Here is a 66,217-nt window from a genome sequence, read left to right as displayed (position 1 = left end):
CTGGATGTATATCCAAAAGAATTGAGAGTAGGGCATTTGCATACAAGTGCACAGCATATATTAACATTCCTGTTCATTCATAATAGCCAAGAGATAGAAGCAACCCAAAGGGTTCATGGACAGATTAATATTAATCAGTCTTTAAAAGGAAGAAAATTCTGTCATATGCTACAACATAGATGAAACTTGAAGTCATTATGCTAAGTGAAATAAGCCAGTCACAAAAAGACAAATACTGTATGATTCTGCTTTTATGAGATACCTAAAGTAGTGAAATTCATAGGAATACAAAGTAGGATAGCAGCTACCAGAGACTGAAGGGAGGAGAAAGGGAAATTGCCATTAAATAGGTTTTTTTGTTGTTCAGTTGCTCAGTCATGTCTGAATCTGTGTGACCTCATGGAGTATAGGCTTCCCTGTCATTCACTATCTCCTGGAATTTGCTCAAAGTCATGTCCATTGAGTCAGTGATGCCATCCAACCATCTCAACCTCTGTCAACCCCTTCTCCTTCTGTCCTCAATTTTTCCCATCAGGATCTTTTCCATTGAGTCAGTTCTGCGCATCCAGTGGCCAAAGTATTGGAGCTTCAGCTTCAGCATCAGACCTTCCAATGAATATTCAGGATTAATTTGCTTTAGAATTGACTGGTTTGATCTCGTTGCTGTCCAAGGGACTCTCAGGAGTCCTCTCTAGTGCCACAGTTTGAAAGCATCAATTCTCAGTGCTCAGCCTTCTTTATGGTCCACCTCTCACATCCATACTTGACTACTGGAAAAACCATAGCTTTGACTATATGAGCCTCCATCTGCAAAGTGATGTCTCTGCTTTTTAATATGCTGTCTAGTTTTGTCATAGGTTTTCTTGCAAGGAGCAAGCATCTCTTAATTTCATGGCTTTAGTCACCACCTTCAATTATTTGGGAACCCAAGAAAATAGTCTGTCACTGTTTCCATCATGAAGTGATGGGACCAAATGCCATGTTCTTAGTTTTTTGAATGTTGAAGTTTAAAGCCAGCTCTTTCACTCTCCTCTTTCACTTTCAACAAGAGGCTGTCAGTTCCTCCTCATTTTCTACCATTAGAACAGTATCATCTGCATATCTGAGATTGTTGGTATTTCTCCCAGCAATCTTGATTCCAACTTGTGCTTCATCCAGCCTGGTATTTTGCATGATGTACTCTGCATATAAGTTAAATAAGCAGGGTGACAATATACAGTGTTGACATACTCCTTTCTTGATTTGGAACCAAGCCATTGTTCCATGTCCAGTTCTAGCTGTTGCTTCTTGACCTGCATACAGGTTTCTCAGGAGACAGGTAAAGTGGTCTGGTATTCCCATCTCTTGAAGAATTGTCCACAGTTTGTTGTGATCCACACAGTCAAAGACTTTACTGTAGTCAATGAAGCAGAAATAGATGTTTTTCTGGAATTTTGTTGCTTTTTCTATGATCCAGAGGATGTTTGCAATTTGTTCTCTGGTTCTTCTGCCTTTTCTAGAAGTTCTTGGTTAACATACTGTTGAAGCCTAGCTTGAAGGCATTTGAGCACTACCTTCCTAGCATGGGAAATGCATGCAATTGTCTGGTAATGTGAAGAGTCTTTGGCATTGACTTAAAAAGACATCAAATTATAGGTTATTAAATATTTTGGATACAAGTTCTGTATTAGATATATCAATTACAAATATTTTCTCCCAGTTTATCGCTTTACTATTTATTTTCCTAATAATGTTTTTGGATGACATGAGAATTTTGGCTTTTACATTTAGCTTTGTGATCCATTTTTAATTAAACTTTGCAGACAATGTGAGGTAAGATTTTAGAGCTTATTTTTGTCCACATGGTTCCAGCACCACCTGTTGAAAATAATTTCCTTTCCCCATAAACTGCTTTGGTGCCTTTGTTAAAAATCTGTTGACTACAGGGACTTCCTTGGCAATCCATTGGTTAAGACTTGGTGCTTCCAATGCAAGGGGGACAGGTTCAATCCCTGATCAGGAAACTAAGATCTCACCACATGCCTCCCAGCACTCCCCCAAAAAACTTTTGAGTATGTGATTATGGATTTATTTCTGGACTTTTACTTCTGTTTTATTGATCTATTTGTCTTTCTGCAATACCACATTGCCGTGATTACTGTAGATTTATAGTAAGCCTGGAAAGTAAGGAAGGGTAGTTACTCCAAATTAGTTCTTTTTCAAGAACGTTTTGGTTGTCCTAAGTTCTTTGTGTGTGTGTTAATTGCTCAGTTGTGTCTGACTTTTTGTGATCCCATGAACTGTAACTCACCAGGCTCCTCTGTCCATGGAATTCTACAGGCAAGAAAGCTGGAGTGGTTAGCCATTCCCTTCTCCAGGGGATCTTCCTAACTCAAGGATTTAACTTGGGTCTCCTGCCTTGTAGGCAGATTCTTGACTGTCTGAACCGCTAAAGAATCCCATCTATATAACTTTTTAAATTGTTAATTCACTTTTATTTTTCCTAAGGCTGGTGTGATTTTTGTTGGGATTGACTAAACCTTTAGCTCTATTTGAGCTTCCCTGGTGGCTCAGATGGTAAAGAATCCACCTGCAGTGTGGGAGACCTGGATTTGATCCCTGGGTTGGGAAGATCCCCTAGGGAAGGGAGTGGCTGCCCACTCCAGTATTATGGCCTGAAGAATCCTATGGACAGAGGAGCCTAGCAGGTACAGTCCATGGGGTGGCAAAGAGTTGGACACTACTGAGCCACTTTCACACTTAGCTTTATTTGAGGGAAATTGACTTCTTAGTAATATTGAGCTTTGCAATCCATGAACATGGTATATTTCTCTATTTAGGAAGGTCTTTAATTGTTCTCAGCAGTGCTTTGTAATTTTCAGTGTAGAGATCTTACACATGTTTTGTTAAATTTATCCCTAAGCATTAATATTTTTATAATATTATAAATGGAATTTCAAATGTTCATTTTCAGGTTCTTCCATGCTTCTGTGTGTGTGTGTGTGTGTGTGTGTGTGTGTGTGTGTATGTAAGAGACAGAAAGATATTCCATGTTGACTTTATAATTTGCAATCTTGTTAAATTTCTTTGTTAGTTTCCTCCCTTCTCTTTTCTCTCCTCTTTTCCTGAATCTTATATTCATCATATTGGGCTTCCTAATTGATTTTTTCATTTTCTCACTTTTTCTTTCCTAGTTTCCAAAACCAGAAAGACACTCTCACCAAGATGGTTAGATAGCATCATGGACTCAATGGAAATGAATTTGAGCAAACTCTAGGAGATAGTGGAGGACAGATGAGCCTGGTGTGTCACAGTCCATTGGGTTGCAAAGAGTCAGACATGACTTAGTGACTGAACAACAACAACAATGGCAACTCACTTTGAAATAATACGTGTTTACTGTTGTTTTAAGCCACTGAGTTTTGAGGCAATTTATCACACAGCAATAGGTAACTAATAGATGTTATATTTTTTATTTTTAAGAACTCTTTTTATTCTCTGACAGTCCCATTTTAATAGCATGTTGTCCTTGTGAAGATAAAGAAACAGAACATCCAGTAATCAACATATAAACATCTAAAATTGAAGATTTTTTCATAAATCACTGATGTAATTTCCTTTGTGTCAGATGATATATCAGGTAGCTGAATGATCATGATAGTAAAGTTCCTGATTCCTGTGGACCAATGATAAATGTTAAATCATACTATTCCATTATAAGGTGAGATGATAACTATTAAGACTTCAGTCCACAAATAATCATTGATTTAGTGCTGTGATTCTCAAGAAAGAAAGAAAGTGAAGTCACTCAGTCGTGTCCGACTCTTTGCGACCCCATGGACTGTAGCCTGCCAGGATCCTCTGTCCATGGGATTTTCCAGGCAAGAATACTGGAGTGGGTTGCTATTTCCTTCTCCAGGAGATCTTTCCAACCCTGGGATTGAACCCATATCTCCCACATTGTAGGCAGATGCTTTACCATCTGAGCCACTTCTTGAGGGAAGTCTCAAGAGGAGAGGATAATTCTCCTCAATGGATATTTGGCAATGTCTGGAGACATTTTAATTGTCAAGTCTGGGAGAGTGCTACTAAGATCAGAAATGCTGCTAAACATCTTAACAATGCTCAGGACAAGCCCCTACAACAAAGAAATACCCTGCCCAAAATGTCAATAATGCCAAGACTGAGAAAGCCTGGGTTAGTATAAACCTAAGAAGACAAACAGAATTATGAAAAATCAATTATATAATATTGTAAGCAATGACTTGAGTGGTAAAACAGACTACATGCTGAGGGAATAGAGACACAAATCTTTAGCAAAATCAACCATTCCCTTCTCTTTGCTACCTTAGTGTTTTGTTTATAACTGTTAAAAATTGAAAAAAAAGCATAATGTAATGTATTACAGTTATTTGTTTCCCCCACTACATTGTGAGTAATCTTAACTGTTTATTCCTAGTATCTTGATCCTTAGTACATTTTTGTTGATTGCATAATATGAGAAAAAGTGACTGTGAATTAGAGGGGTACAGAAAGTTCAAACTAGAAAAAGTCCAGCCCTTCCCCTTCCCTCATACTCTATAATTATAGCAAATGATTGATTTAAAAAAAAAAAAAAACTCAAAAGGTAAAAGAGTAAGAATGAGAAAGAACATAGGTTATATACTATTTCCCCTACGTGCCTGAGAATAGTTACTTCTATCTATCTACCTTCTTTTGTGCCAGGCAAGACTAACATATATTCAGTCTCACTTGATCCCTGTTAAGACTCTAAGCTCAAGATCAAAGTCTGCCTTGGAAATTCCCTGGCAGTCCACTGGTTAGGACTGTGAGCTGTCATTCCTGAGAGCTGGGGTTCAGGAGAACTAAAATCCCACAAGCCTTGAAGGTGCAGCCAAAAAAAAAACAAAAAGGACAAAAGCTGTCTGGTGTGTCTTTGTTTCCCTTTGTATCTTCAGTGCCTAGCACAATTCCTGGCTATGCCAGGAACCTTTAAAATAATCTTAGGAAGTAGCTGTAACACATATTCATGATTATAATATTTAGGGACTTTGAGCTAATCAAATCTCATACATTGCCTCATTTAATCTTCACCACATGCCTATGGGCAAATGTTGTTAACCTGTAGTACAGCTCTTAATAACAGCTTGTACATTTATTGATCACTCAGTGACATTGTTCTAAGCATTTTACATACAATATTTAATTTCAACAAACCTATAATGTAGTCACTATCATCATCTTAATTTTAAAGAGGAGAAAACTGAGGTACACAGAGGTTGAGTTAACTCATCTGTTGTAACTTAGTGACAGCTTTGAGCCCAGGTGATCTGATTTCAGAGGCCACACAATTGCCCTCCCTAGACAAATTAGCAAAATTAACTAATTTGCCTTAAAAGAGTGAAGTAAAGGGTGAAATTGGTACTTAAGCCAGGACTTTGAAATTCTAAAGTTCATACTTCTTTTATTAGTCTAATTACTTGACTAAATGTAGACATATTCTACATTTTGCCTGTGGCAAGTTTAAGATCTTTCTCAAAAAAAAGTGTCATTTTTTAATAAAAATCAACCTAGATTATCCCTTTCCAAATGTGTAAAACCTCGTACTTAACTAGAAAATCCAAAAATAGTGTGTGTATTTTCTAAAACATACCTTATTTTTTCTGCTGTGTTTTTGGGGAGCCCCAAAATACTCATGACAGTAACATCCTACTGGGCGTAAAACTCTCTAAGTCTTTGTTAAATAAATCACAGATTTATTCATGGAAAATTCAAGGTATAACTTAACAGCTGTCATCAGAAGTAAAATGCTATAAAGATAATTCATATGAGTTGGATCCTATGAAAAGCAAACCCATAGAAGAAATTTATCAGGGATTGTCCTTAGGATCAATGCCTGTGGATGATTGGAAGGAAGCAGGGTTAGACAGACATAAACTGAGCTGCAATGGAATCACAACAAAGCTTCACATGACACCATAAAAAGTTCTGAAGTAGTTGTCCCTTCAGAGTTGCCCCAAGGGGACCATGAAGTCCGAAACTTTATACTGCCACATACATGAGTCTTTGGCTGTGAGCTGTCCTAGGAAGGGAGTATGACTTTGGATGATGTGGCTTTCTGCATCTAATGACTTGGAGCTATCAGTCAGCCTTCTCTGTAGCTGGGGAAATAAGTCCTCCAATTCTAAAGGGGGAATCTGGGCAACACAGTACAGCACAGCCCACCCATGTGCCTCTCAGATCTGTTGCTTCATATCAATTCTGGAAGCAACTTCTTGAGGACACTGGAGAGTTCTTTTCTTCGGGAAAACTTATGAGGGGAGGTCCAATGGAATGAACTACAGCTGCTTCTGCTGCAGCTGGTGGCAAGATATAATTGATACTCATCAAATTCCTCCTTTGTTATCAGTGCAGGTTTTTCTCATCCTTAGCTACTTACATCACTAGTGGTCTAGATGGCTTAGTTGGAGGATTGATGCTTATCTTTAGCCATGAGGATATGAGCCGTTGGTTACCATATATTTCTCAGGCCTGACTGCTAAATTTGTCCATTTACCATCAAAACTGGATAAGGAAGTACTAAGAGAAGCCTGAGTAGATTTTGTTGGCTTTCAAAGATAGTCCTCCATGTCCCCATTGTGTAGCAGCAGCCCTCTCCTCTTGATGATCATGTCCATTGCCCTCACCTAGATGATTACTTCATATTGACTGTTGAACCCTTGGCAAAAAGAGCTTAAAGTGCCTGAGTGATGACAGTCATAGCTTAGAGTTCAATAGGATTCTTACTATATCTGTCAACTGGTAGAAACACTTCCCTAAATGTATTATAACATCTAAATCTGCAAAACACAGTTGCAGGGATCAGAAGCCCAAATTCCCCAAGTAGGCTTAATGTTAAGTTTGTCCTATCCTACTTCCACTCCTTGGTTCCTCGAGCCATATATTCTCTACATATTAAGGATAACATGAAGGTTATTGACTTATCATGTATATTGCATCCTGGTAGTTCATGTGCAAAACTCAGTATGTCATATCCAAGGTGGTACCTCAGCTGTGCCTTCAGTAGGTCCTTCCATCATTCTATCATGCTGATGGCATCTAGAACCAGTGGATCCTATTTTCATGTATCACTGGTAAATCTCTTTGCTGTAGAGTAGGTCCTTTGCTCTGACACAATGTTACACATGAAATCTGTTAGTGGATCAAACATTCTGTAAACCCTTAGATATTTTTTGATGCTGCTGAAGGCCCCAAGAGTAACAAAAACAAATACATACCTAGAATATGTATCTATTCCTATTAAAACAAATCTCTGGCCTATCCGGAATGGAAGGGGTCTAAGGAGTTAACCTGCCACCAGAGTCTTCTTGAAGAATAGCTCCATATCAGCAACATAGCAGTGAACTTTGTTGCTAGCATATGGGACATTTGGCAACATCAGCAGCTAAATTTGCCCTAGTCAGTGGGAACCCATGCATGGCCTGCCTCTCTGCCATTATGGCTACTCCTCCATCAATTCACTGTGCTATCATTAGAGTAGCCCATTACAGAGACTGACTGATACCCACCCAAGTCATTTTATTTACCTGATTGTTTAGTGCCTCTTCTGTACTGGATGTTTTCTGATTGACATTTGACACAAAGATTTTCACACTATGCCTCTTCTCTCTTTGACCCATTCATGTGCTGTTGCAGAATTCTTAGTCCCCAGTTGTCCAATCTTTTCTATTTTAGGCCCCTTGTTGTTGTTGTTGTTCAGTTGCTAAGTTGCTAGGCCCCTTACCAACTTACCAAAACATTTACCACTACTTGTGAAACTGTATGTATCGTAACCTTGAAGGACTACTTTTTCTACACAGGGTAAATAACCATGTACACCACTTGAAGCTCTATTCACTGGGAGGATTTCCTCTCACAACTGTTTTCAGTGCTGCTCCTGATGGACACTGCAGAGCAGCTGCCATCCTTTTTTAAAATTATTATTTATTTTTTTATTGAAGGATAATTGTTTTACAGAATTTTGTTGTTTTCTGTCAAACCTCAACATGAATCAGCCATAGGTATACATATATCCCCACCCTTTTGAACCTCCCTCCCATCTCCTGCCCCATCCCACCCTTCTAGGTTGATACAGAGCCCCTGTTTGAATTTCCTGAGCCACACAGCAAATTCCTGTTGGCTATCTATTTTACATATGGTAATTGAGTTTCCATGTTACACTTTCCATGCCTCTCACCCTCTCCTCCCCTCTCCCCATGTCCATAAGTCTATTCTTTATGTCTGTTTCTCCACTGCTGCCCTGTAAATAAATTCTTCAGTACCACTTTTCTAGATTCTGTATATATGTGTTAGAATACAATATTTATCTTTCTCTTTCTGACTCACTTCAGTCTGTATAATAGGTTCTAGGTTCATCCACCTCATCAGAACTGACTCAAATGGCTTCCTTTTTATGGCTGAGTACTATTCCATTGTGTATATGTACCACAACTTCTTAATCCATTCGTCAGTGGACATCTAGGTTGTTTCCATGTTCCAGCTATTGTTAACAGTGCCACAATGAACAATAGGATATATGTGTCTTTTTCAATTTTGGTTTCCTTAGGGTATATATGCCTAGGATTGGGATTAATGGGTCATATGCTGGTTTTATTCCTAGTTTTTTAAGGAATCTCCATACTGTCTTCCATAGTGGCTGTATCAATTTACATTCTCACCAAAAATGCAAAAGCGTTTCCTTTTCTCCACACTGTCTCCAGCATTTATTATCTGTAGACTTTTTGGTGATGGTCATTCTGACTGCTGTGAGGTGATATCTCATTGTAGTTTTGATTTGCATTTATCTAATAATGAATGATGTTTAGCATCTTTTCATTTGTTAGCCATCTGTATATCTTCTTTGGAGAAACATCTGTTTAGGTCTTTTTCCCACTTTTTGATTGGATTGTTTTTCTGACATTGAGCTGTATAAGCTGCTTGTATATTTTGGGAATTAATCCTTTGTCAGTTGTTTCATTTGCTATTGTTTTCTCCCATTCTGAGGGTTGTCTTTTCACCTTGCTTATAATTTTCTTTGCTGTGTAAAAGATTTTAAGTTTAATCAGGTCCCACTTGTTTACTTTTTTTTTAAATTTCCGTTACTCTAGGAGATGGGTCATAGAGGATCTTGCTTTGATTTATGTCATCGAGTGTTCTACCTATGTTTTCCTCTAAGAGTTTTATAGTTTCTGGTCTTACATTTAAGTCTTTAATCCATTTTGAGTTTATCTCTGTGATGGTGTTAGGAAGTGTTCTAATTTCATTCTTTTACATGTAGCTGTCCAGTTTTCCAACCACCATTTATTGAAGAGGCTGTCTTTGCTCCATTGTATGTTCTTGCCTTCTTTGTCAAAAATAAGGTACCCATAGGTGTATGGGTTTATTTCTGGGCTTTCTATCTTGTTCCATTGGCCTCTATTTCTGATTTTGTGCCAGTACCATACTTTCTTGATGACTATAACTTTGTAGTATAATCTGAAGTCAGGAAGGTTGAGTCCTCCAGTTTCATTCTTCTTTCTCAAGACTGCTTTGTCTATTCGGAGTCTTTTGTGTTTCCATATGGACTATGAAATTTTTTTTTTTCTAGTTTTGTGAAAAATGCCATTGGTAATTTGATAGGGATCACATTGAAACTGTAGATTGCATTTGGTAGTATAGTCATTTTCACAATATTGATTCTTCATACCCAGGAACATAGAATCTCTCTCCATCTGTTTATGTCATCTTTGATTTATTTCATTAGTGTGTTACAATTTTTCTGTGTACAGTTCTTTTGTCTCCTTATGTAAGTTTATTCCTAGATATTTAATTCTTTTTGTTGCGATGGTGAATGGGATTGATTCCTTAATGTCTCTTTCTGATTTTTCGTTGTTAGTATATAGAAATGCAAGTGACTTATGTGTGTTCTACCTCCTGACTTCCAGGAAAGGGAGATAAGAGAGGGACTGGATATTAAGTTCAATTACCAGTCATCAAGCAGGAGATGGCAAGAATGAACACCAACATTTTAGGAATTACTGAACTGAAGTGGACAAAAATGAGTGAATTTAATTCAGATGACCACTGTATCTACTACTATGGGCAAAAATCCCTTAGAAGAAATAGAGTAACCCTCATAGTCAACAAAAGAGTTGGAAATGCAGTACTTGAGTGCAATCTCAGAACCAAGAGTGATCTCAGTTCATTTCCAAGACAGACCATTCAACATCACAGTAATCCAAGTCTGTGCCCCAACCACTAATGCTGAAGAAGCTGAAGTTGAATGATTCCATGAAGACCAAAAAGACCTTCTAGAACTAACACCGAAGAATAAAGATTTCCTTTTCATCACAGGGGATTGGAATGCAAAAGTAGGAAGTCAAGAGATACCTGGAGTAACAGGCAAGTTTGGCTTTGGAGTACAAAATGAAGTAGGGCAAAGGCTAACAGAGTTTTTCCAAGAGAACACACTGGTCATAGCTAACACCTTCTTTCAACAACATAAGAGATGATTCTACACCTGGACATCACCAGATGGTCAATGCTGAAATCAGATTGTTATATTCTTTGCAGCTGAAGATGGAGACGCTCTATATAGTCAGCAAAAACAAGACCTGGAGTTGACTGTGGCTCAGATCATGAACCCTTTATTGTAAAATTCAGGCTTAAATTGAATAAAGTAGGGGAAACCACTAGACCATTCAGGTATGACCTAAATCAAATCCTTTATGATTATAGAGTGGAGGTGACCAATAGATTTGAGAGATTAGATCTGGTAGAGAGAGTGCCTAAAGAACTATGAATGGAGGTTCATAATATTGTACAGGAGGTAGTGACCAAAACCATCCCAAAGAAAAAGAAATGCAAGAAGGTAAAGTGGCTGCCTGAGGAGGCCTTACAAGTAACTTAGAAAAGAAGAGAAGCCAAAGGCAAAGGAGAAAGGGAGAGATATAACCAACTGAAAGTAGAATTCCAGAAAATAGCAAGGAGAAATAAGAAGGCATTCTTAAATGAACAATGAAAAGAAGTAGAGGAAAGCAATATGAAGGGGAATACAATTTTTTACAAGAAAATTGGAGATACCAAGGGAACATTTCATACAAAGATGGGCACAATAAAGGGCAGAAATGGCAAAGACCTAACAGTAGCAGAAGAGATTAATAAGAGGTGGCAGGAATACACAGATACAACAAAGGTCTTAATGACCCAGATAACTATGATGGTGTGGTCACTAACCCAGAGCCAGACATTCTGGAGTGTGAAGTCAAGTGGGCCTTAGGAAGCATTACCATGAACAAAGCTAGTGGAGGTGATGGAATTCCAGCTGAGCTATTTAAAATCCTAAAAGATGATCCTGTTAAAGTGCTACACTCAATATGTCAGCAAATTTGGAAAACTCAGCAGTGGTCACAGGACTGGAAAAGGTCAGTTTTCATTCCAATCCCAAAGAAAGGCAATGCCAAGAATGTTCAAACTACTGTACAATTGAACTCATTTCAGATGCTAGCAAGGTAATGCTCAAAATTCTTCAGGTTAGGCTTCCACAGTATGTGAACTGAGAACTTCCAGATGTACAGCTGGATTTAGAAAAGGCATAGGAACCAGAAATCAAATTGCCAACATCCATTAGATCACAGAAAAAGTAAGAGAATTCCAGAAAAACCTCTGCTTTTTGTACTATGCTAAAGCCTTTGACTGTGTGGATCACAGCAAACTGGAAAATTCTTAAAGAGATGGGAATACCAGGCCACCTTACCTGCCTCCTGAGAAGCCTGTATGCAGGTCAAGAAGCAACAGTTAGAACCAGACAGGGAACAACAGATTGGTTCAAAATTGGGAAAGTAGTACATCAAGGCTATATATTGCCACCCTGCTTATTAACTTATATGCAGAGTACATCATGTGACATGCCGGGCTGGATGAATCACAAGTTGGAATCAAGATTGCTGGGAGAAATATCAACAACCTTAGATATGCACATGATACCGCTCTAATGGTAGAAAGTGAAGAGGAACTAAAGAGCCTCTTGATAAAGGTGAAAGAGAAGAGTGAAAGATCTGACTTAAAATTCAACATTCAAAAAACTAAGATCCTGGCATCCGGTCCCATCACTTCATGGCAAATAGATGGGGGGAAAATGGAAACAGTGACAGACTTATTTTCTTGGGCTTTGAAATCACTGCAAATGATGACTGTTGCCATGAAATTAAAAGACGCTTGCTCCTTGGAAGAAAAGCTATGGCAAACCTAGACAGCATATTAAAAAGCAGAGACGTCACTTTGCTGACAAAAGTTGGTATAGTCAAAGCTTTGGTTTTTCCATATATGGATGTGAGAGCTGGACCATAAAGAAGGCTGAGCACTGAAGAATTGATGCTTTTGAATTGTGGTGCTGGCAAAGACTCTTGTGAGTCCTTTGAACTGCATGGAGATAAACCAGTCAATCCTAGAGGAAATCAACCTTGATTACTCATTGGAAGGACTGGTGCCGAAGCTGAAGTTCAATACTTTGGCCACTTGATGTGCAGAGCCAACTCATTGGAAAAGACTCTGATGCTGGGAAAGTTTGAGGGCAGAAGGAAAGGGGGTTGGCAGAGGCTGAGACAGCTGGAAGGCATCACTGACTCAATGGACATGAGTTTGAGCAAACTCCAGGAATCTATGAAGGACAGAAAAGCCTGGCATTCTGCAGTTCATGGGGTCACAAAGAGTTGGATATGACTTAGCAACCAAACAACAACAACATGATTTATTTAACTAATCATACCTATATAATGAAGGCTTCAAAAAAAACCTAAAGGACAGGGTTCAGAGAACTTCCAGATTGGGGAACCAGAACCTTCCGCTTGCCACTGTGCCAGGTGTTAGGGAAATTAAAGTGGAGGAAGTCTTGTTCAGACTTCAGAGACAAGAAAGCAGAGCAAGCCTCTCATTTTGCTTCTGGCCTGCCTAAACACTGCCCTGACCATGTGCCTGCTTGTGAGTGCACCAGTTGTTACCAGTAAGCCAAGCACTATAGATAAGATAGGGAAGCCCCTGAAGATCTGGCCAATCCCCCAGGGTCTGAAAAAAATCTCATCACTCACCAGATAAACAGCATTGTAAAAAGATTAATGTGAAACCAGAGCTGCATTTTTGCTCTTAAACTGATGATTATATCAGTTTATGGCCCTGGATTATAAACAAGGGCCCCCAAACTCAATTTGAAATCTTGCCCGTGGCAGGAACACACTGCCCAGGACCTTTTCCCAATTGGGACTCCAGATTGCTGTTACTTGGGACTTCCTAGTGCTATTTCAACCTGGATGTTAGTCGGCCCAATTTGGTGATGTATGTACTGTTACTCTCTGCTGTTTCTATTTATCTTTGCTTTTAATGATCATATGTTGAAAGTAAGTTAGATAATTCACTATTAAATACTGAAATTATGCACCTGTGTCTGATTCATGTCGATGTATGGCAATAACCACCACAATGGTGTAATTATCCTCCAATTAAAATAAGTTATTAAAAAATTTTTAAGATAATGTTAAAACATTTTTTAATATTAAAATTGTTTATTCCAGTAAAATAAGCGGTTTCTTTTGTTAATGAATCCTTCAAACCTGAAAGTTAAAACTTTCAGCAAAACACCAGGCCCTAAACTCCACAAGGACGGAAGCTCCTTTATTTGGGAACTCATTTTGGGTATCTCTTCATCTAGCTTGAGTTATATGCTTTTATAATAAACTGGTGATTGAGTAAGTAAAATAGTTCTCCAAGTTCTGTAAGTTGCTTTAGCAAATTAGCTGAACCTGAGGAGGGGACCATTGGAAGCTCCAATTTACACCCAATCAGTTAGAGGCATAGGTAACAACCTAGGTTTGCAATTGGCATCTGAGGTGAAGAGAAGTCTTATGGAACTGAGCATTTACCCTGTGGAATCTGATGCTGACTCTAGGTAGACCATGTCAGAATTGAGTTGAATTGTAAGAAACCTAGCTGATGTCAGAAACTTGCCTGTTGGTGTGGGGAAATTCCTCCCCACTACCTCACTACTCTACCCCTACTGCAATGGAATTGGGTGCAGACCATTACCAACTATCTTACCTCTGAAGATGCCAGTCTATAACTTTGCCCATCAGGCTTCCCTGCTTTCCATTCTGACCTTGCTCACTATGATAATTGTGCCATCTGGCTTCGGATAGCTGAACACCTTCACCTGGCCTCTCTTATTTTGGGACACCCATCATTCCCATTGCTATTAGTGAGCCCAATTCTGTAACAACATTCTACCATCAACTCTGCCCTGTAAGGGGAGAGCTACCACTGATAGTTCAGAGATGCTCTCCCTCTTGCCAGCATATTCTTCATTGCTTTGACTTTCCTACAGAACCAAGCCATTTGGTAGGTTTTTAGAGCTTACATAATCTGTCCATTCTAGCATGCTCACTTCCTTAAACTTTTTGACCCTTTTTCCACTGTCTGCCATAGTAGTTCTAGAATTTCTCCTTAAGGTGAACTTTTACTTTCTCCAGGCTTCTAAGGGCCATTCTAGAGTATGTCAACACTTTCTCGCAGGGTTCTTACCAGGATGATAAAACCTGTTTCCCGGATGAGTACTCCTGTTGCAAGAATGGGGACCCTTTTAGGGCCTGATAGTAGGCTCTTGTCTAACACTCAGAAATGAATTGTCTGAGGAGAACACATGCTGACCAAGTGAGAGATTTTATTGGCAAGGGACACCCGGGCAGAGAACAGCAGGGTAAGTGAACCTAGAACTCTTCTGCCACGTGGCTCCAAGTCTTAGGTTTTATGGTAATGGAGTAAGTTTCCGAGCTGTCTCTGGACAAACAACTCGAGTTGTTTCTGATTCAGGGTCTTTTCTGGTGCTGTACACATTACTCAGCCAAGATGGATTCTAATAAGAAGGATCCTGGGAGGTTGGTAAGGCAGATTGACTTGTGTCTCTTCTCCCTTTTGACCTTTCCCAAATCCTTCCAGTTGGTGGTAGCTTGTCAGTTCCACCTTCCTTGCTTGGACCTCCTGTTGTTAACCATCTGTAACTCACACAAGTGGTTGCTGAGGTGCTTGAACAGGGTAGGGCAGTTTTGGTCAGTGATTCCCCTAGCACTTCTGTATTGGTGAACACTTCCTTATCCAACTTTATGATTTGTCTCCATCCTGTGATCTAGCACATTTGGAGTTGCGTTGGGCTTCCCTAGTTGCTCAGAGGTAAAGAATTCGCCTGCCAATGCAGTTCAGTCCCTGGGCTGGGAAGATCCCCTGAGAAGGAAATGGCAACCCACTCCAGTATTCTTGCCTGGGAAATCCCATGGACAGAGGAGCCTGACAGGCTATAGTCTATGGGATCCCAAAATAGTCAGACGTGACTTAGCAACCAAACAACAATAGAGTTAAGTCTCATAGACACTCTCTTGGCTTCTGAGGTGCATAACAACTAAGTTCTGCAGAACCTTCACCTTTCCTCCTTACCAGGCCCAACACTCTCCTGTTGGTTTATATTGTAACTTTAGTTATGGATCTGTTGGCTAGGCAGGGAGGCAGGGCAGACCTTGAGAGAGAGTGCATATGGTCTTAAAGGGCAGAGGCCTCTTAACCATCTTCAAGCCAGAGGAAAGCACTAATTTTTAAGGAGTGGGCCTATTCTATAAAACCAAAGGGTTTGAAGAAGTTTAGGGGTTCAAATTCTGAATGTGTCGACCCAGATACATTTGTACCCAGATGTCCTCATTTCTGAGGTCCAGTACTTTCCAAATCAGGGTCTTGATGTTGTGTAACAGACTTGGTTAGAGTGGCACCTTAACAGTCTTGAACTCTGCTATTCTTCTGATTGTATCCTGGGCCTGGGCCTCAACTTTTCCTGCCCTCCCACTGCAGAAGAGAGTTTCTTAATATGTTGCTGAGGAGACCCATTGGTTTTCACAGTTAGTCTTTAATTAATCATCCTTGATCTTTCATTAATTACCTCCAGCAAGAGCTATCTAATGCCATCATCTTTATAATTACTACTTCTCCATATTCTCAGATGTTTCATATACTGCACCCTGGTGCACTTCCTTCCACTGGTACACCATCCCAGTTCATCGTCAGTGCAAGTTTGTATAATTGCAATGCTCTCTTGTGTGTTTTCTGCATTTATAGCCAGGGATAGGGTCCTCATTACTAGCCAAGACAGTAAGTGATCCAGCTCCAAAATCTCATTTTAGCAACTGCTTTCTCCCTGTCCTAGCACCAACTTTCACAGGTTGAAATCTCCATGGAAGAGATATTGATATGAAAACTAGTGTGCACAAAGTTTCTAAGGGAGCTCTCTCAGGGGGGATGTAGGGAAGCAAGACTAAGTAAAAGAAGAAACCGAGCTACAAAGCAGTCCCAACAAAGCCTCAGCCAAATCCTCAGGGAATTCTGAACCTGTGATTTCCCTGCCAAGTTGTTCCAAGTTCAGGGGAGGAATCTGGTATCTATATGCCCACATGGACCAGGCACTGGGTGAAGGTTGCTGTGAGAAGAGGTGTGGCCTTAGACAAGGCGCATCTCTTCCACAGAGGTTAATTTCAATAAGGTATCAGTTCTGAAGAGGGGATCTAGATAGTGCAGGATCCTTGACAGACTTTTCAAAACTAGGGGGAACAGGGATGGGTACAGTATAGCCTTCAAGAAGAGGAAGTGTTTGGACAAGAATAACTCTCTTTGTGTATAATGATTGTTTTCTTCATCTGCTAGTTAATAGGATTTGATTCTAGTTATAAAATTTGGTCTCACTGTAAAGTAACTTTACAGTTGATGATAATCTAGAAACATTTAAACAAAAATAATCCTTTCATGAACAAAAGAGAGCCCAGACAGTGTAACCCTTTGATAATACTTCTGCTTTAATAGACTGTTTGCAAATACATAGATATCCAGGGGAAAAGGTAACACAGCATGAAGTATTGAGAGCACAGCTGTGCTTTAATTTAGGTGTTAAGTTTCTAAATGTGGCAGCAATCATACTTCTAAGCAAACAGTGTCCACTAGCTCGCAAAAACATTTGATGGTGATATTAGAACAGTTAACTTCATACTGTAAAACATGTTAAATATCTCCTCTGTACATTCATGGTATGTTGCATCTGTGCTTTTCACAAAAAAGAGGCATCTCTAGATTTCATAATCAGAGTCAGCCTCATGAAGGCTTAGATATGAACAAGTGCCTCTCAATTTGTTTCTCAAACTAAATTTTTTTAAAAACAGTATAATTTATTCTTTAAAGCAATTTTATAGATATGGAGGGTCTCACTAATTTCATGGTGATATTGTTGAATATGATACATAAGAAATGCAGGTGTTTCCCAAGACAACAGGATAGATAAAGGAGGCTTTAAGAATCCATAAGAAAAAAGATGATAAAACTGAAAAATCCTTTTCAGATGTTTTAAATTTTCTAAAAAGCTTTTTGTCCTCAAATTAATCATTTAACAATGGTATACAAAATGCATTGCCTGGTGTGAAGATGGGAAACTCTCTCTTTTATATAGTAAAATCCTCTTCTGGTCCATCCTGCCCCAAGTCCTGGTTGTATGAGCGCAGATTTCTCTCCCTAGATCTAAAGTTGTAATAAAAAGCATCATTTCCTTCTACTGGTTGGTATTCCTGTTCTATTTCATTTAGGAAGTCACTTCCAGATTCTGCTCCGGATCCTGATCCTGAGACGTCCTCAGAAAGAGGGAAGACTTCATTCAAATTCTCGGAATTCGTCATTCTGAAGTAAGACAAAAAAAAGGGGGGGAAAAATCATTAAAGTTTGAGACATAAAAAGATAATCATAAAACATTTTTTAAGGTAAGAAAGTAAATGTAGCGACTCAGTTGCTGAAATTAGAAGTTAAAAGTTTCCCAGTTATTTAATGCTTTGAAACAAAAAAATAAGTCAGCCTTTCCACATGTTTGCATATACTTACTGTAACTAACTCATTGCCTTTATCAATTCCATATCTGCTCATTGCAGATGGATACAAGATGCTATCACTAACATGGCAATCCTATATTTGGAATTTCTTTTTCTTTCTTTTTTTTTTTTTTTTAGCAGAAAAGGCCCCATTTTTACACTTTCTCCCACTCAATAGATAGATGATATTTTTCCTAATTTAAAATTTCTACAGAACTTCTAATAACTTCTCAGTACTTCAACAAAGCTCACTCTTAGGTAATTCTTGGTAACAAGTCAAGAATTATATATACCAGCATGTTAACATTTCAGTTTGTGTGTGCTCAGTCGCTTAGTCATGTCCAACTCTTTGTGACTCCATGGACTGTAGTCCGCCAGGCTCCTCTGTTCATGGGGATTCTCCAGGTAAGAATACTGGGGTGGGTTGCCATGCCCTCCATCAGGGGATCTTTCCAACCCAGGGATCGAACCCAGGTCTCCTGCATTGCAGGTGGATTCTCTACAGACTGAGCCACCAGGGAATCCCAGTTTAAATGTTTACAAAGCTTTAAATTCCCTCAGAATTTTTGCCAGTGTGAAGGAAAATAAAAAAGCACTGAAACTGGGAATTTCCTGGTGGTCCAGTGGTTAGGACTCCAAGCTTTCACTGCTGAGAGCTCAGGTTCGATATCTGGTCAGGTGACTTGGATCCCACATGCCAAGCAGCCAAAAAATATAAAAAGAAAAAGAAAAAAAGTAAGTGCTTCCACCAAACATTCTGGGTAGAAGGTAGAACCAGAAGGGGTTGAGGAGAGGAGAGGGGTGATAGTAAGCAGAGAAAGGGGCAACAGCTGGAGAGGAAGCAGAATCAAAGAGAAGATTTTACCTAAAAGTAGGTGATGCTAGAGAATGTCTGCAAATTAATGCTGGCTTCAGAGGGTGGACTGCAGAATTAGAGCCCTGGAGAAGGTGCATGAAATAAGATGCCCAGCACAAGGAAGGTGGCCTTAGAAGCTGCCACAGTCAGAGTCCAATCAGGAAACTTAATCTAAATATTTAAGACAGGGAATTGCTTACACATGAGATGGTAAAGAAGGAAAGCCAAATAGGGAACAGTGAGGAACTCCAGAAATGAGCAACAGAAAGAAAACACTTCTCTCCCTGGGCTAGAAGGACAGTAGAGAAAGTGTTACTACCTAAGCCCAGGACCAAGAGCACTGGTGGAAGCTGAAGTCATGTATGAGATATTAGCCTTGCCAGAGGCGCCACCAAGGCAGGAATGAGAAGAAACATACTTCTCTCTCCCTGCTACCCATGCTGAGCAATTTCCCTTCCAGGCATCCCACTGGCCAAACTCAGCCACAGATCTGGGAGTGTGAGAAATGCAGATCACAGGGATCAGCCCTCATCCTTCCAACCAATACAGAGCAGGGATGGGGAAGGAGAAATGCATCTGAGAGCAAAAGAGTCCAAGACTGACACAGAAGGAGAGGCTATGCATCCATAGTGACAGGAGTTTCAGAGCAGGAAGGAAAGTTACTGGCTGAGAAAAAGGAAGATTATACAGATTTTAAAAAAAAAAACTATTTAAAGGTTATGTTCTATTTATAGCTATTATAAAATATTGACTATATTCCCTGTTGTATAATACATCTTTGTAGATTTTTTTTATTCATAATACTTTGTACCTCTTAATCCCTTGCCCCTATCTTGCCCCTCTCCACTTCCCTCTCCCCATTGGTAACTGCTGGTTTATGCTCTATATCTGTGTATCTCTTTTTTGTTATATTCATGAAGTTGTTTATTTTTTTTTAGATTCCACATATAAGTAATACACAATATTTGTCTTTCTCTAACTTATTTCACTAAGCATAATACCCTCCAAGTCCATCCATGTTGTTACAAATGGGAAAAATCTCTTGGATTTTTATGGCTGAGTAGTATTCCAATGTGTATGTCCATGTGTGTGTGTGTGTGTGTGTGTGTGTGTGTATCACATCTTCTTCATCCATTCATCTTGTTGATGGACACTTATGTTGCTTCCACATGATGGCTATTGTAAATAATGCTGCTGTGAACATTGGGGTACGTATATCTTTTCAAATTAAGTGTTTTCATTTCCTTTGGATAAATATCTAAGAATGCAATTGCAGGATTATATGGTAACTCCATTTCTAGTTTTCTGAATTTTCTACAGTGATTGCACCAATTTACATTCCCACTAACACTGTACAGGAGTTCTCTTTTCCTACATCCTCACCAACATTTGTTAATTGTGGTCTTTTCGATGACAGCCATTCTGACAGGGGTGAGGTGATATTTTTTGTGGGTTTTAGTTGCATTTCTCTGGTGATGAATGACGCTGAGCATCTTTTCATGTGCATGTTGCCCATTCTTCTTTGGGAAAATGTCTATTCAGATCTTCTGCCCATTTTTCAGGTTGTTTGTTTTATGATGTTGAGTCATGTGAGCTGTTTATATATTTTAGATAGTAACCCCATATCAGTCATATCATTTCCTCCCATTTCAGTAGGTCTTCTCTTTGTTTTGCCAATGGTTTCTTTTGCTGTGCAAAATCTTTTATATTTAGTTAGGTCCCATTTGATTACTTTTGCTTTTGTTTCCTTTTCCATAAGACACAGATCCCAAAAAATATTGCTATAATTTATGTCAAAGAGTGTGGAAGATTATGGAGATTTGAGGAGGGAAGAAATAGTATAAAATAGCCATTTTAGAGGATTTAGGTTATTCCTCTAGTATTTTAGATTAAATGAATTAGTATTGAAATCCATGACTTAAAATAACGGAGGATGTTGTAACATCAGGTTCAAACTTTGTGCTGGAGAATTAAAACAGAAGCACAGGGTTGCAGAGTTGTATTTTGAGGATGGTGATGATATAAGTTCAGTGATAAAGGGGGTTGCCAGTATCCCCAAAGTGATAATAGGCTTGCCTGGTTTGGACACAATGACTTATGTGGCTTTCAGAAGGGTGATTTTCTTTTATTTATTATTTTTTTAATTTAATTTAGAGTTCAGATCGAGTATAGAAATCTTTATAGTTATAAAGGTCTGTAGTAAAACCTTTTTGTCATTGCTCAGAACTGATCAGCCTTTTATACACACACACCTGCAGCCAATTCTCACTCACCTACCAGTAAGTCCTCAGTTATCCATTGTTGCCTTTACACACACGCACACCTTATTTTACATTATTCTTTGCTTCTCAGAACTACAGAGATCATGCATCAGGTAGATTAGGAGGTCTTCAGATGCTCAGATTTGGCTATTTTCATCATTGATCCACTTTACTTTTTAAAAAAGATTGATTTATTGGTTGTGCTGGGTCTTTATTGCTGTGAGTGGGCTTTCTCTAGTGGCAATGGGCTGAAAACTACTCTCTCGAGCTATTCTCTGGTTGCAGTGTGTGGGCTTCTCACTTCAGTGGCTTCTCTTACTGCAAAGCACAGGCTCTAGAGCACATGGGCTCAGTAGTTGTGGCTGATGGGCTTAGTTGCTCTGCGGCATGTGGGATCTCAATTCCCGGACTAAGCATTGAACCCATGTCCCCTGCATTGGCAGGAGGATTCTTCCTGGACCACCAGGGAAGTCCCAGGAGAGTGACTTTCTATTTAAGCCTGAATATTAAAACTTTTATGATAATTCTTTTCATAATATATCTTTGCCACGTGTAACTTTGATATCCAGTGAAATAATGGGCTCTAATACAATTCAATTTTTTGTTACTTATGAATTCCTATTGGATCCTTTTTGTAAGTATAAGGCAGGTTTTATTTGATCAAGAGGAGGTATGGCTTTCTTTGTTATGAGTCACGGCCACTTATTCTTCCTTCCCCTAATTTCTTTTTTGTTATCACTACTATCTAAACAGAACACTTTTATCACCCCTCAAAAATCCTGTACCTAATGGCAGTCACTCTATTCCTCTCTCCCTCACAGCCCTTGACAACCACTCTATTTTCTGTCTCTATGGATTTTGCCTATTTCTGTACACTTCATATAAATGGAATCATATAATATGTGGCTTTTTATGTCTGGTTTCCTTCACTTTGCATAATGTTTTCTGGATTCAGCCATGTTGCAGCATTTATCAGTACTTATTTCTTATGGTCAAATAATATTACACTTTATATATCAAATTTTGTTTATCCATTCAGGTGATAGACTCCTACTGGATTTTAATATATAATGTGCTCTATTTACATTAATAAAATAATGTTCAATTATTTTCAATATCTATTGGTGAAAAGTATTCAATTTTTGTTTCTGCCACCTTGCAAAAGTGTGAGTCATGTATTCTTGTGCATCTCATATACCAGTAAATACACTACGGTTTTACCCTGTACTATGCAGTGAAAACTGAACCGTGGAAGCAAGAGCCTAAAGAAAACACTCTGGGCAACCCTTCTACCTCCATGCCAAGATCTCAACAGAGGTTGACAAAAGTAAAATCTAGAAAGTCCACTTACGAGAAACGGTCAGCCCTTGGAGGTGGGATTTTGCTGGATTCACTTGGAAGTAGATCAAACTCTGGTCCCTTTTCTTCAATGCAGTTTGCCGAATTACTGTCAGGATTGCAGCGTACCCACTGGTACCTGGCTTTCTGCACAGGAGAACCTGCCCGAACAAGGAAACCTCATGGTCAATAAGTATCTCTTACACAGCTTCTAATCACTCTTTCCCTAAGAAATTTTTAATTACATAGATTTTAAATTTGGTAGGTAAGGTGTGGACAGGTTTTATGACCATTTCACCCATTGTTTCCCAGCCCGTTATACATAGTTTATCCTTCTCATACTACACCTGTGCAAAGTAGCCTAGAGTTTAACATTAGAATAGGCTTTGGCAGTTAGCTGCCTCTGCTACTGGTGACCTGTGCAACCTTCACTTCCCCGAGTACCCACCAGAAAATTCAGGTACTAAAAGTGTCTCTTTTTCATAAGCTGGTCACAAAAATTAAATGAGAAAATGCATGTAAAGATCTTAACATAGTGCCAGGCACACAGTAAATAAACACCTAATATTACTATTATTGTCTCTGTACTATTATTTCCATTTTATACAAAGGAAAACTGAGGCTGCATAGGTACAAAGCACCCAGAATTCAACCTTATATCTGACCCCAAAGTCTGCCTCTTCTGATAGAGATGAGTCAAATTATGTTCAGAAAGGTTAAGAAATGTACCAAATAGTCCTGAGATATTACAGAACCCCAGTTCTTTGGGGCCATGTGGTATTCTTGAGAATGAAAAGCAGATTAAAAACTTAATCTCTTTCTTTGGCCTCAGATCTAGTCAGAGATTTCAAAAGTCAAGGCTCTTCTGTTCACCACAGCTGGACTTTCACAGCCTGCTTTAATTTCTACATAAAAGGCTCCATATCCTGTGTTAAGAGGTTATATAGGAGATCTCTTATTAATTTATGAAATAAATTTCATTCCTCAGTTTAGCAAGGATGGAGCCCTGGTGGTGAGAAATACTTCACTACCCTTCTAAAGGATCGTCTCCTCCCCACCTCAAGTATATGTTTGATTCACACAAGTACAGCTAATCGTCATCTAACATGAAGGAGCACATCTAAAACTCCTGAAAAGCAGAAAAGGAGGTTTTGTTAGGGGCGCCACTGACTAAAGCTACCTTGTCCTGGCCAAGCACAGTCATAACCACTTGCTCGAGTTATCTATCGTACAATAGGAGGTCCTGGTAAAGAATGCAGACTAACAAGCTACCACCCGGAAGCATTTGGGAGAGGTCAAAAGGAAAGAGGAGATGTCAGTCCATACGTCCTACAGACCTCCCAGAATCCTCCTCACTGGAATCCATCTTGGCTGAGTGATGTGCATGCTACCAGGAAAGACCCTGGGTCAGAATAACTAGCCAGAGACAACCTGAGAACTAACCCCATTACCATAAAACCTGAGACTGTGAACTGCATGGAAGAGCAGCTCTCCTGGGTGCCTGCCCTGCTGCTCTCTGCCCAGTGTCCCGTCCCAATAAAGTCTCTGGCTTTCTCAGTACACGTGTCTTCTTGGACAATTTATTTCTGAGTGTGAGACAAGAATCCACTCTCAGGCCGTGGAAGGGGTCCCCCTTCCTGCAAGAGTTTTAAAGCCCAGTACATTATTGTTCTGTACAGATTGAGATGCAACTGATAACACATATTTAAGAAAACAAAATAAAATGAAAGAACAGTGTTGTAGATAATCACTGCAATATTTTTTGCAGTACCAAAGACTATAAAATTAAATGTTAGTGAATTAAGGTGCAGCCTACAATACTATGCAGCTATTAAAAGAATGTGGCAGTTCTCTGGGTACTGATATATAATAACTTCCAAGTGTGTGTGTATACATAGTACATATATGTATATGTATGTTTGTATGTGTGTGTATACATATATATATATTTTTGGCCATGCTGTGTGGCTTGCAAGTATTTAGTTCCCCAAACAGAGATTTGAACATGCCCTCAGTAGTTAAAGCTTGGAGTCTTAACCACTGTACTACGAGGGAATTCCCTCCAAGGTTAAAAAAAAGTAAAGAACACTATGCATTGTGTGTTACCATTTGTATGTGTTGTGGATTTTCGGAATTTATTTACAATACAAGCTTACATGCACAGAACACCTCTTAAAAGATACACAAAACTGATCATCTTGGTGGAGGGAATTGGTGGAAGAGAGTGGAAGGAAAAACAGTGACTTTTCACTGCATATCCTTTGGAACTTTTAGATTCTTGAGTTATACTTATGTATTATCTTTCAAAATTAATTATTTTTATTTTTACTAGCTTTATTAAGGTGGATTTGACATTCAGTAAGCTGTGCATATTTAAAGTGTACAATTTAATGTTTCAACAAGTGGATACAGCATAGAACCATCACCACAGTCAAGGATATGAACATATCCAACATCCCCCAGAGTTTTCTTGTGCCCCTCTGTGACCCTGCCCTTCTCCCTCCCTTCTCCTGACTCCCCCCAACCCCTGCTCAATCATCAGTCTGCTTTCTGTCATTATAAATCAGTTTGCATTTTCTAGATTTTATGTAAATGGACTCATGCAGCTACTTGTCAAAAGTCCTCTGACTTTAACTCTGAGTCTAGAGGGCTCTCTACCTTTTATAGTACTCTCCTAAAAGTGGAGAGTCTATTTAGATATTCCTTAAAACTTTGAAAAATGTAGCAAACAAAGAAAAAAAGTTACTCCTAATCTCATTACCTAAACCCCTAGGGACTATAAATTTTAGAGTTTTCTTTTTTTCCTTCTGAGTGTCAGTATTTCTCAGAGAGTATGCACAAGTTGTTTCCCTTCTCAACTATCAGAGGTTGAAAACTGGAGCCTCTACCAAGGTCAAATTCACTTTATATCTCAATGGGATGGCCAAGGACTTTGTTCCTAAAAGACTGCAGACCCACTGAATTTTGCGAAATGTTCTTTTTCCTTATGAACCTCTATTATGTTTATTTATACTCAAATTTGTCTTAGTTAATATTTCTGATTAATTTTATAAATACAGTTTTGTTAGCTTTCATTAAGATATACATACATATGAAGGGAAATATATAAAGAATTCATGATGCTGTTCACCCTAGTATTATTTAAAATAGGAAAACAGTAAATAACTAATCAAAACAAGAGATAACACTGAGATTAATTATGAGGCATTAATATGAGAGAATATTAACCAAACAGAAAAAAGTAGTAGCTATGGAAAAGATTACCTAGCATCATAGGAAAATTTATATTAAAAAATGAGTTAAAAATAGCAGAATGCCATTCTATGCATAATAGTTGTTATTGCAACTACATATACAAATATGGGGGGTGGGAGGAAATACTCAGAAATAGCTACAGTGGTAGGCTCGGGTGATTTTTTTCCTCACTTTGTTTTCTAAATTACTATAATAAACAGTATTCTTTTAAAATATAAACAAAGCAAAGACTCTAATGTAGAAAGTAAATGTTTTAAACGGAAAAAAAGAGAAAGTAAATGCTCTCCCATTGTTTTCCTTCTTTCTTTCTTTCTGTCTTGCTTTCATTTTTTTCTTTATTTTAGGACTACTACTCTGTCATACTCTTCCACATAGTTCCTGAATATAGCTTACAAATTTCTGGTCTGGGAAACTAGTCATCCAGAATGGGTTAGCTTTGTCACTGCTTAGTTAGAGGCTGAAGGTAAGGTTGCCAGATGACATCACAATGGCCGACCCTTACTAGTTATATAACTATAACCTCCCTGTACCTCAGTTTCCTCATTCATAAAATGGGGACAGTAATAGATCTAATAATAATATACAAATATTAGGTTCTTAGAATAGTACCTAGCACCATGGTCAGAGCTCTTTAAATGCTAGTTTCTGTGATGAAGAGGATAACAATGACCTATTGACCTATCTCTGATAGAGATAAACCAAATTTAAATTCCTGTCCCACCATTGAGCACCTCTCTGATTCTCAATTTCTCATCTTTGAAATGGGAATAATAGTATCCCGAAGAGTTCCTGGTGGTTCAGCTGGTAAAGAATCCACCTGCAATGCAGGAGACTCAGGTTTGATTCCTGGGTTGGGAAGATCCACTGGAGAAGGGATAGGCTACCCACTCCAGTATTCTTGGACTTCCCTGGTGGCTCAGCTGGTAAGGAAACTGTCTGAAGTGCAGGAGACCTGGGTTTTATCCCTGGGTTGGGAAGATCCCCTGGAGAAGGGAAAGGCTACCCACTCCAATATTCTGGCCTGGAGAATTCCATGGACTGACTGTATAGCCTATGGGGTCGCAAAAAGTTGGACAGGACTGAGCAACTTTCACTTCCAAAGAGTTCCAGTTTAAACAAGATAGAAGTATGTGACACATCTAGCACAAGCCTTTGTGTATGGTAGGTATTTAATACATTTTAGCTCTTTCTCCCTCTCTGATTCTTTCTTGAAGAAGTTCAGCATCTAATGAATTGCTGCTTAGAAGCTTCATCGTGTGAAGTTAGGTGAAAATTCAACATCTGCTCCAGCAGGGGGCAATGTCTTCACACCCTATGCCATCTAGACCAATGCAGTCCAACAGAAATAAGAGGAACCATCCGTACATGTCTGAAATTTTCAATATTAGGACAGTCATATTTTAAAAAGTAAAAAAGAAATGTGACCTTAATTTTAAAACACTTTACTTAAACCAATATATCCAATAAACAATGTAAGTTATTAATGGATATTTTACTTTTTTTTTCATACTAGGATTTTAAATCTGGTGTGCATTTTGCGCTTACACCAAGTCTGTTTGGACTTGCCACATTTCATACATTTCAAATACTTAGTAGCCACAAGAGGTTCCTGGCCACCATTTTGGATAGAGCAGGTCTAGACATTCTCCTCTATAGCCATTGATGGCTGAGTATCAAACCAAGAAAGTGCTTGCATAGACAGGAAGTTAAACAGAAAAGTAAAACTAATAGTGTATGAAGAAGCATCCAAATGAAAAATCGTATCTTTTCACTAGCGTAAAAAACACAACTTTGATAAATTAGAAATCTAAAATACAAATTCTTTCTAGAGTTTAGCATCTCCGCTTTTAAAATTTATAATGAGTCTCTTTTTTCTTTTTGAGAGAGAGAGAGAATGTGAAAATTCTCTTAAGGCAAGACATTTCTTTCCAACTTTTATTATTATTAGCTGCAGGGCATAGCACATGGGACCTTAGTTCCCTGACCAGGGATCAATCCCATGCCTCCTGCACTGGAAGTGTGGAGTCTTAACCACTGGACTGCCAGGGAAGTCCCCAAGAGGGGTTTCCTTTTTTGGGTAATGAAAATGTTCTAAAATTGACTATGGTGATGGTTGCACATATTTGTGAATATACTATAAAACCTTTGATGTACACTTTAAATGGATGAATTATATGGTATATGAACTCTATCTCAATAAAAATGTTCCAAAATTTATAAGAAGTCAAAAGTAGAAGTCCATCTTCCCCCCAAAAATGTTTATCTAATTTGAAATTGGGGCTTCCCTGGTGGCTCAGCAGTAAAGAATCCTACAATGCAGGAGACATGGATTTGATCCCTGGGTCAGGAAGATCCCCTGGAGAAAGAAATGACTACCCACTCCAGTATTCTTGCCTGGGAAATCCTATGGACAGAGGAGCCTGGCAGACTACAGCCTCTGGGGTCGCAAAGAATCAGACACGACTTAGTGACTAAACAGCTTGAGACTGATGATTTTACTTCATTTGTTTTAATTTTAAAAAGTTTTATTGGTATTTAACATATTCAACCCGGCACACAATTCACTCTTCTAATATGTACATTTCAGTGGTTTTTTTTTAAGCATATTCATAGGTATGTGCAACTATCACCACAAACTTAGAACAATTTTATCATCACAGAGAAATCCTCTGTCCTTTAGCTATCCAACTCCTGTATCTTACGCGTCTCATCCCTAAGTAACCAGTAATCAATCTACTTTTTGTCTCTGTATTTTTAACCAAATTGGACATTTTATATAAATAAATAATATGAGGTGGGTTTCTTTTTAAGTATAACTGACCTATAACACTATATTTGTTTCAGATGCATAACATAGTGATCCTCCATTATTATACATTACAAAATGATTAACACAGACTGGGGATCTTAAATCTGCTTTAAAATAAAGAACGTGGTTACAGATACCAAGTTCCTGATATATTTATTCAAGAGTGTTGGCAGGATGTGAAAATTCAACAGTTCTAGCCCCCCAATGTGTGGGAGTATCTTGATTCTCTTTTGCTTGAGAGAAGTGTCTTGTGATTATGTAATTTAAAAAATAAGAGGAAACATGCTCATGGACAGAAAAATGATCTTCCTAAGAGGTCCCACTTACAGATCTCCTGGTTAATTCTGTAGTGGATTCAAGGAAGAAGAATGTTTTTTATTTGGAATCACTTCCCTCACTGCCTACACCTGTCCTTTCCTTCTGTGTCTCTGTTTTTGTCTCTCTTTCACATATACACAGAGTCTACTAGTCCTACTTTAGCAAAACACTTTCTATGATTAAACATTACCATTTATAAAAAATTAACCTCTGACACTGGGCAAATAACTTACCCTAGTAATCTCTCTGTATCTTTTTATATTGTAGTATCAATATTTCCCCAACGTCATCACAGTTTACTAATTTCCTATTCTTAATGGAGACTTGCTGCGGGTTTGTTAGAAAAACTTTAAAATTGCCATGTTAGGGGAGAAAAAAGATCATTTTCATTCATTATTTAGTGGCATCCAAACAGACATCACTATCTAAGTTGGAGCTGTTTCCTTCTGGCCAATCAGTTGCACAAGATTCCTCACCCTTGTGTGGTTTGACAAGCTATAAAAAGTTCCAAGTTTACTTTCGATTTCTCCCTCTCTGTCCCTCGACTCAGTGGTTTTTGTAGTAAGAGCTGTAGTCAAAGCAAGGTTGTTTTAAATAAAGACAATCTCTACTCCAACTAGAAAACAGCTAAATTGCAGTAGAAAGTTAATTTGAACTTGAAATCAGGTGACCAGCTCTGCCATTAATTAGTTGTAAAGGGCCTAGGGCAAGTCTCATACATTTTTTGTAAGAGGTTGATGTAAAGAAGAAATGAGATGATGAATGTAAGATCCAGTTTTCTTCTCTATAAATTGGTATTAATTCCTCCTCACAGGGAGTGTGATGACCATTCACCTGAGAATGGATGCGAAATCACTTTACAACTGAACAGCAGCGAGCACTGGTGGAATCAATATTATTATTGTGATCTCAGAGGCAGTGTAGAGTGGACACAGGGTCTGGCAATGACCCCCGGCTACACCTGCTCATTGATTTTCCGTTTTCCTTCTTTATGGGCATCTTTGAAAAAGAGAGTTAATAAAACAATTTGGGATTCACAGGCCTTATCAGTAATCTCCTGGAGCTCTACATTAAATTGATTACCCATCTGTCCTCTCCAGGGTCTCCCACACCTTGCCCAACGTCCTTCTCTTTGCACTTGGTAGATGGGCTTTTTATAGCATGTTTTTATTTCAGCTTCACTTATAGTCACTGATGTGGGCTGAATTGTGTTGCTTCAACTCAATGTATTGAAGTGCTAACCCCTATTACTTCAGAATAGGACTGTATTTGAGTCTTGGGACTCAATAGAATAGACTATTTATATTTGGGACTTAAAAGAGATAATTAAGGTAAAATGAGTTTACACGGATGAGCCCTAATCCAGTATGGCTGTTGTCCTTATAAGAAGAGGAGACCAGGACACAGAAACACACAAAGGCTCATGTGAAGACCGAGATAAGATGGATATCTACAAGCTGAGGAGAAAAGCTTCAGGATGAAACTAACCCAGCTGATACCTTCATCTTGGACTGCTAGTCTCCAGAACTGTAAGGAAATAAATTCCTGTTGTTTAAACCACCCAGTCTGTGGTACTTTGTTATGGCAGCCCTAGCAGATTAATACAGTAACCTGAGATGTTTCGTTTCAGTAAAAGCAAGTCAAAAGTCTAGTGGATTTGATCGGTTAAATCAATTGGTTAAGAAAAAAAATTATTTTTAAGTGGGGAAAGAGTGCTACAGAATCATATCTGGCATCACATAGAATATTATGAAATAGAAACCTCTTTGCAGCCTTGAGTTGATGTTACACACACACACACACACACACACACACACACACACACACAGAGCCAGTGGGTGGGCGTCTATTTCCCTTCTTATTCAAATGTGGGCACAAATCCTTAATTCCAATACCAACTGCACTTCTCCTTTGGAAACTCCCTAGTTTTTCAGTCTATTCATTCTCTCATTTTTGGTTCCCTTCCCAACACAGAGCAAAACGTACCCAGTGATGACATAAATACTAGTACTTTATAAAATTTTATAATAGTTTCTTCACTACTTTCTGGAAAATACCTATTATATAAAGAACACTTTTGTTTTCATTTTAGTTTTCCCTATTGAATCTTAGTGGGAAATGTGACACTTCTGGGAGATTTTAAAGATGTAAAGATTCATCGAGCTCTGGTCAGAGTAGACCCAACACCAACAAGTCACTCAGGTCTGTTCTTCAAACATAGACTTGACTGCCTGAATCTTGTCAGAACACATTAGGGAATTATTTCATTGGCTGAAGGTTTTCCCTGAAAGATTGGAGTAAAGCCTGTTTCTTACAATCAACAATGTTTTATCCTTTAAAAAAAAAATAGATTAGTGGGAAAGTTTCATCAACATTATTTGCTGGTTTTTCTTCAATAATTGCATAACAAGAAGAAAGTGATTTTATAAATTTCCAATATATAATGAATATATCTGAGGTTATATGTACAATGTCATTTCCACCAGAAGTAAAAACAAGACAAGTAGAAGTCACTTCGAAGAAACGTATCTAGGATATGTGCATCACTATGACTCAATATTTCCTTTACGATTTGGAGGAACTTAGTGTTTTTCTACTATAAATTCTCCCATCTACTTATCAGGCCATGACTATAATCCCTTATTTACCAAAGGAGAAGAAACTGTTTTTCTTACAAACTGATCATTTTCATTTTCTTAGTCATGAAAGATTTTAAGTTGTTTTATTCTGACTAAACAATCCTAAATGATAGACCTAACAAGAATTTTCCAAATATGCTGTTTCTCTGAGCAACGACACAATTACTAAAATTCTTTGGCCTTTCTTTAAAATTGGAGAGGGTATTCATTAGCTATGTCTAAACATAAGTGAATTTTCACTAAGAACCAGGTTTAAAAAAGGAGAGAAAATACAAGCACATTTACTCTGATTTTAAAAATAGTATTTCCCAGCGTCTAAATAATTATGACATCACTAATCATTAAAACTTGAGATAGATATGGGCACTTAGAGGTAAACCATTTTCTCTATTCCTTTCTTGAGCCTTTAAAAATTTGTAAGCTATTTTCACCTGACAATAAAATAATACATTTCAGTCATTTTAAGAACTTACAAGGCTGTAGCTGCCTCAAAGTTTAACTTTTTTTTTTGGTACCAAACTTAACCAACTTCACTCTAAGGAGTTCAGCTACCCCAAATTCTTTTTTTTTTTCTTGGCCTACTTTCCCATAATATACTATATTCTATACCTTAGAGTGAATATAATCATTTGTGTGGACCCTGGGGCATACAAGAAGATTATAAGGTGACAAGATTACTGGGTCTTACCTCGAACTGAAGATAAAATCAGGATGAAGGCAAGAGGCAGAATAAGCCTAGTGCACTGGAGGAGCACCTGCATGGTGACCAGCTTGCTTCAGCACCACCCGCACACCAACCTCACAACAGGGAAGTGTAGCCGGGTGCTCTCTGTCCCTTTTAGAAAAGGTTCCAAAACCGCAAACCCTGCCCAGAAGACACGTCAGTTTCCTGAACAAATAGAAAGAGATCCACATCAACCCCAGAAAGATTTAGAAAAAAAAGAAAAAGGAAGCAAAATAACTATTCATACCCGTTATGAAACTGCAGTGAACTCTCCCCAGGTCTGCTTTCTCAAAAGTTTTGTTGTTTGCCACATGCCTGTTAGAAAATTTTTCCCACTGAAACAGTAGAATCAGCATTCAGGACACTTTGTTTTTTCTTTCTTCAGGTAACAAATCTAAACACAAGTTTGCTAGCCCACTGCACAGCTGATAAGGGAGCTGGATGCTGCCTTTTCATCACTAAGGCCCTTCAACATAAAATATTCTTGATTTTATTTTTCATCAGGAGTAGCATAACTCACAGAGCCAAACATAACAAGTGAAACTTCAAAGCTGAGTTCTAATCTACAAGAAAGTGTTGTTGGATTTCAGACAACTGGTTTCTTCTTATCAGATTCAGTTTCTCCCATTGGATCACCAGCTCTCCCTCTGCCTCAAGAATCTAGTGAGGATTTTTGGTTATGAAGAACTGGGTAAAAAGAGGACTGCAAATGCTTTTACAGTCCTCTGCTCCTTCACACCGAGCATTTCTTATGGTTTGATTCCATTTATACTCTGTTGTTTTTTGTTTCCCCTGGTAAAAATTTTCAACTTGACTTTCAGGTGCTCTGGCCGTGAATAAGCCAGAAATCAGAAACAAGGGGAGGTTGTCCTGTCAGTGGGCTGCTGGACCTCAGAAAACATAAAACAAAGGAACAGCATCTCCCCCATATCCTGGGGATCATATGCTGACTGAAGCCTGAGGGACGTGAGGTACAGGCTCCATAATAAAATCTACAGTTTATCGCACACTCTTGCCCTTGAAACACACATTCTCTCCATTTCAACTTGTCTAACCCTGCAATGCCCACTTTCCATTTTCATCCTCTCTCTGGCCTGTCCTTTGACAGGAGGGAGGAGTTTCCCTTCCCTTGTTCTTGGCTTCCTGCTGATTCCTTTACCATTTCCTGCCAAGGACCAGCCTCAGACTAATCGCTGAGCAGCTGTGGTGCAAGTCCACAAAGGCTGCAAAGCATGCACATTTTGACCCTCCTCAGAACCAGCTGGAAATGTAGGGACGAATCCAAGTGCAGTAATCAACCCCCAGACTCACAAATCCAGTGAGTTCCCCACCATGGAATACTAGTTTCAGATTGAAACAACAACCCTCATCTTTGGCCCCTTTTAATTCTATCCCCCAATTTAAAACCCTGGCACCAAAACAATAATCCCTGTCAATAGCTTAAATAAGTCCCCTTTCAGTAAGTTCTCAGATCTGATTAGAGCTTGTGCTTTAAAATGGTAATTTTGGAGCGCTTTTTCACTTGAGTATTTTTTTTATTCTCTAGGTTTTAGTGATTTTTTTTTTTAAGTATTCACAATATTCATTAGCATTTGCTCTGTTTGTGCTACACTGAAAACCAAGTTTCTTTTTCCAAATAGTCTTCCTCCAGCTTCATTTCCCCAGTCCTCTTCAAGCTGTGGAGGAGCAGCACATGCCTGCAGAAGCCACAAGTCCTGGTTCTGAGCTCACTTACCGGATGAGAGACGCTGGGCCACGTGCTCCTTGCGTTGCCATCATTCTAGTTCCAAGGATGGTGTGGGACACCAAGGAGGGGGCACCCGTGAGAGCTCGTGACTCTGCCAGCTCGTGCTGACAGTGGTTCTGTGGTTGGGTATGGTCTTCTTGCCCAAAGTGTCCTGCATTAGTCAAAAAGGACCCCTATCTTTCCCTAAACCTCAACCTCTACAAAAGACAAATTCCATTCCAGATTTAATCCTTTATTCACCAGGCAACCTTTTTTTTTTTGTAAATAGAGTTCTTCTTTTTAATGTTTATTTATTTATTTTTGACCGTGCTGGGTCTTTGTTGCTGGGAGGGCTATTCTCTCATTGCAGCGAGTAGGGGCGACTCTTCGTTGCAGCACACAAGTTTCTCATTGCAGTGGCTTCTCTTGCAGAGTACAGGCTCTCGGCACACAGGCTTCAGTAGTTGCAGCACACGGGCTGCCCTGCGGCATGTGGCATCTTCCCCAATAAACCTCGAACCTGAACCGGTTGTCTCTTGCATTAGCAGGCAGATTCTTTACCACTGAGCCACCAGAGGAGCCCCTCACCAGGCAACCTTAAATGCACCTACTTTACTTGATTTACCTGTAAAATGAGTATCTTTATGCCTTAAGAGTCATCCTGGAAAAGTTCCTTGTTGTCTTAAAGTGTAACTATCCCCCACCCCATTCCAGAGCAACATAAACACTATCTTTTACTAGCTATCGGTATCTGGGTGGTCTTTGGAAAAGGGGAATCTGTTTGGAGCCCTTGAACTCTCCCAGAGTCACAACTCAGCAGAACACTTGTTACGACAAAGTGATGCTGTTTTAAGACAAATTGAGGTTGTCAGAGGAGATACTGAAGGCAGCACAAAACTGTTCCAAGGGACAGCTTCAGGGCTCAGTTCTTTCCAAAAACTCCCAGTTAAAGATTCGGCCACTCCTCAGCCTCTGGGGCTTTCTTGGCTCTTCACTGAGAAGGTCTTGACTCTGAACTGGGCACTCCCGCCACCCAAGAAAACAGGAAATAGATACTGTACCAAACCTGTATTATGTTTCTGGAGGCTAAAAGAATGACTTTTCCATGAACTTTTGATTTCTAAAGCTGGAAGAGACCTTAGAAATCACCTACCTCACCCACTCAGGTGGGGAAAGCATAAGTCCAGAAGGCTTATGTGACTTGCAGCTGGTCACATAGCCGGCAGGTGTCAACACCAGGTCAGAACTCAGGCTTCCTTCTTCATAGTCCAGTGACAGAGGAAGAGCGAGGAAGCAACAAGATCAAGATTTGTAATCATCAGAAGTCTTCCTTTTAGTCTTTTTGGTTTTTAGAGGTATGTACTGAAATATTCGGAGAAGGCAATGGCAAACCACTCCAGTACTCTTGCCTGGAAAATCCCATGGACGGAGGAGCCTGGAAGGCCGCAGTCTGTGGGGTCACTTAGAGTCGGACACAACTGAACGACTTCACTTTCACTTTTCACTTTCATGCATTGCAGAAGGAAATGGCAACCCACTCCAGTGTTCTTGCCTGGAGAATCTGAGGGACGGGGGAGCCTGGTGGGTTGCTGTCTATGGGGTTGCAGAGGCGGACACGACTGAAGCGACTTAGCACTGAAATATTCCTGTTTAGAATGATAAAAATAACTGGGATTTGTTTCTAAATAATCCAGTTTGAGGAGAGGGGATAAGAGAGGTATAGCAGTGGGCTGATGATTGCTGAAGATGAGCAATGGGGAAAGTGGGGGCTCATTATACTAGTCTCCCTACTGTAAAATGTTTTTAGAATTTCCATAATAAAATGCCTTTTAAAAAAAATCAACCTTTTTAAAAGGTATCTTTATCTTTTTGGCGTCCACATAAATAAGAAAACATCACCTGAGTAAAAATAGGACTTTGCAGGAAAAAAAAAAATTCTTTTCTTTAAAAAGCATGTTTTTATTCTTAGATCTCAGTCATCCTTTGAATTTCCCATTCTTTCAGTTCTGTTCTCATTCCCCCCTGCCCCCCTCACTTCAGTGCATGAGGAGACCATAGCTAAGACAGAAGAGTATCTGGATGCTTCCGGTACAACAGGAGCAGCTACCATTGTGTCCTCAGACCTCTCACCAAGTATCTGTGTATGGGCACCCACAGGATGAGTGCCTTAGGAGAGGGCACAGGCATCTCCAGCAGCTCTTTTCCTTGATCCTTCCTCCTCATCACTGACGCTACTTATCCAGCTTCCCAGGAGCAAGTGCCCCCTCCTGCACCTGTTGAAGGTTTCCACAATCCTACTCCAGAAGTTGCCCTAGGTGTTGCCAAGTACGTAAAACCTTGGGAACTTGAGTGTTTTAATCTTGAACTGGGAATAGGGGAGGGAAAGTCTCCCCTGCCCCCCATAGTTTGGTCTATAATTTGACAAGAAAAACAAATGGTACTGATGGACATATTTGCAGGGTAGGAGTAGCGATGCAGATGTAGAGAATGGACTTCTGGACACAGCAGGGGAAGGAGAGGGTGGGATGAATTGGCTGAGAGAGTAGCACTGGCATGTGTACATTACCACGTGTAAAACAGATAGCTAGTGGGAGCTCAGCTTGGTGCTCTGTGATGACTGAGAGGAGTGGGATGGGGGTGGGGTGGGAGGGAGGCTGAAGAGGCAAAAGATGTGTGTATACTTATGGCTGATTCATGTTGTTGTACAGCAGAAACTAACACAATACTGTGAAGCAATTGTCCTCCAATTAAAAAAGGAGAAGAAAAACAAAGGGGCAGGGGGTATGTAGGAAATCTCCATAACTTCTGCTCAACTTTGCTGTGAATCTAAAACCGCTCTAAAAAATAAATTCTATTTTTAAAAAGAGACATAAAAGAACCTCTCAAATACTAACTAGAGTCTAGTAGAATATGATGTTCCAATTCCAAAATTATAGGGCTTTGATGAACTGAAAGTTGTAGTGGAACTTATTGAATATTCTTGATATAAATAACCAGGAACAGGGGGATGTGTTACTTTTCTTGGGAATATTTTCACAAGGATCAAAAATATAGGAAACAAATCTCTTAGGAAATATTTCAGATGTGAGGGAATGGGAATGCACACATGATTAGGGGGAATAAGACCCTTTGAAAATGAATCAAGAAAGGAGGTCTTTATTTGACTTAAGTCTTATGCTTTCCTAAGACATACTGTCTATCAACACTATTCTAAATTATTTTTATATCTTTGTTAAATTATATTTCCTTGTTAGAAATTAATAAATGCTTACTATGGAAAAGTGGGCAGCTGAGGAATGGCAAAAGGGAACTTATAGGAAAGTACAAATCCCTATCACCTTCCATCCAGATTACCCCTGCCATGTCCTGCCTTTGGTAATTCAAAGTAGCATACACCACTTTCTTGCTCACCGGGGTCCTTCTTATCTCCTCCTATGGCTTTTATTTTGCACTTTAACCTGTGGCACTACCTGGCCTCACAAGTGTCTCCAGACCTAATATGTCTTCAGAACTAACTTGATTCCAGACAATTCTATCACTCTATCAATTCACCACTTGAATGCTCTGAGCTAACAAACTATCCAAGTTCCCAAACTCAGTGATAATATTTTCTGGGCTTCACAACCCAACCTCACTCCTGCTCCCCAAAATACACAGGTACTGAAGTTCCACTCACTTACCTGCAATTATATTTAGGGTTGTTAGTCACTAAGGAAGAGAGAAATTCTTGCCCCTTAATTTGTAACCACAGAACATAAACCAGATCTTCAACGGCCTGTTCATTTCAATCTTCTTGAGGCTGACCACATTTGCCAATAAAGTTACTACACTTTAGTTGGTTCTTATTTTTTCCCAGACTCTAGGCCCATTTTTTTCTTTTTTGCAGGCATTGGGGTGGGGAGGTTGTTTTTGTTACAAACATGAAAATGAACAAAATCTCTTAGTTTAAAGTCTTTTTAGAAGCTTCACCATTTGGTCACAGTTATTACATTGAGATAGTAAATATTTTTCTCATGAGAAACCTTAACTTTTAATCCCCACTAAAGAATGAAAAGAAACTGCCTACCCTCCATCCAAAGAGATAGAATCTCCTGCTGGAATAGTTGCTTTTCTGACCTCAACACTATGCTCTGCATTTAATGACCTTTATTTGATGACATACATGCCCAAGTAGACTGAACTTCTAGATGAGGTTACCATGCTTCTCTATTTTCCCCTAAGGCAATGAATGAATGGATAAATGAATGGAATCTCTATTGAATACTTCTATTTTGTTGCATGTGCTAGTCTGGTCTTCACACCTCGATTATTCCAGGGATATAGTTTTGACTGGTGTAGAATATAATGGGCTCAAATAACTATTGCTTACCAAGAAGTTAACAGTGGTGTTTTCTAGACAGTGGGATGGCAAATGTTTCTTCTTTATCCTTTGTAGACTATGCCAAATTTTGTAAAATAAAATTATGGATCATCTTAGTAATCAAGGAAAACACAATAAAAATATTTTGGTTGTTGACAAAAGTTAACTTAAAAAAGAAAACACTTTTAGTGGCAAGCATTCTTTGGATAACCTCCCTTGAGACAGTGAGACTAAAGAAGTTGAGTCAGAGATCAGCACTCAGGAACTGCCTGATAAAAGTAATTTTCCTCAAGGCAACGTTGCTGGGAATACCATGCACTAAGTCACTTGAGACTCATCCAACTCTTTGGGACACTATGGACTGTAACCCCCAGGGTCCTCTGTCCATGGGATTCCCCAGGCAAGAATACTGGAGTGGGTAGCCATTTCCTTCTCCAGCGGATCTCCCCAACCCAGGGATCCAACTCATATCTCTTTATGTCTCCTGCATTGGCAGGTAGGTTCTTTACCACTCGTGCCACCTGGGAAGTCCCAGGAATACCATAGACTGAGGGAAAGTAGCAGTCAGGGAGGTTGAAGGGAAAGAACATTTGTGAGTTAGGTAGATAGTCCAATATCATCACAAACGAAACAAGAAGAATTTCTTTCCAGATTTTAGAATATCCACAGAGATAATAATGCTACCAGCTCATGGGGGTGGGGGCTTCCCTGGTGGCTCAGCAGTAAAGAATCTGCCTACAATGCAGGAGACACAGGGTTAGATCCCTGGGTCAGGAAGATCCCCTGGAGAAGGAAATGGCAACCCACTGCAGTATTCCTGCCTGGGAAATCCCATGGACAGAGGAACCTGGAGGGTTGTAGTCCATGGGGTCTCAAAAGAGTCGAACATGACTTAGTGACTAAACAACAACAACATGGGGGTGGAAATGAGGTCTCTTTCACTCTTTCCAAGAACTTGGAAATAGGAAAATGAGACCCTCTTCAAATAATGAATTTGAGGAAAGATGTACAAATTCACCCTAAAACATCAGAATGAAGAAAGGGACAGATGAAGAGAGAAATCACATTAGCCTTTGCCAAGGCACATCCTACTCTAAAGACCAAAATGAAATCTCCTTGAACGGAATCAAAGAGCATTTCCCCAAGGGGAAAGGGCTGGTGTCTCCTTCTTCTGGGCTGCTAGGAATGGATGAGCAGGTCAAGTTTGAAAAATTCCTATTTTAAGGGATACAGTTTTTATATTCAGAATCATGTACCTAAAACAATATGAACCCAAGGTGCTCAGAATGTTAGTGTCTGCTCTCATTCTCATGGCTGCTGCCTTTTGGTTAATGAGGTTCCCACTAGAGCTAAGTGACTTGTGCTAGAAGGGCTCGTTAAAGAGCAGGACACTGCAGAATTGGCTCTGCAAGGCTTTCCTGTTACTACTGGCTTTCCTACAATGCTACTTCTCAGAGCTTCCAAACAGAACCCAAAGAGACATTCTACTTCCCATCTTTATCTCTATCTCAACTGCCTTAGTCTCAGGTGATACTCAATGAAGGTATTATCCCAACATTTGCATTTTAATAGAGGATGACAACTATTAATAAACTTATTTTAGATTTTAATCCTCAAGACAGGCAGAGGCAGAGGATGGGGTTAGTAGGGAGGGATAGACCGTTAGGGGCAAGCAAGAGCTTGCTCAATCTATCTCTGTTCAAAACCACACTGTTGGACTTCTAGGGCTTGCATCAAGAACCTCCATGTTCCATATGACCAGGAGACCCCCTATTCCCAGAGGCCATACTGGTTATCATAGCAGTGATTGGGCAAAGTCAGAACACAGAATGACTAACTCACCCAAGCTCCCTGCCCAGAACCATCCTCTTGTCATTTAGAACTGTAGTGTCCATTAGGGTAGCCACATGTGGCTATTAAGTACTTGAAATGTGACTAGTCTCAATTGAGATGTTCTGTATTTGTAAAGTGTACATTGGATTTCAAAGATACAGTAAGAAAAAATGAATATAAAATCTCATTAATAATATCTCTATGTATTCATATTTTATGCCGAAATACTATTTTAGACGTAATAGGTTAAAATGTATTATTAAAATTAATTTCACCTGTTTCATTTTACTTTTTTAAATGTGACTACCAGAAAAGTTGAAATCAAATATGGTGGCCTGCATTTTTGGATTGCATTGTGTTTCTATTAGACAGTTTTGACTTAGAAAATGGAGGCTCTTTTAAGATCAAAAAACATATTGGTTAGAAAGAAGAGAGGCACAGAGAAGTATATTCAATATCATGTGATAAACCACAATGGAAAATAATATTTTTAAAAAACAATATATATATTTAGCTGAATTACTTTGTTGTACAGCAGTAATTAACACAACTATAAATCAAGTATACTTCAATTAAAAGTAAATATTTCTATGACAAAAAATTAAGAAAAATAAAGACAGAGAGAGATGCATGACCTGCAAGTGTGCTTGTACTGAAAATGACCCTAAATAGGTACTTCTCAATGAAAAACACTCATTGGTTAGGAGGAATCCACATAACCCAAAGAAAAAACACCCACTGGTGGCTTTTTCATTAGGACATATGTAAAATTAGATTTCATTGTTTAATTCACTTGATAATCATAACTGTACTGTGCAGTAGCATCGTTTTTACACCTATTATACAGATGAGGAAACTGAGGCACAGAGAGGTATAAATGCAGGTGGGATTTGACTTTTGGCAGTCAGATTTCAGATGCTGACTTGCACCTGTTCTGTGACCCCTCACATAAGCTCTCCTTCCTGGGTGTATTTTCTGGGGGGACTTTTCTTTGTTAGTCTTGTTTCCCCAGCAGGCCCACCTCAACTATGTCCTGGCACTACAAAATCAAACACTCCAGTCTGTCATGGATAGGGAAAGCCCCTACCCTCAGGGCTCTGAACCTTGGAGTTTGGTCAAACCCAAATACCTGAAAATATGGTGCTCTCAAACTCTTAGCAACTCAGTAGGTTGTGAGAACACAGTTTTGCATTTCTGGACCCTGCAGCCTAAAGGCTAGGAAGTTTTGCCGGGGTTTATCTTTTTTTATTTGTCAGAAACCGTTTTTTTCACCTTACATAATACTTTCCAAACTTTCCCAAACTGACAGTTGGCTGCTTGCAAATGTTCTGAAGCTCAGCTAAGGAAATATTCTCAGGGAGCAGCCCAGAGGCCCTCAGAGCCCAGTTCCCACAAAGGGATGACAGTTAAACGCTGGTGAGAGGAAGCCTTTTGCCTCTTTCACCTTGCTTTTTTTTTTTCTCCTGACCAAAAGCCATATTCTTGCCTTTGGTTTCCTCAGAAACCACTGACGTTAGATAGTTTTGCTTTTTAAAATGCTCAAAAATAAGAATAATTTTCTTACTCTTGCTGGAAAGATGCTGCAATTGCCATCTTATTTGTAACTTTGTTATTATTTTTGCAACTATTATTGTTATTACTATTATTATTATAAAGTGCACTCAGGGGATTGGTGGGTAGGAGGGAGTGGCCAGATGTTCCCTGTCTTCTTTGACAGACGTGGTAGCTGAGGCCCAGGGAGCATGTGACACAGTCAAAGCCATGGCCTATTGTGTTAAGAACCTGGATAGAGGCTAATTTTGCTTGTCCCAGAGGTTCGGGCAGAGCCTGGTTCCCTGGGTCAGATAAGTCATCCCCCCAGCAGGGCAGCCACAGAACAATTAGCACAGGCATGCATGGCCTCCTGCCTCCTTCCCCTGGCCTCTTCTCAGATTCCTTATCTTTTGGGTGGCCACTTCCTGCTGTTTGTGTTGGCTTTTTTTTTTTTTTTTTTTGAGATGTTAGCTATTTCCATTGCCTGAAATGCTGGATTCCCAGATACCCTCAAGGCTAAATCCCTTTTCAAGTCTTCACTCAAATCTCACCTTCTTAGAAGGCCTGTTTCCCATCTAATGGCTTCCCCAGTGATGGTGGTGGTTTAGTTGCTAAATTTTGTCTGACTCTTTGCCACCCCATGGACTGGGGCTCCCAGGCTCTTCTGGCCATGGGATTTTACACCCAAGAATACTGGAGTGGGTTGCCATTTCCTACTTCAGGGGATCATCCCGACCCATGGATTGAACCCTCATCTCCTGCATTAGAGGAAGATTCTCCACTCTGAGCCAGCAGGGAAGCCGGGAATCCCTGGTGGATCAGCAGTAAAGAATCTTTCTACAATGCAGGAGATGAGGGTTTGATCCATGACTCAGGAAGATCCCCTGGAGTAGGAAATGGCAATCCACTCCAGTATTCTTTCTGGAAAATCCCTCAACAGAGGAACCTGATGGACTAGAGTCCATGGGGTCACAAAGACACAAATGATGCTCTTATGCTTCCTATCCAATACTGCAGCCTCCCAGCCTCCTTCCTTTTCTTTTTTTCTATAGCATTTATCAACTCATTGTCTTCCTTCTCCTCTAAAATATAAGCTCCATGAGAACAGCAGTTTTTGTTCATTGATGTTTCCCAAGGGTGCAGAAGAACCCATGGTCACAGCAGGTGCTCAGTAAACACTGGGTGAAATGGAAATTGTTCAAAGCTGTTCTTGATGCTCACCAGTTCAGAGAGTAAGAACTTCAGGGCAAGGACTGTGTCGCTGCCACAGGCCACAAGTGCAGTGCCCGGCACATAGGCAAGCCCTTGTGATCAATGTAAATTCTAATCTGCATAAAAATGTCAGGGGAGCAGGTCTTATGGATAACATTTTTTTTTTTACTACTTCTTTTCACTTTTATTTCCTGTCTGGAATATGAAAATAACAAGTCAAGCTAAAACAAAACTCTGAAGGCCCCATGTGCTCTCTGGGTGTGACCCTCATTGTCTAGCACGTAACTAGTGGAAGGAGAGAGCCTGTAAACTCCAAACACTGTTCTCAGGGCAGGGGACAGGAAACCAGGCCAGTGGAAAGAAGCCACGTCCTTCTTCCTCAGAGAGATTTTGAGACATCATAAGACTATCTTCAAGCACGAGAAAGAACATGCTGATGGGCAATTTTCCATTCCTACAGGTGACAGAGCAAGAGAAAAATGCCCATTTCTGACTATAAGAGCATTCAAATGAGATTTAGAGAATACTTACCTTAGAAGGAGATGAAATATCAGCAGAATATAATCGGGGGAAATTCTAGATGCCTAACTCTGGAGTAAAAAAAGTCTGGTTAAAAAAATGTAAAGACCTCCCTGGCAGGTCAGCAGTTAAGACTCTGTCCTTCCACTGCAGAGGGCACAGGTTCAATCCCTGACTGGGGAACTAAGATCCCATATGCTGTGCAAGGCAGCCAGAAAGAAAGAAAGAGAGAATATTAAAAAAAAAAAAAAAAGCAAACAAGTAAAATTCTTACATTCATAGGACAAAGTTGATGTTCCTTTTCCCAATTCTGGATTCTAAACATTAGGGTCATGTTGTGGCAAGAAAATGATGTGGTTGGGAGCTGAGGCTTAGACTGAAACCACTTGGGTTTAAACCTGACACATCCTAGCTATGATGCTGGGCAAGTTGTTTAACAAGTTATGCCTCAGTTTTTCTACCTTTTAAATGGGGTGATAATTGCATCAACTTCCAAGGAACACCAAGGATCAGACAAACGTATTCACCTTCCTGTGAAGATCTGGCACCTTGCAATAAGGAGCAAAATCAGGCAGGCCCTCAGTCAGTGTCCAGTAAGCAGGCTCTTTTATCATATTGGCATGGTGAAGTTAGTAGCCCTTAAAGGTAGAGGTGGAAAACTGGAATAGGGACCATAGGGTAAACTTAATGGAGACAGAAGCTACAAGGAGACACACTACATCTGGGAACTGGAGGGTGGTAAACTTTGGGGTTGGAGGCCATAAGAGGGTGGACAATTGGGAACTCTAGAAGGTAAAAAAGCAGGAGCAAAAACTTCCTGACAATCCCATTCACCATTGCAATGAAAAGAGTGAAATATTTAGGAATAAATTTACCTAAAGAAACAAAAGACCTATATATAGAAAACTATAAAACACTGATGAAAGAAATCAAAGATAACACAAATAGATGGAGAAATATATATGTTCGTGGATCAGAAGAATCAATATAGTGAAAATGAGTACACTCTCCAAAGCAATCTATAGATTCAATGCAATCCCTATCAAGGTACAATGGTATTTTTCACAGAACTAGAACAAATAATTTCACAATTTGTATGGAAACACAAAAAAACCTTGAATAGCCAAAGCAATCTTGAGAAAGAAGAATGGAGCTGGAGGAATCAACCTGCCTGACTTCAGACTATACTACAAAGCTATGGTCATCAAGACAGTATGCTACTGGCACAAAAAAAGAAATATCGATCAATGGAACAAAACAGAAAGCCAAAAGATAAATGCACGTACCTATGGACACCTTATCTTTGACAAAGGAGGCAAAAATACACAATGGAGAAAAGACAACCTTTTTAACAAGTGGTTCTGGGAAAACTGGTCAACCACCTACAAAAGAATGAAACTAGAACACTTTCTAACACCATACACAAAAATAAACTCAAAACGGATTAAAGATCTAAATGTAAGACCAGAAACTATAAAACTCCTAGAGGAAAATGTAGGCAGAGCAATCTCTGACATAAATCACAGAAAGATCCTCTATGACCCACCTCCCAGAATTTTGGAAATAAAAGCAAACATAAACAAATGGGACCTAATTAAGCTTAAAAGTTTTTGCGCAATGAAGGAAACTATAAGCAAGGTGAAAATACAGCCCTCAGAATGGGAGAAAATAATAGCAAATGAAGCAACAGACAAAGAATTGATCTCAAAAATATACAAGCAGGTAATGCAGCTCAATACCAGAAAAATAAATGACCCAATCAAAAAATGGGCCAAAGAACTAAACAGATATTTCTCCAAAGAAGACATACAGATGGCTAACAAACACATGAAAAGATGTTCAACATCACTCATTATCAGAGAAATGCAAATCAAAACCACAATGAGGTACCATCCCAAGCCAGTCAGAATGACTGCTATCCAAAAGTCTACAAACAATAAATGCTGGAGAGAGTGTGGAGAAAAGGGAACCCTCTTACACTGTTGGTGGGAATGCAAACTAGTACAGCCACCATAGAGAACAATGTGGAGATTACTTTAAAAAATGGAAGTAGAACTGCTATACAAACCAGAAATCCCACTGCTGGCCATACACACCAAGGAAACCAGAATTGAAAGAGACACGTGTACCCCAATGTTCATCACAGCACTGTTTACAATAGCTAGGACACGGAAGTAACATAGATGTCCATTGGTAGACAAATGGATAGGAAAGTCATGGTATATGTACACAATGGAATACTACTCAGCTATTACAAGGAACACATTTGAGTCAGTTCTGATGAGGTGGATGAAACTGGAGTCAGAAAGAAAAACACCAATACAGTATATTAATGCATATATATGGAATTTAGAAAGATGGTAACAACAACCCTATATGTGAGACGGCAAAAGAGACACAGATATAAAGAAGACTTTTGGACTCTGTGGGAGGAGGTGAGGGTGGGATGATTTGAGAGACTAGCACTGAAGCATAAATATTACCATATGTGAAATAGATGAACAGTCCAAGTTCGATGCATGAAACAGGGCTCTCAAAGCCAGTGCACTGGGACAACCCAAAGGGATGGAATGGAGAGGGAGGTCAGAGAGGGGTTCGGGACAGGGGGACACATGTACACTCATGGCTGATTCATGTCAATGTATGGCAAAAACCACCACAATATTATATAAGGTAATTAGCCTCCAATTATAATAAATAAATTAATTTTTAAAAAATTTTAAAAGCTTCCTGAGAAATTGTTAACTTGTTTTCTAAAATCTTGGGTGAGCAAGAGCCTACTAGGTTCCAGGAAGGGTGTGGGTGTGAAATCTGATCTTCACGCAGCTCGGCCAGGCTGACCTGACCAGCCCAAGCTGGTTGGTAAAGGGAAAGAGCCAGCATGGACTGAGGCATCTGTCCATCTCTGTTCACGCGGTCACGTATAGTTACAATAACCATCACTCTTGTAAGAGATGAGCAGGCTTTGTCCTAAGCACTTTTCACATATCAACACGTTTAATCCTGTCACAGTCCACTGAGGATGGTACTAGTGAGGAAGCTGAGGATAGAATTTGATCAGCTGAGGCCGAGGTCCAAAAATGTAGAGCAAAGGGGACCTCCCCAACACAGGACAGGCCTCCAGAGTCGAGGCTGAGGTGGGCTCCCAGAGGGCTGACCCCAGAGGAGAGCCCAGACACAGGCCCCGCTAATCCCATTACCACCCAGTGGCCAGAGCCAGCTTGTTATAACATAAATCAGATCAAGTCACACCCCACCAGACCTTCCGAAGGCAGAGCCACCAGTCAAGCACAATTTCTCCCTAGCAGAAATTTCTATTTAAGGGCTCTTAATCCTGGCCTTCAAAGTCTCCTTAGAAGGAGTTTCTCTGATAGGATCCATCTGCACCATCTCTTCTTCTGCGGTGTGTATGTGAAGCAGAGATAGGGAAAACCCAACAATGGGCGTGTGAGGCAAGACCCCACAGAGGTCCAAGCCTGGAGATAAGAAGGCCCTAGAGACCTCCAACCTTGTTTCAGTCCCTTAAAGAGGATAGTTATTATCTCACAGCAGCCACAGAGGATGAGGTTAGTGTCACCCTTTAATGCCTTCTGCAGGCAAGGGGAGATGGGAGGTAGGGTCCTACTCTGCTTAGGTCCAGTGTCCACTGGATGCCATATTCCTGGTTGTTCCAACCCTTTCCCCATCCTGGCCTGTCATGACACCAGCATGGAAACTGGTAAGGGCAGGGACTGGTTCTATATGGGTAGCCAGCAGAGAGGAGGCTCTCAGGATATTTAGAACAGACACAGCTGGATCCAGTGCATACCGTATACAGCATGAGGGTTTAGAGCATGGTTGAACCAAGCTGCCTATGTTCACTTCCCTGCTCTGACATCTGCTAACTGAATGTCTTGGGGAGCCTTTAACTTGCATGTACTCCAGTTTCCGCACTTGTTAAAAATGGGGCAATACTACTTCCTTCACAAGGACGTTATAAGAATTAAGTGAGTTGAAGCAGGAAGCCCTCTAGTAGTAAGTGCTCAATGATTGTTAACTGTCAATTAGCACTACTATATTTAGCTGCATAATACTGGGCAAATCACATCTCTGAGCCTTGGTTTTTGTTCATGTAAAGTAGTGATATTATCCACCTCAAAGGGTTACTGGGAAGGTAGAGAATATCATGTATAGAGGACTGAGTATACTGCTTGGAAAACAATGGGTAAGAAGTCAGCCATTTACTGTGTTGGGCAAACTTTATTTTCCTGCACTCCAAAATTACTGGGATGGTGGCTGCAGTCATGAAATTAAAAGACGCTTGCTCCTTGAAAGAAAAGCTCTGACAAACCTAGACAGCATATTAAAAAGCAGAGACCTTACTTTACTGACAAAGGTCCATCTAGTCAAAGCTATGGTTTTTCCAGTAGTCATGTATGAATGTGAGAGGTGGATCATAAAGAAAGCTGAGTGCCAGAGAGTTGATGCTTTTGAACTGTGGTGTTGGAGAAGACTCTTGAGAGTCCCTTGGATAGAAAGGAGATCAAACCTGTCAATCCTAAAGGAAATCAGTCCTGAATAATCATTGGAAAGACTGATGCTGAATCTGAAACTCCAATACTTTGGCCACCTGATGCAAAGAACAGACTCACTGGAAAGGACCCTGATGCTAGGAAAGATTGAAGGCAGGAGGAGAAGGGGGGTATAGAGGATGAGATGGTTGGATGGCATCACTAACTCGATGGTGAGTTTGAACAAGCTCTGGAAGTTGGTGATATACAGGGAATCCTGGCATGCTGCAGTTCACAGGGTCACAAAGAGTTGGACACAACTGAGTGACTGAACTGAACTGATTCCAGTCTTTCAGGGCCTTCTTAGTTGAGTGAACAACTGGCTGGATATATTAGTAGTCCAGGTGGACTCTCTGGAAAAGATAAACATATTCTGGACCTCCCTTGTTGGGGGCACATCAAGAATAGCTTCCAGATACAACATCCATCAACTTGATTAACTGGTAAATTTCCTCCAGTGTTGAGTCACTTAGTGGTTAGTGGTCCTCTTTCCATTGGAGAAACGTCTCAGAGAGGCTCCATTTCCAGACCTGTGCCTGAGCAGGAGCCTCAAAACCCTACCCTCAAGGATGGACTGATGGTGGTATTTCAACCAAAGGGTGGTTAGTGAGGGATTATTCAGGGCAGGATCTTTACTAGTTAGCAAATGTCAAACCAAAACAAAACAAAAACACCCTACTTGTTCCTTGTCCCCAAATCAAGTCCTCCACTATGTGCTGACACAAAGGTCCCCATAAGACTGGCAGAGTGGGGGTCCTATACACACCAGGACCTCAGGAAGGGAAAGATGGCAGTGAATGCCTGCATCCCAGCTTCACAGAGGCCAACCCCTGGAACATGAGGAAGGTCGACCTGCAGTTATCAGCTCTGAGTCCTGGGCCAAAAGGGGATGTTAGGAAGTGGCCACTCCCTGAGGGCCAGCCTTTTTTACCTCTCTGTTCTCTGAACTCAGAATGGGTCTCAGGTGGACAGGGGTTTTCCCCTCCTTTTTGTGATCTTATTCATATACAAAAAAAACCTTAGAAGTTAAAAAATTAAATCATTTGGTTATATTTTTACTAAACCACTTTAACAAAAAGAACTAACTTACATGCAATCTAAACAAGAGGAGACAGTGCTTAAACTTTTCCTTTGATGGGTGGTATGTGGTTCAGAAGTGATTCTTTTCCCAGATCTTTTCCTCCTCCAATCTAAATACCTCTAGGTACCTTCAAAACAGATCCAAACCTTTGGAATATGCTGCCCACTGATCCACTAGTTCAGCAAGTGTTTATCAAGCACCTACTATGTGCGAGATACAGGGCCATGAGAGTGAGGCATGAAAAACACAGAGCCTGCCTGGAGGAGTTCCATCTAACCAAGACAAGTAAAGGACTTTGGCCCCCTGAGTCCATGCCTACCAAGGAATACTCCCACACAGGTCTGGGTTTTATATTATAATGATAATGCAACCATTAAAATTTAAGAAAAACTTTGACTAGTCACTGTACATAATCTCACTGTCTTAGCACAACTATCTCCTTTTGTCTTTCATTTCCTAACTATGGTGTACACATGAATTTCTATAGCAGAAGCAATCACAACATACTTACCAGAGAATACTTTTCCACCATTTATATTTTTATATATTCCTGCTTAGTTTTCATAATTCACACTTTCAAAAAGCTATACGCTGCCCTATTCTGGTTCCTGTGCCAGAATTACAAACTATTTCCCTGTTGTTGGACTTCTACTTTTTCTTTCTCGGATTGTGGATAACAGTGCAGTGTTCATGGACTCAGCACTGCCTATGGAGCATCTCTTCCACCCAGTTCCCGTGCTGAGAGCTTCAGGGCCCAGGAGTCACCAGCCACCGTCCTCTCAGAGCCCAAGGTTCCATTGACCCATAAAGTCCCCAAGCACACCAGCAAACCATTTTAGCAAAATGCAAAGACACTTTGGAAGACATACTGAGTGAATCATGCTAAAAGCCCCGGCAAAAGGGACTGAAGTCCGAGGGACCCAAAAGAACTCTACATTTTCAGAATGACTGAAGTAAAGTGTTTGAGGAAGTCCCAGCTCCCAAATTTCAGTTACCAGCAGACCTGAAACTACCTCCACACAAGGTTGTATTTCTAAATGGCAAGTCTTCTGATTTCACTGGCAACCGAGGGAAAACCCACCTTTATTTCAGAATGAATTCCCTAACCCTGCTGCCAGCCAGGAAATCCCAGACGCCTCGCCCACGCACAGGAGAGAGAATTTAGGCCCTTGTCTGGCATGGTGGAGCTGCTGCATGGGCTGGCCTCTCTCTGGACCTTCTTGTCTTCTTTCTACTTCTCACTCTAAACAGAGGATGAGAAAGGAGCCCTATGGCTTGGATTTTCTTGTTATTTGACTTTTCCACTGTTTTGGGGGGTTTTGGTGGGGTTTTTTTGGCCTCCCTGTGCAGTTTGCAGGATCTTAGTTCCCTGACCAGAAATCAAACCAGGGTCCCCTGCAGTGGAACTGCTGAGTCCTAACCACTGGGTTGACCACCAGAGAATCCCTTCAGTCTTTTAATGCTGGAGTGATGTCTCCACCATTAAAAGATTAAATTAATCAATCAATCAGGCTGTGCTTCAATTAATTAGTTGCAGCATGTAGAATCTAATTCCCTGACCAGGGATTGAACCCAGGCCCTCTGCACTGGGAGAACAGACTTAGCCACTGGACCACAAAGGAAGTCCCTCTACTCTTTCTTTAGAAATAAAAGAGCTCACATTCACTTATTCTACCCCACCAAGGTTGTCTCTCATGCGAAACCGTCTTCTCCGGTCCCCATCCTAACCCAACTGCCAGAGACTGATGTAGAAGAAACATTAAAGGTACACAGCCCAGCGGGGAACTCCAGGCCTCAGACAACCTGGGAGTTGTGGTTTGGCCCTCTTCCTTAGACTCTGAGGCCCCACAGGATCAGCTGTGTGACCAGTGATGTGGGAGGAAGAATGGTTACTGGTCAGATACTGCCCTTCCAGGAATTTCTGAACAGCAGAAACTCTTCATCATTTTTCCCTCCAAGGCTGGCCCCAAACTCTATCTCCAGTACTTGGTAAACCTCGGGGGATTTGGCAGAGCACTTATCACGCATTGTGAAGGGAGTTGGTGCTCAGCTGCTCGGTCGTAGCTGACCGTTTGTGACCCCGTGGACTGTAGCCCACCAGGCTCCTCTGTCCATGGAATTTTCAAGGCAAGAATACTGGAGTGGGTTGCCATTTCCTTCTCCAGAAAGGGAGTTTACTTGCCCCTACAAAGCCTTGAGCTTGGGCGTAGGCATAGATCTCACAATGACAGCTTGGTCAGTACTCTGTAATCAGTGACTAACAAGCCCTCTCTGGAAGCTTCATCCCATCCCAGTCTTCACTAGAGAGGAGACCCAAGGCAAGTCACATCCAGATCCAGTCAGGTCCTGGTGATGGGACAACAGTGGGACCTTCCTCACCAGTAGAGGGCCACATACTAAGTTCATAGCTTTCTTGGTCTGGATCTCTCTGGCTTTGAAACATTTCAGAAAATGAATTCTCCCACCAGACTCAGTCCAAGGGAAATGTATGTCCAATGGTACTCAGTAGGTGCTAAATAAATGCATGTCTATTTTCTTGACAGAGATTCTGCAGACCAGAGCCAGAAAGAGGCTTACAGAGAAAGAGCCCAGAAATAACTAACACCTGGTCCTCAAACTCAGCTGAAATTGAGTAACGAGCATTAAGAAACCCTCCTGTTAAGGGCATGGGGTAGATGGGAAGATGTGTGAATAAGGATGCAGAGTCAGATGGCCATGGCAGAGTCTAGGCGGTGAGTATATGGCTGTTCACTGCAAAGTTCTTTCAATTTTACTATCTGTTTGAAAATTTTCATAATGTATTGTTGGAAGGAAAATCCTGATGCCTGGTCTCAACCTAGAGATGTGTTTAATTGGTACAGCCTCTGCGTCAAGAGTTTTAAGAACTCTACCAAGGTTGAGTCTCCTTATCTGCTATGTGGCAAGTGTGGTTCAGACCAGCAAAATCAGTATCAACTGGGAACCTGTTAGAAATGTGAATTCTGGGGCCCACTTCCAAATCTCCCTTGTGGCTTAGACGCTAAGGAATCTGCCTGCAATGCAGGAGACCCGGGCTCGATGCCTGGATTGGGAAGATAGCCTGGAGAAGGGAATGACTACCCACTCCAGTGTTCTTGCCTGGAGAATTTCATGGACAGAGGAGCCTGGCAGGCTACAGTCCATGGGGTTGCAAAGAGTCAAACATGACTGAGCAACTGACACTTTCATTCCAAATCTACAAAATCAGAAATCAGGTGGTGGACCCAAAAATTGCTATTTAAGAAACACCTTCCAGTGTTTCTGGTGCATGCTAGCTAAAGCTAGTGATTTCCAAACTTGGCTGCACATTGGAATCATCTAAGGAATTTGGTGGGGGTAATCAACACAATTTCAGAACCAGGCTCAGACCTTCTGAATTAGGCCTTAGGAGCATATACTCATTTTCATAAGCTCCCAGTGATTCTGATGTTAACCAGAGTTTGTGCCCAGGCCCCTCCTCATGCCAGTCAGGAGATGATTCCCTTGGGGAGATTAGGGCCAGGTTCCTTGGCTCCTTGATCTACTGTTGACCCCACTCTCCACCTCCATATATTACCCGTTGTTTATGTCAATCAGGTGGTTTTGTTAGCTCCCTTACTTCTAGTTCTCACACTTTGCTGTACATTGCGATCACCTGGGAGATTTAAAATACCAGAAAACTTTCTCTGAAATAAGTAGAGTATGAGAAACATACTCTGGTATCATTGCATCTCTCCTGCAATTCCCCTCACTCCAGGCCTGTACCCAGCCTCAAGAGGGTAGGTGAGAAGGGAGTTCTGTGGCTTCCTGGTGATTGCTAGCTAATTTGCTCAGTCATCAATTTCAAGCCATGTTTATGGAATCCAAGCATGAGACGTAGAGCTACTTCCTGCTCTGCCACTAGCTTGCCCTTTACTCTGGGATTGTTACCTTTGTTCCCTGGGGTCACCAAGAAGGTTGGAGAAGCCTTTAAAAGGGGTGACTGGCACAGAACTCTTTTTCACCTTCTTGTCTAAAAAGATTTGGTAAATAATGTCCTCAAAAAGTGCTGTGAAGGAACTTCACTGGTGATCCAGTGGTTAGGACACTGCTCTTCCACTGCAGGGGGCAAGGGTTTGATCTCTGGTGGGGGAACTACAATCCCACAACCTGCGCAGTGTAGCCAAAATAATAATAATAATGCTGTGGGGAACAATGGGAAAGGGAAGAAAATGAGACAGGAGGAGGAGGGGATATTCCTCAAAGCAAGCTTGTCACTTTCCCAGGCCCCAAGCAAGGTGGGAGACTCAACATTAAACAGGGAAAGAGTCCTGCCTGATCTAAGAGCAGTTGAGAGCACTCTTTGCCCCAGGACAATCCAATGGACCAGGCAATGTTTCCTCTTCCTGAGTGTGTCCTCAAATAACAAGAAAGAAGCTTACAGGATGGTGGGGTTCAAAATTAACCAGGGTTCTCCTCTTATAGATGAGGAAACTGAGACTCAGAAAAGAAGCAACTTGCCCATCTTATGCTGGCAAACAGAGTCAGAGTCTAAACCCAGATGTGTCTCCAAAGACTGGACTTATGCAGCATCTAAGTAGGCTCCAGTCCCTGTCTTTGCCCCTGCCCAAGCTGCACTGCCAAGGGCCAGAGCTGAGCGTGAGGTTGTGTTTCTAGATGCTTGGAAAAGTCAGACAGGGAGAGTTCAAGCCTTTTGCATACAATAAGAGCACCTTCAGGTCAGCTGACAGTCTGCCACAAGGGAGGGTCAGAGATTGCTTCTCAAGGTCTGCCCACCTCTGAAAGCACACACCTGCAGCCATGCCAGAGACCATCCTGGAGGGGCAGGGATCCAAGGACCTCAGACCTTTTTGGACTCAGATTGACTTCTTACATTTGTGACTTGGTAAAAAGAGCACTGGGATTAAATGGAGAAGGTAGTTTCACTTATCACTCCATTAATCTATTTTACTCCTTATCCATTCACTCATTCAATAGATAGTTTTGGGTCATCGACTGTGAGCTGGCACTGCTATGTACTTAGTAGAACGGTGCCATGACAGTGCAAGGAGTCCAGTTATAATTTTCTTGAAGGAGTCCATGCTCTTGATGTAAACTCCGAAGGCCACTGCAGGAACCCCTTAAGACAACTGATGAACACTCTTTTTGGAAAAGTGACTGTAACCATAGAACTATTCACTTAATTTTAGGGATTTTAGAGTTAAACCTTCTTTTCTGATGTCTTCTACCTGAACTCTTCCATCACTTCTCCTGGACATAATCTTTCCCTACTGTATACCTCAGTTTCCCCATCTGTAACATGAATTTGCTAGACTCCCTTGGCCATACAGTCTCAAATCTCACATATCAGTGATTTCAGAAGTCCCCTAGTTCTTAGAGAGTGAGCCACCTAAAATGAGATTGGAAAGAGGAAAGGATGCCTGACTTTGGAAGTGTTTGAGGATGAATAAAAGGTGGAAGCTTCCTGTTTCCCTGGTAGCTCAGCTGGTAAAGAATCCACCTACAATGCGGGAGACCTGTGTTCGATCCCTGGGTTGGGAAGATCCCCTGGAGAAGGGCATGGTAACCCACTCCAGTATGCTTGCCTGGAGAATCCCCATGGTCAGAGGAGCCTGGCGGGCTACCTACCACCCATGGGGTAGCGAAGAGTCAGACACAACAGAGCAACTAAGCATAGCACAGAATGTGAAGATACAAAACACAGTTCTTAAGAGAGATGGAGGGAAAGAATGCTGGCCCCACCTGAGGAACAGTCGGTCTTCCTGAGGACAAAGACTGTCTGGATAGGACAGTAATAAACCCCTCAGGAAAGCTTCAGGGCTATGGTGACACGCAGAGGTCACCCCTTTAATCAGAGGAATTTCCAGGAGGATGAGGTCATCAAATGTCCCTTCCATTCAGTAAATAACTATTGAGGAAGGCTGCAGAGATACCAAGGTATTGTTCAGAGGTCTGAGGAAGACCCTGGCCTCATAATTGTCCTTTCTGGAGCAAAAAACAGACAACTCATGTGGAAAACAAGATCATTTTAGGTCATCAGGAAGCAAGAAGAGAATAAAACCAGGAATGGATAAAGGATGTGTATGTGTTGGGGGGAATACTTTACATGGGGTCCACAGAAAAAGTGATGTTTGGGCTTAGACCTAAATGTTAAGAATAAACCAGCCAGGAGAAGATGGGGGGAAGGGCTTTCCAGGCAGAGGGAACAGCAAGGGAAAAGATCCTGAAATGGGAAAGAACTTGGCAAAGCAGTGAGGGGGTACTGGGGTCTGAAAGTCTTATAGGCAAGGAGCTAGAATGCACTGGAAGGTTTTACAGATAGGAAAGGATGGATGCCTTTCAGACCACAGTGCCCCCCTCCCCCATTTACCTCTTTGACCTCACTGCTTCCTTTCCTTCGCCCAGCCACACTGCTGGCCTCCTTGCCTTTCATCCACTGCAGGCTACTATTACCTTGAGTCCTTCACACTGGCTGTTCCCCCTTCCTATATACTTTCCCCCAGATAGCTGCATGGCTCACTCCCTGTTTGTCAGTCTTTGCTCAGATGATATCCTCTTGATGAGGCCTTGCCCACCTCCAAATTTAAAACTCTAACTCTTCAACCCACTGCTCCCCATATCCATCCTCTGTTTTATTTATCCCCAGAGTACTTACCATTTTCTATCGGTCAAATGATTTGTATATTCACTTGTTTATTGTCTGTCTCTGTTGAAATGTCAGCTGCTTTAGGGGAGGGATTTTTGTATGTTTTATTCGCTGCTGATCCCCAGTACCTGAACACTGTGACATTAGTAGGTGTTCAGGGCAATTCCATGTGGGCCAGTGGTTAGGACTCTGAGCTTTCGCTGCTGAAGTCCTGGGTTCAGTCCCTGGTGGGATCTTAGGATCTTAAGATCCCAAGATACCACAAGCTGCTCAGTGTGGTCAAAAAAAGAAAGAAAGAAAGAAAAACCAACCTAGTAGGTGTTCAGTAAATATTTCTGGAGTGATTGAAACAATTAAGAGACAATTGCAGTAGTTCTGACACAAGATGACAGTGTCTTGTAAAAGAATGGAAGCAGAGGAAATAGAGGCAAAGGGCAGAAAAAATTCCGGAATGTTAGGCTGAGCAATTCTAGAGCTGGCTGGTCCCCAGCCCAAGTGCTCTTTCACCATCCCCTGCATATTAGTCCTAGGGAAGCCAGTGTAAAACCTCTCTCTTTCTTGCCTTCCTATTTAATATCAATACCTGAACTAGATCAAAACTTAATTTTTGAGACTTATGCTCAGACCACCACATTCCTACAAAACATAAATAAGTAGCCCACCTGACTTTATGTAGAACTTAGTATACTGTTTTCACTTCCATTATTTTTTTGAGATGTAAGTCAGAAACCATAACATTCACCCTTTAAAATTTAGTAGTTTGTCAGTATCCTCACCACTATCTAAGTCCAGAACATTTGCATAATCCAAAAAGAAACCCTGTATCCATTAGCGGTCACTCTCCACTCCTCCTTCCACCCAGTCCCTGCTAATCACTTTCTGCCTCTACGGATTTGTCTTTTCTGGACATTTTCATATAAGTGGAATCATATAATATGTGGTCTTGACTGGCTTCTTAGAATCATATTTTGAAGTTTATCTGTGTTGTAGCATTTGTCAGCACTTCTTTCCCTTTTACAGTCAAATGCTGTTCATACTTTATCCAAGTTTGACATTTGAGTTGTTTACACATTTTGACATTAATATGGTAATGCTGCTATGAGTATTCATGTGCAAATTTTTGTGTAGACATGAACTGTATTTTCAGTTCTCTTGGGCATAAACACAGGAGTAGACTTGCTATGTCATATGGTAACTCTACGTTGAACTTTTTGAGGAACTGCCAGGCTGTTTTCTAAAGCTTCCCTTTTATCGTCATCCTCATTTTGTTGAGGAAACTGAGGTGGGGAGGAAGTGAGGTGATTTGCTCATATTCCCCAGCTATTGAATGGCAGACCCAGGGGACGGATGGGGGTGCCCATGAAAAGGAATCCTCTTTCCAATGCATTTCATCCATTCCTCAAAACTTTTTGAGTTCCTTCTATGTGCCGGTCACTAGTCTAGGCACTGACATTGCCTCTAAAAGCAAGATAGATAGAATCCCCGCTTTCTCAGAGACATAGTCCAGTACAGAAAACAGAAAATAATTATAGCTTTGACAAGCACCATGGTGAAGTCTATGCCTCTCATAGACTTCATGGATAAGTATGTCTTAACTTATCCTGTTCTTTGTGTAGTGAGGAAGAGCTTGGGTTGAAGCCAGCCATCCCAATTTCAAATCCTTACTCTCCACATACTAGTCGAGGGACTTGGGCAACTTCCCTACCCTCATGCCTCCTTTTCTTATGTGGAAAATGGACAGGGTAATAGCATGTACTCTGAGGGTATAATGTAGATTCAGTGCATCAAAATCTGTAAAGCACTTAAAACCTGGTCTTGGTAAATCCCAAAGGAACACTAGCTGTTGAAGTAGCTATTATACTGTCTACACTTTACCCATCATTCTGGAGTACAAACTCTGGTCCCTCCAACTTGCTCTGTTACCCACTCCCTTTCCCTACACTGCCCATACATACAGCTCTGGCCAAGAGTTAAGCAGAATTCCCACTGCTGTGTTCCAGGGTCCTACAGGTCAGTTCATCTGGTTTGGTGCCCCAATTAGAATCCCTGGATACCAGGTTCTCATAGTACAGAGAAGGAAAAGCTTTGTCGTCTATTCATTTTTTCTCCTTAACCAGATTGTGGGCTTCTTGAAGCCAGGCTCTCTCACTTCTGCACTGCTCAAAAACATTTTGGTGAGGAAAACAAATGGAGGCCGAGTCATAGAGTCGGTGGTAGGGCTATAGGAGTGCAGGCTGGGAAGCCAGACAGACCTGGCCCTGAGCTCTGCTCCTCCACCTAGAGTGGCCTGCCCTGGGCGGGTTGTTGAGCCTCCTTGTCTCATCCGTGAAATGTATGTGTATGGTGGGGGAGCGGCCTCTCAGAGCTGTGGTGGATCTATAGTGAGCAGCAGAAGCCCCTTGTTTGTGCCAGAAAGACTCCAGCAGCCCGTGCTTGCCAGCACTCTCATCATGGCCCTGCTGCCGGAGGAGTTGGAGCCCTGCAGGGGCCGCACGCCCAGCAAAGGCAGCTGCGTACAGGAAGTACAAAAATGTCAGGAGGAAAATGAGCTGTCAGAGATGTCCTCTGATCACTATCATGTACATGGGGTTGAGTGGAACAGAATTTGCTGTTTGGGCTGTTTTCCTTTCCCAACCTCATAGATGCTCCTTTTGCTATTTTTATCAAGTGCCAACACGAACAAGAAGTATTCATTTAACTATGTCCAGCGAATTCTTAAGAAAGGCACGTGAGCAGAGATTGTGTAATCCTCAAACTGCCAGGCGCCATTAGCCCATAAGTCCGAGAAATACTATAACTCCTAAATCATGCTCTGTTCCTAGGAAGTTTCCTGGATTGGCTTTAACACATTACTTAAGAGTTACAACAGAGGACATTAAAAATTCCTCCAACTCAGGGGTGCCCTGCCAAGGAGACCCCAGACCGGCAGTGCACGTCCCATATTTAATCTTCGGAAGCATGTGAGGAATAACACCATGTTTGTCATTGAAAAGTGTCTTTTCTTCAGATGGGCTTTATTAAGGATGAGCTGCTTATTTGTTTCAAAAGTGGGCACAGAATTTTTCTATTGCAATGAGCAAGAATTCAAAAGTAAAAGTTATACACACACACACTTTTTTTTTTTTAAGTGGCTTTCCAATTTTTTCTGTGGCAATTTTGAGAGGCAGGAGCTGTGTGAGGATTATCAATCCTGCGAGTCTTACCACGGTAGCTGGGAGGTTGAAAAGAGGCTATGGCAGCTTCTGCTTCATGTCTGTTTTGAATTCAGAGGCTCTTACAGCCAGGAGAACTTTGCACAGAAGGAGCCCCCAAATAGAATTCTGGACTCAGAGAAATCTTATTCATTTTGGCAGGGGTGGACCTGAAATTCACTTTTACTTAGTAAACTCCTGAGATAGAGCAAATAAATTGTGCAAATATAGATCCAAGGTTGGGAGTGGTTGGAGTGGCATTCCTAATGACTTAAGAAAACTTAAGGAGAGTTTTCTCTTTAATGAACTCTTCTAAGACTCCAGATTAGTTAAGAGACAAGCCAAGTATAAGTCTGTCTCATCTAGATTCCTCTTTTTAAATATTCTCTAAGGTAGACTCTTCATGAATCAGACAGACTCTACAGGAATCTGTATTTTGCCCCAAATTTGTCAATTTGACCATGAAATAAAAAATTGATTGGTTGGTGACAGGAAGAGAGAGTTGACTTCCCTTTGGTAGTGGCTAAAATTAGGGAAAACAGAAGAAAAGAGAGAAAGAGAGAAGAGGAATGAATTGGTCCACAATGAACTGATATTAAACGGAAACCAATAAAACCTGAAGAGTGAACACTGGGGACAGAACTCTCAAATCCAGACTCCTATGTAGACTGCTGAGCCCTGCCCACAGTAGACACCACAAGGCTTTGCCCCAAACTTTGTAATGATGTGTTTTCTGAATCAATAACCAGGACACACAATTGAAGGGAAATAGCAAAGCTGAAACGAACATTGATTCAGAAAATCCAGGGCCTCTGGGCACAGCATTCTTGAAAGCAAGTCTCAGATACCTGCAGCCTGAATCACTCTTGAACCTTTTGGAAATCAGCCCCAACCCTGGAAGGGATTAGCTCACTCAAAGCACATTACCTACCCTTTCCTCCTTGTTTGTAGGTAGAGGAAGTTGAGAGATTGTGGGTGAGCCTCTCTTTTTGCAGCAGGTTCCTCTTGTCACCAGCATCCCCTGTGCCTTGTCGGGGATGTGGGGGGAAGAGTCTGCCTTCTGATGCTCAGCTCATTCTGAGAAAACGCTACTTCCAGACACCCTAGGCATAAAACCTTTGGCCCACTTTCCTTCCAGTTTTCAGCAAGGAGAACACTTTGGGGTCACCATGGTTTGGTTCTTGTGAAAATTCTGAAAATTTTCTCTGCTTGAGGAGGAAGGTATTGAATACAGAGGCGGCTAGAAGACTATAATATCCCCAGGTTATGCCTCACGGAGAAAACTTATTGGTCCTTTGCAGTAGAATCAAGAATTCAGAGAGAGGATGAGAACTGGGGGGAACTAGAAGCCTCTGCCACCTTTGGTGCCCATAGTATCCTATGTGTATTCTTACCAAGAAGCATCCTGGATGTAGTGTGGAACCAGATGTGTGGCCTGCCCTCCAGCCCAGTTACCCTCCAAAGGAGATAATGTCGGGAAGGGGAAGGGCATCAGACCTGGGGCTCTGGCTCTGCCACCAGCTGTACAGTGGGTTGTGGGGCAGTCACTCTACTCCTCTGGCTTTATGTCTTTCTCCTGAAAACATGGGGTTTCCACCTTTTGCTTAAGAACCTCTGAATGTTGTGCAGAGTTATACGGTACACATGCATTCTCCTAGGAAGAAACGTCTGTAATTTTCTCCAGGGACTAAAATAATTCCCTGATCCCATGTGGATGAAGTTGTGTCTGAGGGCCCTGTTCTCTGACTCTGGGTGCCCTGGGTGCCATTTCCAGGCCTTGTCATTGGACAGGGTTTTATGCAGGCTCTTGTCTCAGTGATGCCCGCTCGCTCCCCGCCCCCCACCTGCGATGCCTGCCACCCACAATTACTATTCTTTTTGTTTAACAGAGCATTGCTTTTGACTGCAGAGCCAAGAAGTCAAGTTCCCCCACGGTGAAACTGCCAGCTCCCACTGACTGGTCACTACTGTCCACAGTGTACATGTCCGCAGTGTGGGGCATGCACCCCAGGGGCACTGCCATGATCTGGGCAGCTAACACTCTAGCCTATTCTCATCCTACACCTTCCTCCTCAACAGAGAAAATATTCAGGGTCTTAACAAGAACCAAACTACGGTGAACCAGAGTGTTTGCCTTTGCCGAAACCTGAATGGAAAGTAGGCCAAAGGCTTTTGCATCCAAGCTGCCTGGAAATGGTGTCTTCTTAGCAAGAGCTCCGCAACCCAGGAAGTGGGCCCAGACTCCTCTTTCCAGCTCTTACCTGGGCCTCTACTTTTCACTTCCTCTAAACCAGCTCAGCCCCGCTGAGCAACCCACCAACAGCCCAGGAAGCACCATTTAAAATTAACTTAGTTGTTTTCAATTTGTTCCATTCACTTAGATCAGACTTCACCTCCAAACCTTTAAAAGTGTTTTTTTATTTTTTATTTAAAAAGATTTTATTGCAGTATAGTTGATTTACAAAGTTGTATTAGTTTCTGGTATACAGCATAGTGATTCAGTTATACATATACATTTATTCACTCTTTTCCAGATTGCTTTCCCATACAGGTTATTACAGAATCCTGAGTAGAGTTCCCTGTGCTATACAGTAGGTCCATGTAGGCTGTAAGATTTTAATCTCTTCCTACCCTGAGTTCTTTGCTCTGATTCCCTTGCCAGACTGCGAGCTCCTGAGGGGTAGGAACTCTGGCTCAGGCTTGGATGCCCTCTGTCTGCTGAAGTGAAGAAGGGCTCTAAATCAGTGGGTCTCCCCTTTCCTCCGTCTGGCTGATTACTACACTAATAACAGAGGCAAGAAGGAGTGGTGAGAAGGCAGTTGGGAGCCAGTGGTCAACACGCACTAGCCAAGGCTCAGGGAACAATGGCTCTCCTCCAGTCCAAGCTCTTCTTGTTGCCTAGATGTCTGGGTTGCCCCCTCTGCAGTGGGCCATCGTGATAGAAGGAATAGCCTCAGACTAGCACCAATAGACAGGCCTCCTTCAGGGCTGCCAACATGGGACAAAGGGGCACTTTTTCCTAGAGAGGGGAAATGGGGTGAATGAGCTGGGGTGCCTACCCCAAGGGCAGTCAGACAGCCCTGACCATGAATGGCATGACTTTTGCTGGAGGGCCACACAGAGCAAGAGATTACTTGTAGTTACTGTTTCTAGTACATGCCACTTGATTCTCCTCTGGGGTAAGCAGGGACCTTCCTCTGAAGGTTTGCCTTGATCAAGTATCCCTTTGGCCATCTGGGAGACCCTATGGGCCCCCTCCCAGAAAAATGTTAAAAAATGCATATAATATACATAGAGTTTCAATGGAAATGATCATACGGAATACCAGTAATCAAAATACTTTTAAAACTGTGATGTAGATGTAGATGCATGTTACACGTGCATCTGTATGAATACATTAAATAACCCAGTCTAAGGCAAGTCTAATACCTTAATTTTGAAGTAGGGATGAACTTATATGTTGACATACCCTCAACAACCATAAATTGATATGACAATATCTGTGATTTTATGGGTGACAAAGTCACAGGCACAGTTGACTCTATTGCTTGACATCCACATCCATAATGAGAGAAAATGCTCAACTCCAGTTAGAGGTTGGTGAATATTAAGGTGTGATCTATTTGCATTCAAGTTCACAGACTCCTCCTAATTCTGTTTGTGAAGCTACAGGATTAAGAATCTTTCACCTGGATCCTCCCCCAGTCCTGGGACAGCAGCCAGACTTCTAGGGCAGTGGTTCTCACTAGTGAGGTGCTGCCTGTCCCTACTCCTGACCACCTGAATTAAAATCCCTGAGGAAAGGACTCCAGCATCTGGTGGGGGTTTTTAAACTCCTCATTTTTGAGTTTAAGCTTCTCCATGAAGCTTAATGAAGAGTCAGGCAGAATGAAGAGTCACCAGCTAGAGGAATGGAGTCAAGGGGAGTCAAGCCCTACTGGGTTAGGAGGCCAGGTGTAAGAACAAGCCTGCTCTCTTTTCCGAAGACTGGAGCCTGAGCATCTCTCCCCACTCATCAAGCCTTCAGCTACTAGGCACTGGCCCTGGCTTGGCCTTGGACGGGCACAGAGAGTACCATAGGGGCCATCTCTGACCCTCACTCCTCCTGGCCTTGGGTGGGTGATGTTCTTGGGCTGGGCCCTCCCTCCACCCTATCACTTTCTGCACATTTGTGCCCCCTCTTTCTTGTGAGCTCTATAACATGACCCACCCCCATCCTCTCCCCACTTACCTCGCCCGCAGGCAACTATCTTGAAAGAACCATAGGTACCACTTTTAGCATGTTCTGTGAAAATGGTGCCCCCTGGTGTTGTGCAAGGAGGGGCTCTACTCACCCCAATAGAATGTGAACTCCCGAGGGCAGGCTCTGTGTCCCGCTCTTCTCCCTGCTGCCCCTCTGCTTCTGGCGCCAAGTCTGGCATTCTCGAGTAGTATCCTAAAGAATTCCTATTTTCTGCATCTCATTTCCCTTGTAGGGGAAGGCACAAAGGAGTAATTACTCTGGGCTCTTGTAATTCAGCCACTTAAGATTCTTTCCCAAAACTTATTATTCACTGGTCTATTCATTTCTATCCACAAATATTGGAATACCTACCATGTGCCAGGCACTATACTAGAGTCTTGGGCTCCATCAGACAAAAAAAGGTACAAATCTTTGTCCTCATGGAGCTTACGGTTTCGCAGGACAAGGGTGGGGCAAGGAGCAGGCACAAAGTGACACGTCATGCCCTGGGAAGTTGCACGGTGTGCTGCAGGGGAAATGAACAAAGAAAGTGACACGTCATGCCCTGGGAAGTTGCACAGTGCGCAGTGGGGGAAATGAGCAAAGAAAGTGACACGTCATGCCCTAGGAAGTTGCACAGTGCGCCGTGGGGGAAATGCACGGGTCAAAGAGGACAGGCAGTTTGACGAGGGATGCACTCTTCTTAAATAATCCAGCACATCTACCACACTGTTTTTCTCTATCCTCCTACCCTGCTTACCACAACCTGACACCATATTATGTACTGATGCATTGACTGTCTGTCTCCATCGCTAGAAAGTGGGTTCCATGGACAAAGACTGTGTATATTCATCACTGTGTCCCTAGAGTCTAGACCAGCACCTACCTACCACATGCTAAGTACTCTGTTCTGCCCTATTTTAAATTTTTAAAGAAAATTTTATTTAAATATAGTTGATTTACAAAGTTGTGTTGATTTCTTCTACACAGCTAAGTGACTCAGTTATATATATAAAGCAACATGAAAAATAATATATATACTTTCCTTTATGGTTTGTCATAGAAAATTGAATCTAGATCCCCATGCTATGCAATAGGACCCTGTTCTTTATCCATCCTATATATAATAGTTTGCTCTGCTAATCCCAAACTCCCAACCCATCCCTCCCCTCCCCCTCCCTTGGCAACCATAAGTTTGTTCTCTATATCTGTGAGTCTGTTTGAGTTTTGTAGATATGTTGATTTGTATTGTATTTCAGGTTCCACATGTAAATGATATCATATGGTGTTTATCTTCCTCTTTCTGACTTACTTCACTTGGTATAATGATCTCTAGGTTCATCCATGTGGCTGCAGATGGCATTATTTCAATTCATTTTGATAACTGAGTAACATTCCTATTTATATATATATATATATCAGTCAAGTTCAGTCACTCAGTCATGTCCGACTCTTTGAGACCCCACGGACTGCAGCATGCCAAGCTTCCCTGTCCATCACCAACTCCTGGAGCCTACTCAAACTCATGTCCATCAAGTCGGTGTTGCAATCCAACCATCTCATCCTCTGTCGTCCCCTTCTCCTCCTGCCTTCAATCTTTCCCAGCATCAGGGTCTTTTCCAATGAGTCAGTTCTTCACATCAGCTGGCCAAAGTATTGGAATTTCAGCCTCAACATCAGTCCTTCCAATGAATATTCAGGACTGATTTCCTTTAGGATTGACTGGTTGGATCTCCTTGCAGTCCAAGAGACTCTAAAGAATTTTCTCCAACACTGCAGCTCAAAAGCATCAATTTTTCAGCACTCAGCTTCCTTTATAGTCCAACTCTCACATCCATGCATGACTACTGGAAAAATCATAACTTTGACTAGACAGACTTTTGTTGATAAAATAATGTCTCCACTTTTTAATATGCTGTCCATGTTGGTCATAGTTTTTCTTCCAAGGAGCAAGCATCTTTTAATTTCATGGCTGGAGTCACCATCTACAGTGATTTTGGAGCCCAAAAAAATAAAGTCTCTCACTGTTTCCATTATTTCCCCATCTATTTGCCATGAAATGATGGGACTGAATGCCATGGTCTTAGTTTTCTGAATGTTGAGTTTTAAGCCAACTTTTTCACTCTCCTCTTTCACTTTCATCAAGAGGCTCTTTAGAGTCAGTCTCTCTCATCAGGAAGCTTCCTTAAACCTCTTATCCCTATTCATCAGAGGGCAGACAGAATGAAAACCACAATCACAGAAAACTAACCAAACTGATCACATGGTCAAAAGCCTTGTCTAGCTCAATGTAACTATGAGCCATGCCATGTAGGGCCACCCAAGATGAACAGAACATGGTGGAGAGTTCTGACAAAACATGGTACACTGGAGAAGGGGATGGCAAACCACTTCAATATTCTTGCCTTGAGAACCCCATGAACAGTATGAAAAGGCAAAAATGTGTGACACTGAAAGATGAACTCCCCAGGTTTGTAGGTGCCCAATATGCTACTGGAGAAGAGTGGAGAGATAACTCCAGAACGAATGAAGAGATGGAACCAAAGCAAAAACAGCATCCAGTTGTGGATGTGACTGGTGATGGAAGTAAAGTCTGATGCTGTAAAGAGCAATATTGTGTAGGAACCTGGAATATTAGGTACATGAATCAAGGCAAATTGGAAGTGGTCAAACAGGAGATGGCAAGAGTGAACACTGACATTTTAGGAATCAGTGAACTAAAGTGGACTGGAATGTGTGAATTTAACTCAAATGACCACTTATATTTACTACTGTGGGCAATAATCCCTTAGAAGAAATGGAGTAGCCATCATAGTCAACAAGAGTCCAAAATGCAGTACTTGGATGCAATCTCAAAAATGACAGAATGATCTCTGTTCATTTCCAAGGTAAACCATTCAACATCACAGTCATCCAAGTCTATGCCCCAACCAGTAATGCTGAAGAAACTGAAGTTGAATGGTTCTATGAAGACCTACAAGGACTTCTAGAACTAACACCCAAAAAAGATGTCCTCTTCATTATAGAGGACTGGAATGCAAAAGTAGGAAGTCAAGAGCTACCTGGAGTAACAGGCAAATTTGGCCTTGTGTACAAAATGAGGCAGATCAAAGGCTAACAAAGTTTTGCCAAGAGAACACACTGGTCATAGCGAACACCCTCTTCCAAAAACACAAGAGAAGACTCTACACATGGACATCATAAGATGGTCAACACTGAAATC

General features: G+C 41.1%; 1 protein-coding gene and 2 non-coding genes across 3 annotated transcripts; all 3 read right to left on the bottom strand.

Moving 5' to 3' along the window:
- Positions 1–16,847: 16,847 nt before the first annotated feature.
- Positions 16,848–32,242, bottom strand: SRGN (serglycin). Its single transcript, XM_065919872.1, has 3 exons — positions 32,089–32,242; positions 22,393–22,540; positions 16,848–17,739 (listed from the first exon to the last, which is right to left on the bottom strand). Exons 1-3 carry the CDS (start codon positions 32,159–32,161, stop codon positions 17,508–17,510), a joined length of 453 nt encoding a protein of 150 aa, XP_065775944.1. The 5' UTR covers positions 32,162–32,242; the 3' UTR covers positions 16,848–17,507.
- LOC136162292 (small nucleolar RNA U2-30) lies at positions 20,933–21,002 on the bottom strand. The gene has a single exon (XR_010662096.1). It is a non-coding gene; the product is annotated as a small nucleolar RNA U2-30 (small nucleolar RNA).
- Positions 21,127–21,206, bottom strand: LOC136162294 (small nucleolar RNA U2-19). Its single transcript, XR_010662098.1, has one exon. It is a non-coding gene; the product is annotated as a small nucleolar RNA U2-19 (small nucleolar RNA).
- Positions 32,243–66,217: the final 33,975 nt, after the last annotated feature.

The sequence above is a fragment of the Muntiacus reevesi genome, chromosome 2, assembly GCF_963930625.1.
Source record: "Muntiacus reevesi chromosome 2, mMunRee1.1, whole genome shotgun sequence".
Classification (NCBI taxonomy): Eukaryota; Metazoa; Chordata; class Mammalia; order Artiodactyla; family Cervidae; genus Muntiacus; species Muntiacus reevesi.
Note: the sequence above shows the minus strand (reverse complement) of the source record. Positions and strands in the feature narration are given on the sequence as shown.

Excerpts from the sequence above, each read along its gene's own strand:
- SRGN (XM_065919872.1), bottom strand. The coding sequence starts at position 32,161 with ATGCAGGTGCTCCTCCAGTGCACTAGGCTTATTCTGCCTCTTGCCTTC. Across the intron at positions 22,541-32,088 it reads GATTTTATCTTCAGTTCGAG|GTTCTCCTGTGCAGAAAGCC; the intron begins GTAAGACCCAGT and ends TTGTTCGGGCAG. Across the intron at positions 17,740-22,392 it reads CCAAGGGCTGACCGTTTCTC|AATGACGAATTCCGAGAATT; the intron begins GTAAGTGGACTT and ends GTCTTACTTCAG.